The 72,089-nt window shown below is 43.5% G+C and overlaps 2 protein-coding genes across 2 annotated transcripts in view; one reads left to right on the top strand and one right to left on the bottom strand.

The window, feature by feature from the left end:
* yrdc (yrdC N6-threonylcarbamoyltransferase domain containing) overlaps positions 1 to 953 on the top strand; it is a 9,876-nt gene extending 8,923 nt beyond the window's left edge. Inside the window, exon 6 of the mRNA XM_033045473.1 lies at positions 822 to 953. Coding sequence (XP_032901364.1) covers positions 822 to 876 — 55 coding nt within the window. The 3' untranslated portion in view covers positions 877 to 953. The remainder of the gene's footprint in view (positions 1 to 821) is intronic.
* Positions 954 to 7,298: 6,345 nt separating this feature from the next.
* maneal (mannosidase endo-alpha like) lies at positions 7,299 to 42,968 on the bottom strand. The gene is made up of 4 exons (XM_033045474.1): positions 42,385 to 42,968; positions 25,009 to 25,118; positions 12,205 to 12,281; positions 7,299 to 8,003 (listed from the first exon to the last, which is right to left on the bottom strand). Exons 1-4 carry the CDS (start codon positions 42,839 to 42,841, stop codon positions 7,367 to 7,369), a joined length of 1,281 nt encoding a protein of 426 aa, XP_032901365.1. The 5' UTR covers positions 42,842 to 42,968; the 3' UTR covers positions 7,299 to 7,366.
* Positions 42,969 to 72,089: the final 29,121 nt, after the last annotated feature.

The following is a 72,089-nucleotide window of genomic DNA, read 5'->3' on the forward strand; positions in this document are numbered from 1 at the left end:
ATTTTTGTAAAATAAACTTCATCTTTTGTCTAACCAATTGGCTGCAATCGGTGTCCGTTAATTATTGGCAATCTGCATTTTCAGCCATTTGAACATAGAACGACACAGCTCAAAAACAGGTCCTTCAGCCCACAATGTCATTGCCAAACATGATGTCAAGTTAAACTAATCTCTAGTGTACCTATCCAAATGCCATTTGCTGCTGATTTGTATGAGCACCAGCATGTTTTGACCTTTACTCAGGTGGCCATGCTCTAACTATAAGCCTGCAAAGTGTTATTGAAGGTTATTGTTTCCTGTGGGCAATATTGCATTTCAAAATATCCCAGATCCGTTTTGTACCAACACTCTTGCCTAACTCAGGAGATCATGAGTTGAAGTACCACTCTTGACTTTAATGCAAAATGTAAGCTGCCAATCTAATCATGTAGATAAAAATGCTGGAGAAACTCAGCGGGTGAGGCAGCATCTATGGAGAGAAGGAATGTGACATTTCGGGTCATGCCTTCTTCAGACATGTGCTGACTGTCGAGACAGTCCTGTAAACCTGTGCAGATGGATTGGGCGGATCCAATTGCAACATCGGCTGAATGTGTGAAAGTGCAATTGGTTCAACTCCTGCAATTAGTTCAACTCCTCTACTCTTTCTCCAAGTTGTTGTGCTTTTCTTTATTTTCTCATCTCCCCTTTGCTGCTTTTACCTATTATTGATCTTTCTTTGTGGCTGGTGCATCATAGAAAGTTGTTGCTTGTAAAGATCTAGCATTGTTTGGGAGTGTACTGATCTAATTGATTCTCTTCTCTTCTACTTCCATGAACAGCGCATTTACTGCCACAGTGGACATCCTCCAGAAGAAGCATGGATTATCCTTGTAATGCTAAAAGTGACAGAGACTATCAGAAATGGCTTATTTCCCTGTGTACAAAATAAAACGCACAATAATTTGTCTTTATTTGTCCTTGGGTCAAAGTTTGTATTGCAAAGAAACTATTGTACCTCCCTTGGAACACACTAATCACCACTATGTCTACCAAATGACATCCCATTAAGCACTTACTCTCTTGTTGGTCTTCCACGCCTCGGGCTGAAGAACGAATGCTTATTCCAAGAATAATGCAGGTCTGAGAGTAGAGTTCAAGAGGCACGTTGTCACTCGCTCAGTAATCTTGATGTGATGTATTTTGCCAAATGGAGTTAATCACAATGGAACACTGTCACAGAATGTGCTCTTTTGTTTTGTCACTTCCTGAGATCTACATCTGCCTTCCATGAGATGAAGCTGTTACTGATTCTGTTTCTGTTTGTGCACATGACTGCTTGTCTGATGTTCTGTCTGCGGGCAGTAACACTTCAAGTCTCAAATTTTATAGCTTTAATTTTATCATTTGTCAAGAAAAGCTCGATTTGAGTATTGCTTTTCGAGTGGAATCACAAAGAATAATCTTAAATATGCTGTAAAAGTCTGCTGAAAATACTCGTTGGGTTGGGCAGCATCTGTGGATGGCAAGTAATAGTTGACTTTTTGGACCAAAACTACATTAGGACTATGCATGTGCTCTCTTTGCAGCACAAAGTATAATCGGAGCCAGCCTTGCCAATTTAGAAGGAACACGGTGATGTGTGCTCCAAATTTCCAGCGGCTTCTTGCTTTTGAGGTCTTTCCTATGTACATTTGTACATTCAGCCACGTTAGTCATTGCCTTCCTGATGTTGTAGATCTTTCATCCACTGTCGTTTGTTCTTATCAGGTCTGGCTCTTAAAACTTGTCAGTTAGCCCGTACGCACTAGGGTAAACCACTTCTCTTACCTGGCAGTGCTGGTGAATAACTCACTTCTACTCCCGCCAGTTGCCTGACAAATGCTTTCTTTGGTGTATCAGAAGAAAGTAAGTACGTCACAGGAACAAGCCTTTCGGCCCATTAAAACTCTTCTCCTGGTTTACATTTCTCAAACATGGAATTTCCATGTTCAATGTAGAATATTGCTATGCCCTCTTACAGGAGAAATCCATCATGAGGAGAGTATGGCCAAGTGAAATAGGAATCAATGTGAAAAGTGAGGTGAGTAATGGATTAAAAGTATATAATTAATGCACGAAGTATAAGAAGTAAAGTGGATGAGCTTGAGGCTCATAGAGATTGGTAAATATGATATTGTGGGGATTACAGAGTCATGGCTGCAGGAAGATCGGGACTGGGAACTGAATATTCAGGGTTATACGTCCTATAGAAAGGACAGGCAGGTGGGCAGAGGAGGTGGGATAGCTCTGTTGGTGAAGGATGGAATTCAGTCCCTTGCGAGGGGTGACATAGGGACTGGCGATGTAGTCTCGCTGTGGATAGAATTGAGGAATTGTAAAGGTAAGAAGACACTAATGGGAGTTATCTACAGGCCCCCAAACAGTAGCCTGGATATAGGGTGCAAGTTGCAGCAGGAGTTAAAATTGGCATGTAACAAAGGTAATGCCATCGTGGTTATGGGAGATTTCAATATGCAGGTAGACTGGGAAAATCAGGTTGGTTTTGGACCCCTAGAAAGGAAGTTTATGGAGTGCCTCCAAGATGGATTCTTAGAGCAGCTTTTACTGGAGCCTACCAGAGAGAAGGAAATTCTGGATTTAGTGTTGTCTAATGAACCAGATTTACAAGGGTACTCAAGGTTTAATAAGGGAACCAGATTTAATAAGGGAACCGCTAGGAGGTAGTGACCATAATATGATACGTTTTAATCTGCAATTTGAGAAGGAGAAGGTTAAATCAGAAGTGTCAGTGTTGCAGTTGAACAAAGGGGACTATGAAGGCATGAGAGAGGAGCTGGCCAAGGTCGACTGGAAAAGGATCCTATCAGGAATGATGGTGGAACAGCAATGGCAGGAATTTCTGGGCATAATCTAGAAGATCATTTCATTCCAAAGAGGAAGAAAGATTAAAAGGGGAATAAGGCAACTGGCTGACAAGAGAAGTTAGGGATGGATTAAAACTAAAAGAAAAGTTGTATAACATAGCAAAAAGTAGCGGGAAGCCAGATGATTGGGAAACTTTCAAAGGACAACAGAAGGTAACAAAAATGGCAATACGGGGTGAAAAGATGAAGTACGAGGGTAGGCTGGCGAAGAATATAAAGAATGATAGTAAAAGCTTTATGTATATTAAGAGGGGATCTTATAGGAATGTACAAGATTATAAAAATAACTGGACAAGCTAGATGCAGGAAAAATGTTCCCAATGTTGGGGGAGTCCAGAACCAGGGGCTACAGTCTAAGAATAAAGGGGAGGCCATTTAAAACTGAGATGAGAAAAAGCTTTTTCACCCAGAGAGTTGTGAATTTGTGGAATTCTCTGCCACAGAAGGCAGTGGAGGCTAATTCACTGGATGCATTTAAAAGAGAGTTTGATATAGCTCTTGGGGCTAGCAGAATGAAGGGTTATGTGGAGAAGTCAGGAACGGGTTACTGATTGTGGATGATCAGCCATGAAGGGCCGAATGGCCTCTTCCTGCACCTATTTTCTATGTTTCTATGAGTTGCAAGAGATGTCACACTGCACTCTGGTTTAGTTTTTTCTGCTCCAGTTTCTCAAGCAGCCCTTGATAAATCTCCTTGAGATCATAATGCATCTCATGTTCATCCATCTGATTTATAGTTGGAGATAATTGCTACACATAGGTAAGGATTTTGAGTCTTATTGACTGCAACATTGGGAGATTTGGAAGGTAACTCAATGTGTTACCAAGACGAATTTGTAGGGTTCTCTTCCTAATATTTTACAAGGTTTTGTACATTTAGACCATTACGAATGATCTAAAAACATGAAGCCTTGTGAAAGTTGGCTTCACATGAAAAAGAAAATTAATTAATCTTGTGCAGTAACGTGGAATTGGAGGTTGATAAGAAGGTAGTTTGGAGTGAGGACATTCTGGGGACTCTCATTTTCTGTTTGCTGGTGTTACAGGTTGATTTAGATCTTGAAGGAAATAAAGTAATGGCTCTTCAATTTTGTACTTTATTCATGATAGGAGGTCGATAACCTGGTCTTGTACTTTTGTCCATTCCCTGCATCTGTTGCTTTTCTCCTTTCACATTTCTGTCTATTTCATTTTCATTCTTTCCTCTTGTTTCTCTTGCTTTGCTCTCATATTTCATCTCCCTATTATCCCTTTCTCATATTAGCATCCACACATTGCTCAGCTTTTATATTTATTCAAATGACAGTGCCACTTAATTTTGCTCATATTACCCAGCTCAATTCGCCCATTTTACAAAATATGGCAAGTTTCAGTAGTTCATGTTGATCTTTAGTTGCATATGACTCTGAAATCCAATCTTTTTAAACTATAGAAACCTACAGCCATCATTTTGCAATGCTAAATAATCATTCAATGTTGTAGGAAAACAAGAGATCGCCAGTGCATTCAGAATGTATTCAGATCCCTTCACTTTTTCCACATTTTGTTATGTTACAGCCTTATTTTAAAATTGATTAATCTAAAAAAATCATCAATCCACACACAATACCCCAGAATGAAGAAGCGAAAACAGGTGTTTAGAAATGTTTGCAAAGTAATAAAAATAAAAATAACTGAAATTATCACATTTATATAAGTATTCAGACCCTTTGCTATGACACTCAACATTGAGCCATGAAGATGAAGGAATTGTCCGTAGACCTCCGAGACAGGGTTGTGTCGAGACGCAGATCTGGGGAAGGGTATAAAACAATTTCTGCAGCATTGCAGGTCCTGAAGAGCACAGGAGCCTCCATCATTCTTAAATGGAAGAACTTTGGAACCACCAGGACTCTTCATAGAACTGGCCACCCGGCCAAACTGAGCAAGCGGGAGAGAAGGGCCTTGATCAGGGAGGTGACCAAGAACCCGATGATCACTCTGACAGAGCTCCAGAGTTCCTCTGTGGAGATGGGAGAACCTTCCAGAAGGACAACTATATCTGTAGCACTCCACCAATCAGGCTCTTATGGTAGAGTGGCCAGACGGAAGCCACTCCTCAGTAAAAGGCACATGACAGCCCTGCTTGGAGTTTGATGATTAAAAAAAAAAAGAATTTAATCCATTTTAGAATAAGGCTGTAACGTAACAAAATGTGGAGAAGTGAAGGGGTCTGAATACTTTCTGAATGCACTGTATATATAGAATTCTTCCCAAAGACAGGTATGGTTAATTTATAATTCACAGTGATGGAAGCAATTTACAGACAAAGAAATTCTTTCTTTCCATTGTGAGTTTTCTTCTCTGTAAGTACAGCCATTTCCTTATCAGTTACTGCGCTTTAACTCATGTTTCCTTCAAGTTGTTTGTATTTTCATAATACACACCACTTGCCACTGATGCCCTGGCCTCTGCATGTTAATTAAAAGTGATTCATGTCTACATGAGAAAATAGGAGCACAAAGAAGCCACTCATTCCCTCAAACCTCCTCCACCATTCAATGACTTGCCCAGGCCTTGTCTCCTTTCTGTGCCAGTTCCTCACAGCCCTTAATTCCATAACTTTTTTTGTTATTATTTCTTCTTCCTCCTTCAATATCAGTGATTTAACTTCAGGGTAGAGATTGCTTTTCCAACTACTGGAGTTTACAGAATATGCCTTTAGCAGCCCCATGTTACTGAATGTCCATATGTTTGCCCATGTTGTAACACTGGAGCTGAATGGTTGTGTGGCCAAGCACATTCAAGCACATTCCGTGACTAACATACTTCTCATAGGATTCTGGATTGAGTTAGGTTATATCTGGGATATCTTGGAACCACTTATCTGAATTTTTATCTGGTGGTCAAGTTATCTTCTATCCCCATTCCATCTATCTCTTTTACAAAACAAAATGCAATGTTCATTTCTCATGTCCACACAGTGAAGGAGTCTAGGACACGAAGCCGCAGCCGCAGAATAATAGGGCGTACCTTTAGAAAGATGAGGAGGAATTTATTTAGTCAAAGAGTGATGAATCTGTGGAATTCATTGCCACAGATGGCTGTGAAGGTCGTCAATGGATATTTTTTAAGGCAGAGATTAACAAATTCTTGATTAGTACGGGTATCAGGGGTTATGGGCAGAAGGCAGGAAAATGGGGTTGACAGGAAAGGATAGATCAGCCATGATTGAATGGTGGAGTAGACCTGATGAGCCAAATGGCCTAATTCTGCTCCTATAACTCATGAACAACTGCTGCAAGTATTTTCTACAAGGAATGGACGTCAAAATTGATTCATTTTATTTGGGGTTATCAGATCAAGGACGGGGCACTCTCCACATGTCTGGGTTGTAGAACACAAAGTCTTTGGGCCAAGTAGAGACTGAAGTGGTGCACATCCTAACTGGCAACCCTACATTTGTATTATCATTTCGAGCTAAGCAACGTTAGTTTTAATGTGTGTAAAAATCTGAGGTTTATTTGAAATTCCAGTCAAGCAGACAAAGAAGTGATGTAGGACTTATTTGATACCTTATGTCATACACTTAATACAAACTGCAATAAGGAAACAATGCAACAGTTGGAATGAAGAATGAAATGGTTGGGTGTCATCCTTCATTCATAGAATAATTGCTAACATACTAGTACATTCTAAAATTTGAGCAAATATTACTTGAATAATATAAATGCAAGACCAGGACCACGTCTTCGCTTACAGCAGGACAGTTCAGTAGTCTGGTTGGGTACCATCCTTTAACCATTCAGTGCTAATACATTTTATTGCTCTTTAATTTTGCAGCAACAAAACAAACAAAAGCATTCAATATACAACAATTTTTTTTGTCACCAAGTCAATAGAAATTGCCACCCCCATTTTCCTGCCTTCTTCCCATAACCCCTGATACCCGTACTAATCAAGAATTTGTTCATCTCTGCCTTAAAAATATCCATTGACGACCGTCACAGCCCATCTGTGGCAATGAATTCCACAGATTTCTCGCCCTCTGAGAAATAAAATTCCTCATCTTTCTAAAGGTGCGCCCTATTATTCTGAGGCTAGCGCTTGTCCTAAACTCTCTCACTGTGTGGACTGTGTGGAAACTTTGTTTTGTAAAAGAGATAGATGGAATGGGGATAGAAGAGAGAACTTGACCAACAGGTAAAAATTCAGATAAGCGGTTCGAAGATATCTCAGATATAACTTAACTCAATCTAGAATCTTATGAGAAGTAGGTTAGTCAAACAATCTCAAGGAATGTGCTCGATTGTCTTTGGCCACACAACCATCCACCTCCAGTGTTACAACATGGACAAACATATGGACATTCAGTAACATGGGGCTGCTAAAGGCATATTCTGTAAACTCCAGTAGTGGGAAAAGACATGTTGCCAATTTATTTAAAGAAAAACAAAAGCCAAAGTTCAGTTGTAAATATTTTACATCAGCCATTGTTCTTTCTCTTTGCTAAAGTGTTCGGCCCACTTTTGGGTTAACTCCAAATACAGATTTGGCTCATGTGGCTGGTAGTCCAAGTAGGTATACTGTGCGATCTTCTTGGGCATGGCCTTCTCTATCTGGGTGCCCTCGTGCCATTCATTGAAAGACGTGATGGAGATGATCTCTGGCCGCACTGTGAGGGCAGCATGAAGGGCTGTTTCGTAGTACTTCCCACTGACCCTGTTCCTTGTGTTGTGATTATTCCATGGGCGTATCCTGGTGTCTATGTACCCAGGCCCCACACTTGGAATGAACATCAGGTTGTTGCTGTCACAGAAAGTCTTGATAGTCTTCCAGTTTTGATGGGATGATCCAAATGAGAAGCCATTGGACGCAAAGTAAGTGTATAATCCATCGAATCCCGATTCCAGGATGTCCTGTTTGTGCTTTTCCTCCACCAATAGCCCAATGAATATGCCGTCATACTGCGTATTGCGAATACTGGAAGAACCAGAGGGGGTGAGGAGATTGGCCCAGGCTGCTGGGAGTGTCAGATAGGAGTCATAGATGTAAAACATGGGTAGTAATCTCCCAGTGCTGGTCCTGTAGTTGTAAAAGGCTGAATGGTCTCCATATCTGCAAAAATAAGTTGTTAGAAGAATTCTTAGACAACAAGCCGTAACAGATTTGAAAATTGCTGCTCAAAAGAAAACCTTGTGAACCCAGCCTCGGAAAAACAGCCAACCTAATCAAAGACTTATCCCACCCCGTTCATCCCTTCTCCCTTCTTCTGTCGGGCAGAAGATTGAAAGAGTGTACCACCAGATTCAGGAACAGCATCTTCCTCTCTGTAATCAGGCCACTGTATGGTCCTTCCATAAGTTAGGGCGCTATTCAACTCACCTCTACTCCATTAAGGACATTGGACTTTGTATAACTGGTGTGCCACAACAGTTATGAACTATATGTTGCACTCTGTATCTTCCCCTTCACTCTACCTATTCTACTTGAGTTGCCTTAATCTCTGGAACACCTAGACGACAAAAACTCATATTTTACGTCTCCTATTATCGACAGTCGCTCTGCCTTCAAAACTATAATCCCATCCAAACTTCTGACCTAGATCCTCGACTTTCTGACCCACAGACCACAATCAGTAAGGTAAGCTGCGTGTGTAGGAAAGAATTGCAGATGCTGGTTTAAATCAAAGTAGACACAAAATGGTGGAGGATAAGCTGCTTACCTAGTATCCCATAGTTCTCCCTGCACACACACAACTGTACAGCTGAATTTGGCTCCAACTCCATCTACGTTTGCAATTACATCACTGAGGGCCAAATCATGAACCATGAAAAGATGAGAGTATAGGAAAGAGGTAGAGAACTTAGTGATGTGGTGTCAAGACAATAACTGACCTTCAATGTCAGCAAGACGAAAGCAAATTATTGACTTCAGTAAGTGTGGTGGAGTACATGCCCCAATCAGCATCTAGGGTGCAGATTGTGGAAATGGTTGAGAGCTTCACCTCCCTTGAGTTAATATTACCAGTGATCTGTCGTGGACCAACCACATTGGTGCGACGACCAAGAAGGCACACAAACACCTCCACTTCCTGAGGAGACAGGGCATCTCCAGTGACTCTTACAAACATCTACAAATGCACCATAGAAAGCATTCTGTCAGGTTGCATCACAGCTTGATTTGCTGCCCAAAACTGCAAGAAATTGCAGAGTTGTAGATGTAGCCCAGTCCATCACTCAGACCAGACTTCCCACCATTGACTCTATCTACACTTCATGCTGCCTCAGAGAGTCATTCCTTGCAGCTCTCATCCGACAGAAGGTATAGAAGCTTGAAAGCACATACCACCAGACAAAGGAACACCTCCTTTTCCTCTGTTATCAGGCTTCAGAACTGTATTTCCATAAACTACAGTCTGATTCACCTCTACCCTACTGTGGGCATGAGACTCTGCCTATGGAACGGATGCGCTACAATGATATTCTTGACTGTATCTTTCCCTTTGCTCTATCTTTTGTGTATTTATGTATGGTATATCTGATCTCTTTAGATAGCATCCAAAACAAAGGTTTTCACTGTCCCATGGTAGATGTAACAATAGAAAAACCTCAACCTAAACAATAAGGTTATCCATTTCTGAACTGGTTTTGAATCTTTTAAACAGTAGAGGCATCATGTGAAATTCAAGTAAAATACTGAAATGCACTTTCATAAAATTCCATCTGGATAACAAAATCTTTGACAGCGAAATTTGTATTTGAGGATTCTCTTGTTAGCTACTGTCTTGTTTACCTTGGAAGAAGTGTGGGGTGGAGATTAGTTTTAGTCATGATCAATGAGTGGAATGTCAGATTCAAGCCAGAATGTCAACTTACACATTACTTCACATTTTGTATGGTAATTCGCATATCACTGTACCTTAATTGGTACATGTGACAATAAAAGACCTTTGAAATGCTGGTTGAAATAATGTTTTGCCTTCTGCCCTGTAATCGCTCCATTCTATCTTGTGTGATTACGATTACGCACACATATGGAATTGTCACATGCCTTATGTTGTTGAAGCTTCCCCAACACTAAACTGCATTGCCCCTTTATAGGACTAATTATACTAAAGAAGGTGTGAAAATGGCCTCAAATGTTTAACATGTTTTTATTCCCATTCTGTTTGAGAAATACAGTGGCTTGCAAAAGTGTTCATACCCCTTGAACTTTTCCACAGTTTGTCACGTTACAACCACAAACGTAAATGTATTTTATTGGGATTTTATGTGATAGACCAACACAAAGTGGTGCATAATTGTGAAGTGGAAGGAAAATGATACATGATTTTCAAATTTTTTTACAAATAAAAAACTGAAAAGTGTGGCGTGCGAAGGTATTCAGCCCCCGAGTCAATACTTTGTAGAACCACCTTTCGCTGCAATTACAGCTGCAAGTCTTTTGGGGTAGTCTCTACCAGCTTTGCACATCTAGAGACTGAAATTTTTGCCCATTCTTCTTTGCAAAATAGCTCAAGCTCAGTCAGATTGGATGGAGAGCGTCTGTGAGCAGCAATTTTCAAGTCTTGCCAGAGATTCTCAATTGGATTTAGGTCTGGACTATGACTGGGCCATTCTAACACCTGAATATGCTTTGATCTAAATCATTCCATTGTAGCTCTGGCTGTATGTTTAGGGCCGTTGTCCTGCTGGAAGGTGAACCTCCGCCCCAGTCTCAAGTCTTTTGCAGACTCTAACAGGTTTTCTTCCAAGATTGCCCTGTATTTGGCTCCATCCATCTTCCCATCAACTCTGACCAGCTTCCCTGTCCCTGCTGAAGAAAAGCATCCCCACAGCATGATGCTGCCACCACCATGTTTCACAGTGGGGATGGTGTGTTCAGGGTGATGTGCAGTGTTAGTTTTCCGTCACACATAGCAGTTTTGCATTTAGGCCAAAAACTTCAATTTTGGGCTCATCTGACCAGAGCACCTTCCTCCACATGTTTGCTGTGTCCCCCACATGGCTTGTGGCAAACTGCAAACGGGACTTCTTATGGGTTTTTTTCAACAATGGCTTTCTTCTTGCCACTCTTCCATAAAGGCCCGATTTGTGGAGTGCACGACTAATAGTTGGCCTGTGGACAGATTCTCCCACCTGAGCTGTGGATCTCTGCAGCTCCTCCAGAGTTACCATGGGCCTCTTGGCAGCTTCTCTGATCAATGCTCTCCTTGCCCGGCCTGTCAGTTTAGGTGGATGGCCATGTCTTGGTAGGTTTGCAGTTGTGGCATACTCTTTCCATTTTCGGATGATGGATTGAACAGTGCTCCGTGAGATGTTCAAAGCTTGGGATATTTTTTTATAACCTAACCCTGCTTTAAACATCTCCACAACTTTATCCCTGACCTGTCTGGTGCGTTCCTTGGGCTTCATGATGCTGTTTGTTCACTAATGTTCTCTAACAAACCTCTGAGGCCTTCACAGAACAGCTGTATTTATACTGAGATTAGATTACACACAAGTGGACTCTATTTACTAATTAGGTGACTTCTGAAGGTAATTGGTTGCACTGGATTTTATTTAGGGGTATCAGAGTAAAGGGGGCTGAATACTTTTGCACGCCACACTTTTCAGTTTTTTATTTGTAAAAAAATTTGAAAACCATGTATCATTTTCCTTCCACTTCACAATTATGCACCACTTTGTGTTGGTCTATCACATAAAATCCCAATAAAATACATTTACGTTTGTGGTTGTAACGTGACAAAATGTGGAAAAGTTCAAGGGGTATGAATACTTTTGCAAGCCACTGTATGTCCATTCCCCTTAGAGCACACATTCTCATCACTTTTGGGGGCGCGGTTTTGCAGCTGGTAGAGCAGCTGCCTCACAGCACCAGAGACCCAGGTTTGTTCCTAACCTCGGCTGCAGTCTGTGTGGCGTTTGCATGTTCTCCCTGTGACCGCGTGGGTTTTCTCTGGATGCTCCTGTTTCTTCCCACATCCCAAAGACATGTGGGTAACTAGGTCAATTGACCTCTTAAAAAAGTTACCCTGAGTGTGTAGGGAATGCATGAGAAAGTAGGATAACAAAGAACTAGTGTGAACGGGTGGCAGATGGTTGGCATGGACTAGGTAGGCTGAAGGGCCTGTTTCCATGCTGTAGCTCCAAACTAAACTAAACTTAGACACTAAGCACTGGAGTAACTCTGCGGGTCAGGCAGCATCTCTGGGGAAAAAGGATGAGCGATGTTTCAAGTTGGGACCCTTTTTTAAACTTGTCTTAGCATGTATGATGGGAGTTTGGATGAGGATTTGTTCAATACAAGCACTTACTTGTCCACGATGTATTTGACGTTCTCATACAGCGAGCGCTCGTTGCGTCCTGTATATGGCAAGATATGAAATGCCACCTAAGAAAAATAATGATGCACAGAATTTAAAAAGACAAAAGGCAATTACATTAACAACTACATTATACACAAGAGGTTAACCAGGGAGAAGGTTGGACCGCTCAAGGATAAAGGAGGGGATTTGTGCTTGGAGTCTCGGGATGTGCGTGGAGGGCAGTGAAATAAGTGCGGAGAATACTAAAATGCTAGGGCAGTTTGTGATTAGGAAGGAGGAGGTATTGAGGGTCTTGAAAAGCCTTAAGGTGGATAAATCCCCAGGACCTCACCCTCTATGGTTTCTTCACTTTGGTGCAATATGAGTTATGAGGTTTACGGAGCTTTCGGAGAGGCACACTGAATGGAGGGATATGCATCATGATGGGCACAGACATTGTGCGCCGAAGGGCCTGATTCTGTGCTGTACTGTTCTATGTTCTAAGGTCTGTTATGTGTCTAAGTAAGTGTTCGACATGGACTAGAAGGGCCGAGATGGCCTGGTTCCGTGCTGTATTTGTTATATGGTTATATAAATGATAACCACAACAATATGGTGAGAAATGGTTGGGCAGGGTGTTATGAGACATAGTGTTGGTAACAGTAGAGGTACCTTTCACTTACTTGAGATGCTCTGGCATCTCAGAAAAACTATCTAGCTTCATTCTGTTGGTATTAGTTTCACATTTTGGTAATATATCTATCCAAGAGTCTGATGACATAGTGAAAGAGAATATTTTTTGGCTTCTAAACTAATATTTTGATATACAATTCTATCAATACTCCTTAGTTTGTTTTTTTGAAATCGGACACATAATCAATCCATCAGCCCAAATGCAATCTTCTCCTGTCATCGATTTAAAATGCTGAACTTCATCAACTTGAACTCAATGCTTCTCTGATGGAAATAGGCCGAGCATTTTTCATTTAGCTTTGACTTTATTATTTGTCAAGAAGATATTGAACATGAGCTTAAGATATTGAACATGGATCATAAGGAATAATTTAAATAAGCTCGAAAACAATCTGCTGGAGGAACTCATCGTGCTGAGCAGCATCTGTGGATGGAAAGTAATGGTCAACGTTTCGGGTCAAAATCCTGTATCAGAACGAAGCATATGTTCCTCTTGCAGCGTAAGGTATAATCTGAGCCAGTGTAGCCCTGTTATCGTTTTAAAATGCTGAACTGTATCAGCAATCACTAGGCTCATACTATGACAGCACAGTGGTGCAGCTTACGGAGTCAGTATTCAGTATTTACATTAATGTCATTTTAACTGAGTACCTGCATACACAGATGAAAGGAAAAATTGTTTCTCAATCAATTCCCGTCAGTGCAGTTAATAAAAACAGAATAAATACATATAGCTTTAAAAATTAAAATTACCATATCTAAAATAGGCCTAATAATTGAAATAAAAACAGACATTCAGACCGAACAGTGGCCTCACAGTGCCAGAGACTCGGGTTCGATCCTGACCCCGGGTGCTGTCTGTGTGGAGTTTGCACATTCTCCCTGTTGCCATCAAGCTCATGCTCAGGTTTCCTCCCACATCCCAAAGATATATGGATTAATTGCCCTCTGCACGTTGCCGCTAGTCTGTCGGGAGTGGACGGAAAAGTGGGATAACATGGAATTTAAAGAATGAGAAATGATTACATAGAGGCAAACAAAGTTCAGAGAAGGATTGACAGGGTTGATGCCGAGCGGTATCCTCCTCCAGCTGCAGAATGGGGAAAACTAGGCTCATCATCTTCAAAAACGATTGAGTTGAGGAGGTGTAATAAAAATGAACTGCAGATGCTGGTTTCTACCAAAGATAGAAGAAGTGTCCCGACCCGAAACATCATCTATCCATTTTCTCCAGAGATGCTGCCTGTCTCTCTGAGTTACTCCAGAATTTTGTGTCTATCTTTGAATTGAAGAATAATTTCTTGAAGTGAAGGTGATACACCTTTGGAAGAGAGCTGCGATGCTCAACTCTTGAATGGATTCAATAGTGAAGGTGATGTTTCTTGGGCAGCAACATGGACAGAGGATGGAAATTGGGAAAGCGCAGGATCAGCCAGAATCTTGTTGAAAGGCGAAGGCTTGTGTTTACTCTGTCAGTACAAATGTGGTTTGGAGATGGTTGTTTTGTGTCTTCCTCATGCGGTAGAATTTTCTTGAAATTATCCCACTTAAACACATTCGTCACCCACATCTTCACCCGTATCTTTAACCACTCAAGGTTACAAATCAATAAAGAACCCTATCCAAGTTCCCTCTCAGACTTCTATATCCCCCATCTTCCAATTCCTAAAACAAAATGCATTTCTAGCTGTGCAATGTTACCATTTAGAATGCACGTCCAATGTTCAGCTGATTCCTGCGATTACACTGTGGGCAAGGCTTGACGAAGTTGCAATAATGCAAGTTCCTAAAACCACAGAAAGCAGCACATTGCCCACTGCCATGCGACATTACTCTAGAAACTTTCCTTAAAGAGCAGAGAGCCAAAATGAGCCCATTAAGATGGAGTACTGCATATGAATTTGGTCTCCGTGGCTAAAAATATAACAGCAATGTGTTTCTCTCCTGGTTAATGTGAATGGATAACAGATCTATTTGGAATTGTAGAGCGACTACTACCTCCCTCAAGAATATTCAAACATCCTTTCTTAGCTAATTAGTGTCCTTCATATCACTGCCTGGACATTTATGGTTCTCTGGACCTATCTACCCTAGAAGAATCACTACAACCGTTTTAGCTTGATGGTTAGTTGCAACATTGGGCTTGGTTATTATAGGTTATTATCCTGATTTGGCAGCTAAAGAGCAAAAATAATCTGGAGTACTCACAGTTACAAACGACTCCACTCTATCACCACATTGGCATGCAAGACACATTCTGATTATTCCGTCCTTCATTTAAATCAATGGTAATCTCAAAACTACTGGATTGTCCCAAAATCATGACTGGTGCATGAGTATCCTTCAAGGATTGAAACTGTTACATTTACCCAGTCTTGCTTGTCTGTGACTTCAGAACCCACCAATGTGATTGACCTGAACTCAGTTGAAGAGGATTTTGGGATGGATAATAAATGCTACCATATCATTCCCGTAAACAAACAAGGTGTAGTTTTGCACCTTGAATTGCCCTGTTAATTTGGTATCTCAACATTGATGATCAAAATGTATTGTTAAAAAATGGATACAACTCTTAAAGAACTTAAATGCATAATTACTTGCTCTCCTGCTGACCTTGGCATGCTTGGGTTTATTTTTTTCCCCAACCAACAATAGCCAGACGCTATTGATCAGAATGAGAACATGACAGTATTTAAGTACTTTGGTTTATCTGTATTGATTGCCTTATCCTTGTCATCCTCTAAGTGTGTGGGAAGTTAAGATTTAAAAACTTCAAAGAGATTGGCAAATCAATGCTGTGCAGAACAAGAACATCGTGCTTTAGCTTTGAGGACCAACGGTTCAGACGTAGTCTGGATCAAATGAGATGATGACTATCAGCTCTGCTCCTGTGAGCAACAGGAACTAAATAAATCTACAGCCCATAGATTGACATCAAATTAGTTTCCATCAGTTTCAATACAGCGCCGAAACAGGCGCTGCGGCTCAACTCAACTTAACTTTGTTGACTAAAATGCCCGTCTCAGCCAGTCCCATTTGCCTGCATTTGGCCCATATACCCGTAAACCCATTCTTGTATCTTACAAGTGTCTTTTAAGTGTTGTCATAGTACCTACCTCAACTGCCTCCTCTGGCAGCTCATTCCATAGTCCCACCACCCTCTGGATGAAAATGTTGTCCCTCAGGTTCCTATAAAAATGTTTTCCTCTCACGGATGTCAGAGGTTATGGGGAGAAGGCTGGAGAATGGGGTTGGGAGGGAGAGATAGATTGAATGGCGTAGACTTGATGGGCCGAATGGCCTAATTCTGCTTATCATTTTAAACCCATGTCCTCTGGTTCTTGATTCCCCTATGCTGTTTAAAAGATTCTGTGCCTTCACCCAATCCGTTCCCCTCTTGATTTTGCCAAGGAGAGATTTTGCACAAGGAGAGATGGAGGCGGAAACCATGGTAGAGATAGTCCTGCTCTTGAGATGGGAGGTGTACATCCAGTGAAATAGCCTCGACTGCCTTCTATGGCAGAGAATTCTACAGATTCTCAAGTCTCTGGGTGGAAAAGTTTTGCCTCACTTCAGTCCTAAATGGCCTACCTCTTATTCTTAAACTGTGACCCCTGGTTCTAGACTTTCTCAACATGGGGACCATTTTTCCTGCATCTAGCCTGTGTAATCCCTTAAGAATTTTATATGTTTCTATAAGAACCCCTCTGATCCTTCTAAATTCCAGTGAATATAAGCCCAGGCGACCTATTCGTTTATCATATGTTTCTTTAAATGATTATTGTAAATTGCTCCCAGTGTATGTAGATGGCAGAAGAGCCAAGGAGGCCCATGAGAGAGAATAGATTGCAGGGGAGTAAGTGGGAGAATGGAATAGATGGGATTGCTCTGTGAGCTAACATAAACTATGAGGCTGAAGAAGTCTGAAGAAGGGTTTCGACCTGAAACGTTGCCTATTTCCTTCGCTCCGTAGATGCTGCCTCACCCGCTGAGTTTTTCCAGCATTTTTGTCTACCATAAATTATGAGGCTATCATGTACTGCAGATGCTGGACTCTTAAGCAAGACTCAAAGTGTCAGAGGAAGTCAGTGGGTCAGGAAGCATCTGTGGAGGGAATGGACAGACTATGTTTCAGATTGGAACCTTTCTTCAGACTGATTGTAGTAAGGAGGATAAAACTGGACCTATCATTTGCCAGGCTTTGTCCAGCCCCACCTGTCTTATCCAGGGAGCTTCAACCTCCCTCCTGTAATCAGTCTAAAGAAGAGTCTTTAATAGACACTTGGACAGGCATATGGATTGGATAGGTTGAGAGGGTTATGGGCCAAACGCGGATAGGTGGGACTGGGGCATCTTTGTTGGTATGTGCAGTTAGAGCGAAGGATCTATTTCCATGCTGTATGACCCTATGATTCTAAGAGTCCTGACTTGAAATGTTGCCTGTCCATTCCTCCACATATGCTGACTGACCTGCCAACCTCCTCCAGTGTTTTGAGTTTTGGCATAAAGTTCTGACATGATTTCTGGTCCGCAATGTGAATTTCATTACGCAGCAGATTCTATAACATTGCATTATTTCTACACTCTGAAATGCTGGTTATAGACAATAAATAGCAGGAGTAGGCCATTCGGCCCTTCGAGCCAGCACCGCCATTCAATGTGATCATGGCTGATCATCCCCAATCAGTACCCCATTCCTGCCTTCTCCCCATATCCCCTGACTCCGCTATCTTTAAGAGCCCTATCTAGCTCTCTCTTGAAAACCGGCAAAGAAAAAAGGCAAAGAATTCCACAGACTCACAACTCTCTGTGAGAAAAAGTGTAAATGACACTTTTTCATGGGCCCAATTTAGTTAAGTTTAGTTTAGAGACACTGCTGGGAAAGAGGCCCTTCGGCCCACCTAGTCCGTGCCACCCAGTGATCACCCCGTACACTAACACGATCCTACACACTAAGGACAATTTACAATTCTTACCAAAGCCAATTAACCTACAAACCTGCACGTCTTTGGAATGTGGGTGAAAACCGGAGCACCCGGAGAAAACCCACGCGGTCACAGAGAGAACGTCCAAACTCCGTACACACAGCATCCGTTGTCAGGATCGATCCTGCATCTGTGGCGCAGTAAGGCAGCAACTCTACCGCTGTGCCACCGTGCTGACCAATTGCACTTTAAATTTCTCATTGCATGCTGTAATTTTATTGATTCTACATAACAAAAATGAAAACAAAGAGAATAGGTTACAGGAAAATTGTTGGGGGATTAATAGGTTGCTGTGTGAGCTGGCATAGAATAGATGGCTGAATGGCCCCCAATATTATAATCGGAGGGAAAAAAAGGGAGAATTAGGTCCCTCTGTACTTCAGCCGACTCACCCTTTGAACAATATTCGTTCTGTTCCTCTAGTTGAATTTTTGCCCACTCACCTAACCTACTTTGTTTCCCTTTGTAATCTCTTTGTGTGCTCCTCACAGCTTGATTCACCATCTATATTTGTACTGTTAGCAAATCTGGCTGCAGTACACTTGCTTGGTTCACTTAGTTTGTAAATAGTTGTGGGCCAGCACCGATTCCCATGGCACCCCAGTGGATACCGACTGCCAATGTGAAAATGCTCATTTACACCATCTCTCTTTCTTTGTCCTGGCTAACATACCTTCCCAATAACATGAGTTTTTATCTTGTGTAGTGACCTTTTACAGAGTATCAACTGCTCTTTGAAAATCCAAATAAGCTATATCTTCTTGTCCGCTCTTTAGCCCAGCTCAAAGTTTGTAGGTTAATTTGCCTCGGTAAAATTGCACCTAATGTGTAGGGAGCAGATGAAAAAGTGGGATAACAGAACTAGTGTGAATGGGTGATCAATGGTCGGCACGGACTCGGTGGGCCGAAGGGCCTGTTTCTTTGCTATATCGCTAAACTAAACTAAACTCAGTTTAAAAAATCATGTCAACTCGTAATTATATTAAGATTTTCCAAATGTCCTCCTACCAGTCCTGATAGACATGAGCTAAATGGTCTAAAGATTTTTCTTTCCATTTCTCTTTCATGAATTATTATTTTTGAACTCTGCAATGTCAAATTATTTCAGTACGCAGCAGATTCTATGACATTGCAGAATTTCTACACTCTGGAGTGCTGACTATGTCACAAGTAAAACCCTGTCATGGGTCCAACTGCACTTTTATTTATACCTCACTGCATTCTACAATTTAATTAATTCCATGTTAAAAAGCGATTGAAACAAAAAAAGAATACACAAAGTGCTGGAATAACCGCAGACAGGCAGCATCCCTGTTGAACACGGATAGGTGATGTTTCAGGTCGGGATCCTTCTTCGCACTCATCAGGGTCCAGGCCCGAAACTTTACCAATCCATGGTCTACAGAGATGCTGCTTGACATGCTGAATTACTCCAGCATTTGTGCTTTTTTTGTTGTTGTAAACCAACATCTGCACTTCCTTGTTTCTCTGATTAAAACAAACAAATTTTCTTAGTCCTTTCAGGTATGAGGCCACTTTCACAGTGAGCGTGACGGTATGATTTTCTGTGAATTTGTGTCAGTTTTAAATCACAAAGAATTAGAGCAAAATCTGCATATGGAGAAGAAGGGTATTTTACTTTGGTTCATTTTGCTATTTGTGAATTGTAATTAAGAGGGAGCACATATTCGGGGTTGTTTAGCCAGCACCGTACTAGGGAGTGCTTATGTTCTGACCTTGCTAAGATATTGAAAAAAGGTCCTATCTACTATTTCCAATGAATGAAAAAAAAACCCATGACAGGATTTTAAAGATTTTAAAGGAGATTTTTATTACCTATGCTGCTCACTTTGTTTTATTATCTCAACAGTGCTGTTTGAATAATAAGAGATTATCTTGTTAGATTGCAATGCATGCACATTAGTCACACTATGTGTCCTACATGACACCATAGGTTGTGAAGTGCTTTGGATGACTGTTGTGAAGGCACCACTTAAATGCAGATATATTGGCTGCCTTAAAGATGATAGTTTCACCCACAGGCCAATCCATCGTAAGAACACCGCACGCAGATGGTCTCAACTCATTGCAAGTTTGGTCACAATGAGGTCTTTCTGAAGAATTGACAAATGACAGCAAACTCAGGGGGCACAGTAGCTCAGCTGGTAGAGCTGCTGCCTTACAGCACCAGAGATCGGGTTCGATCTGGACCTCGGGTGTTATCTGTGTGGAGTTTGCATGTGCTCCCTTTGATTGCATGGGTTTCCCCCAGATCCTCCCACATCCCAAAGACTTGTGGATTTGTAGGTTAATTTGTTACTGTAAAATGTAGGGAGTGGATGAGGAAGCAAGAGAACGGAGCACTAGTGTGAATGGATGATCAATGGTTGGTGTGGACTCAGTGGGCCAAAGGGTCTGTTTCCATGCTGCATCTTAAAACTCTCCTTGTGTAAATGCTGCACAAATTCTATCTAGCAGCATAATAAATATGGGCACCATTTAATAAATCAGATATGCATGTTAAACTGGGGGGGGGGGGGGGGGGAGAGGCTAAAAAAAGATAAACTATTTCCCACCAAACATGTTCCAAACAAAGAATTCTTATTTATTTGTGTGAGTGTGAGGTTATTGATGCCCTACAAGTGTGTACTCAGTTTCCACATCCAACAACTGCACTGCACCAGCTGATTAAAATGGAGATTCAAAGTGCATTGCAGGCTTAGTTGAGCAGAGAACACAGCTCATTAAATAAGAACACTGATCCATCAGCCGAAATGAAAGCATCTTTGCTCAACTCATTCCCTGGTTGTCAGGATAATAAATGTCAATGCAGAATCGGCCTGAAAGGAGCAATAGACTCCCGTGTCTAATCACGGCCCAGAAAATTAATTAAAAGTTTTAATCAGCCACAGAGCTATACAGAGCTACAGTTAGCATGCATTAACTTCAGAAAATAAAAGGAAATACCAAAATATATTGTGCAATTAATAATATTTAATAGCCATTAGGCACTGGAATTTTTTGTATATTTCAATTCGCATCAGCATATCAATTGGTTTATGTCTTTTAATGACAAAATAAACTTCTCTTTCCCTTTAAGAAAATGACCTCTGACATTGTCCGTGGTCGTCCATTCTAATGTCCCCTTTAACCTCGTTTCATTTTCTTGGTCCAATTATGCTCCAGTGAAACGTCAAACTTTTTATAGTTAAATGTGATGTATAATTTCAGTTGTTGCAAAGATCTAAATGTACCATTTAGAGGGTGGAAAAACCAACTCCTAATTACATTTTTAAAGCTTTATCTAATTACCAAGCGTAGACTCGGCGACCGTTTCGCTGAACACTTATGCTTGGACCGTCAAGGCCTGCAGGATCGCCTGGTTGCTAACCATTTTAACTTTTCCCATTCCTATATTGACTTTTCTGTCCTGGGCCTTCCTGAACCATTGTGTTGGAAGGACCTGCACATGCTTGTTTAAATCGAAGATAGACACAAAAAGCTGAAGAAGGGTCTCGACCCAAAACGTCACCCATTCCTTCTCCAGAGATGCTGCCTGAACCGCCGAGTTACTCCAGCATTTTGTGTCTATCCTCCTGATCCATCAGATCAGCTTACAACCCAATGATGAACATTGAATTCTCCAATTTTAGATAACTACATAATCCCCCCCCTCCCTTCTTCCCTCATATAATCTCCCCTCTCCTGCGCCTGGAGTTGCACCTATTTCTCCCCTCCCCCTTCACCTACATTCCTCCCTCTAGCTTCACAATTCACAACTCTTCAATCCTTTTGTCTCACATATTATATCTTTTTATCTCTGGCCTTTGTCCTCCCACCCTTTTTTTTATTTTGGTAGTTCATAAGATCATAACTTCGTAAGTTATTACGTAGTAGATTTAGGCCATTCAACCCATCAATGCTTGGCTGATCTATCCAAAAGATCTAAAAGATACTAAAAGATAATGCCCTGTTGTAATCACACTTCCTATGTGTCTTCATTCTACTATATTTTATAATTGCTGTGAGTTTTATATCCATGCTATATTTTCCTGTATCTGTGCAGATCATCTCTCCATTCGAATACTGAGGCATCAGGAGACTACTCACAACCTTCCTCTCAGATACGAACAGTTTCCTGCCCATTATCCAACATTAGTCACTTTGAATTATCTCTGCTTGCTTTTTGCTTTTTTGATGCATATCTTTTTTTTTCTAGAAAAGCGCGTAGACACTATCTGCAGCAATTCAGACATTGTTAATTTCTTTAAAAAGTGATTATAATTGTCAAATACCTCATCAATTTACCTTCAGACAATTTAACACGAGCTGTTTTTAATTAATGCATGCATTTTGAATGCTCGTTAACTTTAAATTACAAATTCCAAAAATATTCCACCCACTAATATTAGACTAACAGTTTGCAGTTATCCATTTATCTATTCCTCCCTTCTTAATTAGAGGTGTCAGATTAGCCACCTGCATATGCATATCTTAGAAATATATTATGGCTAGAGCCTCCGATAATTAATCAGTTACAGAATTTGCATGTTTTAGGAATAAATTTTGGAGAGAGTCTCTTTTTTCTCAAATGACCTCCCTTCACCAACCTAGAATCCAGGGTGTCTACCCTAGTGACTGGGCCATCTTAAACTCTGCTACACAGCTCTGAACTTAATGGTTGTCTACAAGTGCCTCCCCATACCACATCCCACCCTACACCAAGTAATTGATTGAAGGTACAGCATGGTCTATTTGGTCCACCGTGTCCCACAGAGGAAACCCACGCGGTCACACGGAAGGGCGTGCAAACTCCACATAGGTAGCATCCGAGGTCAGCATCAGACCCGGGTCACTGGATTTGTGAGGCAGCCGCACTATCCGCAGTTCTATATTCTCAATCAACATTTGAAAAGCTGTCCTATAATTCATTTGCCTCTTTATCCTGAGCCATCTGTCCGTAGTAGCGGACAGCTATTATCCTGCAGATAGAGGTAGCAACCAGGTTACAAAAGCACTGGTGCAGGGGCATATATCACAAATTTGATTGAGTTTGTTGAAGAGGTGATCAAGAAGATTGATAGGTCAGTAAGGTAGACCTTGTCTACATGGAATATATGGACACAGCCCAGACCATCACACAAGCCAACCTCCCATTAACTCCATCTACACATCATGCTGTCTCAGCAAGGCCATTAGAATAATCACAAACAAGTCTCACCCCGGTCTCTCTCTCTTCTCCCCTCTCCCCTCTCCCATCAGGCAAGAGGTATAGAAGTGTGAAAACGCACACATCCAGATTTAGGAACAGTTTCTTCCCAGCTGTCATCAGGCAACAGAACCATGCTATCTACAACTAGAGAGAAGTTATTATCTACCTCATTAGAGACCCTTGAAATATATGTAATCAGAATTTACTGAACTTTATCTTGCACTAAACATTATTCCCTTTATCTTCTATCTGTACACTGTGGATGCCTTGATTGTAATCATATAGAGTCTTTCAGCTGACTGAATAGCACGCAACAAAAAGCTTTTCATTGTACCTCGTTACATGTGACAATAAAATAAAATAACTTCAGCAAGGTCTTTGACATGAGTTTTCACATGATAGGCTGGTCCAGAAGGTTAGATCACATAGGATCCAGGGTGAGCTATCCAATCGGTTAGAAAATGAGCTTGAAGGTAGGAGACAGAGAAGGTGGTAGTGGACTCGATGCCAGACAGAAGGCCTGTAACAAGTGGCTCAGGGATCGGTGCTGGGTCCACTGTTGTTCGTTATTGATGTTAATGATTTGGATAAGTATGTATATGGTAATGGTGAGTAAGTTTGCGGATTATGTTTTTGAAAGGGGTGATATAGTAGTTATTGAATAAGGTTATGTAAGATTGTTGATCAATGGGTCAAGGAATGGCAGATGGAGTTTAATTCAGATAAATGCAGGGTGATGAATTTTAGAAAGACAAACCAGGGCAGGACTTACACCATAAGTGTTAGGGACATGTGGAGTCTTGCAAAACAGAGAGACCTAGAGGTACAGGTATATAGTTCCGTTAAAGTAACGACAGAGGTCGGTAGAATAATGAAGGCATATTCGCCTTCATCACTAAGATATTGAGTACAGAATTTGGGATGTCATGTTACAGCTCAACAAGATTTTGGTCAGGCCACATTTGGAACAGTTCTAGTCAGCCTGTTATAGGAAGGATGCCATTACATTGAAAAGATGGCACAAAATATTTACAAATATGGTTTGAGTTGCAACGAGGGGGGGAGGATGACTGGAGTCTTTTTACCTTCGAACATAAGAGGCTGAGGGGTGATTTTATAGAGGTTTATAAAATCATGACGGATATAGATTCAGTGAGTAAACAGTCTTTTCTACAGGGTATTGGAGTCTAAAACTAGAGGGCATAGGTTGAAGGTGATGTGGAGGGAAAGATACAAAAGGGATTTTTAGGGTATATTTTTCCACACAGAGTAAGGTGGCTCTTTGGAAGGAGTAGTAGAAACAGCTACAATGACAACATTTAAAAGGTTTGGAGGGATACAGGCTAATTTGGTTGGGCACATTGCTTGGCATGGATATTTGGGCTGAAGGGCCTGTTTCTGTGCTGCCTGCTGTCACAATCCCTTATATTCACAGGTGAGATTAGATGCAGAATAATTATCAACTTTCTTCTGAGTGAAGCTCAACTTTAAACAGTGCAGTCTGTTAAATCATCCATGAATCGGGCCTGCTGCTGGTTCATTGCATAGGTTGTCTTGTGGACCATAACACTCACACTCAGTCCCCATTTATGGTTATTTTTGAATTCCTATGCAGTTCCTTTAATCTCTTGACAAACAAGTGCCAGTGTATCTCAGCGGGTCAGGCAGCATCTGTGGAGGGAATGGACAGGCGACGTTTCATGTCAGGACCCTTCTTCAGATCTATTCCTTCCACAAATGATGTCTGACCTGCCGAATTCTTCCAGCACTTACTCAAGATTCCAGCATCTGCAGTTCCTTGTGTCTCCTTTCAATTTCCCTCTTTGTTTCCCCATTCCATCTAGTAAATTACAGGAAACTTCTGACAGAGCGAGAGATAGAAGGAAGGAAAGACAGAGGGAGAGTTAGAACCCAGAGTACTACCTTTAAACTGTATCTTTCTGCAGCATCCAGAATGGCAGGTACTAGATCATCCACTGGATCACTGTAGTCATCTTCTAGTCCAGAAGGGTACCAGGACAACACTAACACCCCTAGAAGTGGATGAGAGTAAACACACTGATGGTCGTACAGAAATTGTTATACCTTATTAAACAACAACTCACAAGCATATAGACACAAGGAACTACAGATGCTGGTTTACAAAAAAAGACAAAAGGTGCTGGAGTAACTCTGCAAGCCAGGCAACATCTCTGGGTGACGTTTTGGGTTTGGGACCTTTCTTCAGATTGATTGCAATGTTGGGGAGAAAGCTGGAAGAGAGGTGGGGTCGGGACAAAGCCTGACAAGTGGTAGGTGGCCAAACATGGTCGCTAGAGCAGAAAAGCCAATGATAGCACATGTGTTGACTCATTTTTCTTTGGTTCAGCCGGGTGGAAATATTTCACTGTATGTAAGAGACACCAAGTCAACCCATTGTAGATTGTTTTGCTGGACCATTGTGAAGTATGAACCCCTAAACAGGACCAGTCCCACTCAGCTAAAGTCCCACACAAACCCAGATCTAATGGTCACAACTCATCGAATAGAAGTAGACTGCAGACTGCCAGTTTGAATAGTGATGTGGTGGCGATGGGGCCCAGTGGTCTGAATGATGAGCGTGTGGGGCTAGGGATGGGGAGAATCAACAGCTTAAATAGTGGTGGTGGGGGAAGGTGAAGGTGGCACCATATTTGGTTGTGATTGGGGTCTACTCTTGGTGTTCATGGAGTTGGGAGGACCAGAAGCACGTTGAGAAGGATGTGAGCTGTGAGGTTGACTGTGCCGTGGCTCCAGGGTGCACTTGAACCTACAACCTGCAGAGGCAGAGGCAAGAGTGATGACCCATTGAGCCACAGCGGTCAACAGTAACCTAGAGTCTGTGGTAGCTCTCTGTCTTCAGAATCAGGACCTTATTGTTTCAAATCACACTCGACAGACAGTTACCACAAGATTCAGCCAACATTTCAGGTACTCAGGGAATGTTGCACTGCTGTCTTTTGGACGAGGTTAAACTTCTTAGATTGTTACATACAATGTCTTGGCATTAAATGAAGAACAGAGGAAACCTTATTTGGTGACCCAGCCAAAATCTATCCTTTGAATTGATTCACTAAAAAGCAGATTTGGAGGTCCTTTCCACATTGCATATGTGGGGCATGTCTAAGTGAAGCTCTGTTGCCTATTTTCTGTAGTAAAATAATAATCATACTTAAATCAGTTAATTATCTATGATGTGTTTCAAGATATCTACTGAGTGCAGTGTTTACAATCTGTTGTGCCGCTTCTACAAGTAAGAATTTAATTGTTCCATATGGCAATAAAATGCTCTTAACATCTCAATATTTCTGAAACTCACCATATAAATAGAAATGTTTCATGATGGCACAGTGACAAGTAACATCCCCAGTAACCTTTGGAGATGTAGTTGATTATCTTACTTGATCACATTGTCCAAAGATGGCAGGGTCCCAGGACAATATAGTTAAAAAACAAAGTACTGGTGGAACTTTGCAGGGCAGGCAGTATCTGTGGGAGGAATAGACACACGACGTTTTGACCCGGGAGCCTTCTTCAGACTGATCACTCCACAGTTGCTATCTGACCTGTTGAGTTCCTCCAGGACTTTGTTTTTTTTTGCTCAAGATACCAGCATCTGCAGTTTATTGTGTCTCCACAATGTCATCCAAATTCCACATCATTGCTACTGCATTAGGAATGGCATATTTCCACACACCCCATGTAGAAACTGCCTCAGAGACACAAGGGTGACTCACACAGTAAGTGAATGGTCATGTCTGGGGCATGAACTGGTAATGGTCACTGTTGGATAACGTGGGGGGAAAAAAGCCAATGCTACACAGTTCAGTTTCCAGACCCATAGAGAAGGGCAGCACTCCCACTGTCTTAACATCTATCCGTGAATTAACTTCATTGTTGCCTCATAGCACTAGAGACCAAGTTCGAGCCTGACCTCGGGTGCTGTCTGCTTGGAGTTTGCATATTCTCCCTATGAGCCCATGGGTAAGTAGAAGTTACCTAAAATTGGAGAATTCGACGATCATACTGTTGTGTTGTAAGCTACCCAAGTGGAACATGAGGTGCTGTTCTGCCAGTTTGCATGTGGCCTCACTCTGCCAATGGAGGAGGCTCAGATCAGAAAGGTCGGTATGAGAATAGGAAGTGGAGTTAAAATGGTAAGCACTGTGTCTTCTTTTTTGTAATCTGCACCTGCCGTTCCTTGTGTCTCCAATATATTTGCACAGTACTGTCTTAGGATAGTGCAGGTGAATGCTGATGTGTGATTATAGCAACGTTCAGCTCATGCATTAACATTGTCAGCACGACTCACACATTACGCTCCTTAATACAGCTGGGAGCCTCACTGCAGTTTATGGGCCAAAACAAGTTGATCATTGATGTAAAATATGGGCTCCAGCCTCCATCTCTAATTAGTTCTCCTTCTGATCTCAGCAAGCCCTGCTAAGACCTACTTAAGTGTAAAGTTGATGTTCTGTAAATCTTTATGTACAAATCTACCACATGCTGCAAAATGGAATACATAAAAATTGCCCTTTGTCAGGAATGATTCATTTACTTTGTAAATTGTTACCTTAGATACACAATCACAGGACTCTTGACAATGATAATGAGGTGTTTGACCTAATTAGTTTGCTTGAAGCAGTAATATATTCACGCATAATTTGCAAATGGTCTGACTGGTGATAATCAACGAGCAATAAAATCAATACATTTCCAGGAACTTCAGTGCTGGAATATCTGCCCTATATTTTTATACCATTCATAAATTCAATGGACTAAACGGCAAGGAACTAGAATGATTTTTCTTTGAAGTCTTGAATGACAGTCTTCGTTTGCGAGGGCAGCAGAAAGTTAGAGAGTTGATCAAACATAGTGAGAACTGACACTCCAAGAATGTACACATGGCAGGAACCGAGAGTTTAAACATAGTGGGAACCGACGCCCCAGAAACGTAAACACAGCAGAAACTAAAAGCCCTGTCCCCTCTACGAGTTCATTCCAAGAGCTCTCCCGAGTTTAATAAAATCAAACTCGTGGTAAGCACGGAGAATAAACGTAGCGGGTACGTCGGAGCTCGGGGACGTCTCTTAGCGGTTCGTAACGCTAACGGCAGGTACTCGGGAAGACTCGCTAATGGCAGGTAAGCTCGGGAAGACTCGTGAAGATTTTTCACCATGTTGAAAAATGTCCACGAGAGCCCCGAATACCGACGAGTGGCCATTACCGTAAATCTCAGAGTTCGAATCAGGGCAAACTCGGGAGAGCTCTTGGAATGAACTTGTACCGTGGGACAGGGCTATTAGTCCCTGGGAGTTTAAACACAGAGGGAAACGAGATACTGTAAGTTTGCACCTTTGATAGTGATAGCAACTGGCCTGGATGGATGGAGTCCCTGGCCATGTTCTCTGGACCTGTGTGGATCAGCTGACAGAGGCGTTCACAGACACCGTTAACCTCTTGCTACTCCATTCTGAGGTCCTCAGCTCCTTCAATGAGACCACGATCATCCCCGACCCAAAGAAAAGTAAAGGGCCTGTCCCACTGTACAAGGTAATTCAAGAGTTCACCCGAGTTTTCCCCTGATTCGAACTCGGAGAATGTCCGTAGCGGGTCCGTAGGAGTTTGTGGATGTCTCGTAGCGGCTCGTACGAGTAACGGTAGGTACTCGCGAAATCCGGTACACTCGTGACGTTTTTTCAACACTGAAAAATGTTCACGAGTAAAAAAATACTCGTGATGAAAAAAATTGTTACTTTTTACTCATACGAGCCGCTACGAGGCATTCACGAACTCCTACTGATCCGCTATGGACATTCTCCGAGTTCGAATCGGGAAAACTCGGGAGAACTATTGAATTACCTCGTACAGTGGGACAGGACCTTAAGGTAGCATGCCGCAATGACTACCGTCCAGTGGCTGTGACATCGGCCATCGGGAAGTGCTTCAAGAAACAAATGATAGTGACTCCAGGTTTCCAGACAGACTTGATCCACTGACATTTGCTTACCGTCGCAACAGCTCCACAGCTGATGTCATCTCCCTGACCCTAAACTCATATCTGGAATGACAAGGACACCTATGTCAGACTCCTATTTATCGACTATAGCTCTGCTTTCACCACCACAATCCTATCCAAACCTCTCCAAACTCCTGGACCTCAATGACCCGTAGACCACAATTAATGAGGATAGATGGCAACACATCTTCCACAATAATTCTCAACACTGGTGCCCCACAAGGATGCATTCTCAGTCCCAACCACACACTCTACGATCTACATTCACAAATGTGTAGCCAAATCGGCTCTAACTCCAACATCAAGTTTTTAGATGCCATCACTGTGGTGGGCCGGATCATGAGATGGAGTACAGGAAGGAGAAAGAGAACTTAGTAACATGGTGTCAGGTCAACAACCTCTCCCTCAATGTCAGTAGATAAAGGAGCTAGTTGTCGACTTCAGGAACTGTGTTGAAGTACATGCCCCAATCAGCATCAATGGTGTCAAAGTGGAAATGGTTGAGATCTTCAAGTTCCTTGGCACCTTGTTGGTAAATATCATCAATAATCTGTCGTGGACCATCTACAGTTAATCAACAGCTAAGATGGCAAACCAACACCTCTACTTCCCCAGGAGACTTAGGAAATATGACATTTCTCCAATAACTCTTGCAAACGTCTGCTGATGTATTATGGAAAGCATACTGTTGGCCAATTCACAGCTTGGTTTCAGAACAGCTCTGATCTTCAAGAAACTGTGAATGTAGCCCAGTGCATCAAACAGACCAGACTCCCCCACCATTGACTCCATCCACATCACGCTGCTTTGGGAAAGCAGCCAACATAATCAACGACCTTTCCCACCCCAGTCATTCCTTCTTCATCCCACTTCCGTCAGGCAGAAGATACAAAAGGTTGAGAGCACATACCACCAGACCCGGGAACAATGTTATCCTCTCTTTTATCAGGCTTCTGAATGGACATTGGACTTTGTCTATGGAAATGATGTGCTACAATACAGAGAACTACAGTCTACACTCTGCATCTTTCCCTTTGCTCTACCCATTGTACTTTAGTTTGGCTTAAGTATTTAAATATAGTATCTGATAGCACAGAAAACAAAGCTTTTCACTGTACCTCAGCACACGTGACAAAAATAAACCTGAAAATAAAGTTAAATGTGGCAGGAATTGAGGGTGGGTTGTCAGTGGTGTTGGGGAGGGTTTAAATTAGCTGAGCAGGGGTTAGGAGTATAGGATACGTTATTATCCTATAATAATAGGGATAGATAATGAGCTCGTGGAAAGTAAAGGTAGGAGTTCCAATGTGATTTGTGTACAAAATCATGAGAGGAATAGATCGAGACAACTTTTAAGAAACCAGATATACACGGCTGTGAAGTTCGGCGGACATTAACATTACCGGTCGGTTATCCTTGGTTCTGAAAACTACTGCTTACGGTTTATTTTCCCAATGAGCCAATGAAATTCACCGGTCAGCACCGACAAAAACTTACGAGAACCTCCTGGCAACCCACCACCACTGCACCTACATGAAAAATTTGCTGCGACCATAATGAGGCCGCGACTAGTTCGCAGAATGCAGGATCTCCCCACGACCATGAAGGCGACCAACCGGCAACCACCCGCGAACATATGGCGACCGCATAATCTCCTGCAGTCGCCTAAGTGGGACACGCCCATTAGTCTTTTCTTTTCCAGGGGAAAGAGCTTCCGTCTCTTCAAACTTTCCTTGATAGCAATGAGTTCCTGGATCTGATATCATTCAGGTAATTCTTTTATATCCAGTGTTCCAACACCATTTCTACAATAGAGATCAGAATCTCTACAATAGAGATCAGAATGCCTCTTTGTTCTACAGATGAGGTGTAAGATTAGACACCAGTGGGACTCACCTGTGCATTTGGCTCCATTAAATTCAATGGTAAAACTTTGGCAAATGCTGTCAAACAGGCCTTGGTGAGAAGTTGCAACAAATCCTTTATAAAAATGGTACAGATTGTCGTCATGGTGCATTGAGAGGGGAGACGCCAAAAGTTTAAAGTAATGGATGGGTCTTCAGTCACGGAGACGGCTTTGTCTTGAATATTGTTGAACCTTTTGAAAGTCATTAGACTTGGATTCACTAAATGCAGGACAGTCTGTCATGCTCCTGAATTGTGCCTTGTAGGAAGTATGTGGGGAGTAAGGACATGAATGCGTCAACCCAGAACACCAGGCATTTTCTCTGCTCCCAGCCATTGTATGTATGTGGTTAGTTTAGTTCAGTTTATTTTCGCGTGTACACCGAGGTACTGTGAAAAACTTTTGTTGCGTGCTAACCAGTCAGCAAAAAGGCTATATAATTGATTACAATGGAGCCATTCACAGTGTACAGATACATGATGAGGGAATATGTAGAAGGATTTTCATTTTCTGAGACGCAATAATGAATAAATTAGAAACCATGGAATCCGTTTTAGAACTGGATCACCATCACTTTCAAAAGAGATTTATTCATAAAAATGTATGAAAAGCATAGATTTGCATCGAGTTGCCAAGGCAGAGAGGACTATGGACACACTGCTGGTAAAATGAATTTGTAGTCAATTTGAGTTTATTGTCAGTACAGATAGATAATGACAATTAAAGATATAACTAAGTGCTGGAAATCTGCAATAAAACAGAAATTGTTGGAAAAAAAGCAGCATCTCTGGAAAGAAAAACAGTTCTCGCCTTGGGCCCTAGATCAGTGTAGAAAGGTGACACTACGACACTATAAAATAATATTCCTGCACAGGTTTAATAGAATCAAACTCTGAGCAGAGAGATTTACGGAAACATTTGACCGGTTTGTTTAAAATCACGAACACACTTTCTGGAGAAAATTTAATTGATGCTTACCAAAAAATAAATAATAATTTTATACAGTGAGTTACGATGATCTAGAGGGCACTGCATGAAAAATGGTGGAATTGGATTTCACAGAAGCTTTCCAAAAGAAAAATATTGCAAGTATATCAGGGAAAAAAAGCCAGAACTAGTGGGAATAATTGGTTAACATTAGTTTATTGGAGAACACCTCCTTCTATAGTGTATACCTCTACAATACGATTACATTTCAACTTGAAGATGCATGTCTCAATAATGTCTGTTTATATCCATCTATTTTTGTGACGCCATCAACAAATTTCAAGATTGTGGGAGTTTGGCTGCTGAAATTCTTGTTCTTTGCTGTGCCTTGCCACCATTGAGTTAGTACCCTTCACTAATTCTCACTCTGATTTGCTCCATCAATCTTCCTCTGAAAACTTCTACTAATGGTAATCTACCCTGTCCTCGGGTACTACATTAAACCGTGGCAGTCCCATACCCATCACTCTCACTGTCCCATTAGCTTTTCATTACTGGCTGCACAGACTTCTCCGGGAGACCATTTGACTGTGGAGAATTTGGACTTGAGGATGTGTAAAATGAAATCCCTTCATTGGCAAGGTGCCTGAGATAATCTTTTACAATCAATCTTTTACAATAAATTCCCATTAGGAATTTTGTGTCTGGAGGAAATTGGTTTCATGTAATTTATCACGACTCTGTGAGTGGCATTATGCAGTTGGCTCACCTCTGGGTAAATTGAATAATAATTAGTCACAAGCGAACTGTCGTCCCCTGCCAAGCAAACAAAATGGTGCCGGGACATTGATACAGCTGATAAGCCTCAACAGATTCAACTACGCTCTACTGCAATGAACGGCAGAGTGACATATTCTGTGTGGAGAAAGGACCTCTGAAATCCAATGTTATCATTTCTTGGCAATATGAATCCTTTACAGTATCTCTTTGCATTATACTTCATGCCATTCCAAACACTCGCACATCTGTCAGTGTTCCATCTACTATTGTTGATTAGGCTGTGCAGTCCTATTAGTTATTGCCGTCATGCTTAGCTTGTGGCCAGCCAGCTCTGTGGTGTATTTTGGGTTGTTCTCCTTTCACTATGCACCCTCAATAGATTTATACTTGAGATTTATACTTCAATCAGGTGGCGCCGTGGTAGAGTTGTTACCTTACAGCGCCGGAGACCTGGGTTCCATCCTGACTACAGATGATGTCCGTACTGAGTTAATGATTTCCCTGTGACCGTGGTGGGTTTCCTCCCACATTCCAAAGACATTCAAGTTTGTAGGATCATTGCCTTCTGTAAATTGTTTGTATTGAGTCGGATAGAACTAGTGAACCAATCGCTGGTCAGCACGGAATCGATGGGCCGAAGAGCCTGTTTCCATGCTGTATCTCTAAACTAGACTAAAGGCTGTGAAACATGCCAGATAAAGGCAAAACCAAATGCTCTTTCATCCTTCTTTTCTCAGCATAACAAGTCCGCCTCCTTTGGTGCTGAATATGTGCTGTACTTAAATGTCTGCCACATATGATCCCCTGAGTTTATACTTAGGTAATATTAACCAGGTAATATTTCAAAAGTCGATTTCATATGTAACACTGAACCCATTACAGAATGCATTAATTTTTACCAGCTAATATAAAGCTTAACATCTTATGAATCCCTAGATAACCTTAAATATGTGCAGAGTAAAGGCATGTTATGTATCATCTCTTTAGGCAGTGATTTGTTCCATTGCTGGTGCATCATTTGGGAATTTTATTGGCTTTTAGGATGGCAGAACTTTGGAAATGATTTGTGCTTGGGGAGTTATTTTAGTTAGTCATTGTTTTTCCTGTTTATCTAGCCTACACCGCATTTTCTAAATCAGTCTTCTATTCTGTGATGTACACAAATTTCCCACTGCCTTGATTGTAAAAATTCTCTTTTTTCTTAACAAATCCCAAGGTGGTCTCACTCTACCCCTGCAAGGTCCTTTTGCCTCACCGTCTTTTCAAAATTCTGCTGCTAGATTTTGAGTCTCACCCACCATTGGCAACTATCTAATCTTCCCACCTCTGCATCTAAAACACTGGAGTAACTCACCGATCAGGCAGCTTCATTTGAGAACATGGATAGGCAATGTTCTGGATCGGGACCCTTCTTCAGACTGATTCAGGCGTTACTATGGCACACAGACCCAGACAATGCAACACCTACTGCAATGCCCATTGCTGGATAATCCATGTACTACTGCAGACCTTGCACTTAACACTCAAATAGCGCGACAATGTGTACACCAGTGGCGAGCCACTATATAGCACAAGGACACAAAAGAAGAAGGCATCATGATCGAAAAGGGTCACCAATCCATGTTCTCCAGAGATGCTTCCTGACCTGCAACTGTTACTCCAGCACCTTGTTTCTTGTTTTGTAAATCAGCATCTGCAGTTCCTTGTGTTACCTCTACATCCTCCTTTCCTCGTTTAAACCTCTCCATAAATCCTTCTTCTGTGATCACCTGCCCTAAGTCATCTCTACATGTGTTTTGTATTTATGCTAATTATTTTCCTGGGCATTTTTGGGCAAAGATGGGCAAAAGTGTTGGCAAGAATTGGCCGAAGGTCCGTTTCTCTGCTGTGCGACCGTAGAATTATTGTTTCTTGTCTCTTTAGTTACTTTTTTTCTGAAATATAGTTGGGATGGATTTTCCCAGGTCATTCACTAAACCTTGAAGTCTCCTAGCATCTTTCTTGATTAATATCTATGTAGTTAATTATGAGACTCCTTATAGTCTGATACAATAGAGTGATCAATAATGATATTACCAATGATCTCAGGTCAGGAACTTGAAATGGAGTTTTATCTTTACGAAAACAGCTGAAGTATTTCAGTACCATTAAATATAAACATATGCTGGACTTCTTCCTTGAAGTGACATTGCAACATTTAACCATTAATCCATATTTTAATATCATCAATCTGCTCACAAACATTCTGAATCGAACAGTTCCAAACATCATAGCAATGGCAATATCAAAGCCAATGATAAGAAGAGTCTATGGCTCATTAAAGAAGTATAATGACTGCCTAAACATAGACATTGTTTCATTTGGAAACCTGGAAGTTTATCTGACGTTGGGATACAATTCAATTCAATTCAACTTTATTGTCATTGCACAGATACAAGTATGGGTACAACGAAATGCAGTTTAGCGTCTGTTCGTAGTAATAGTGCAATATAGAAATAAAAATACAGAATAAGCAAACAAGCAAACAATGTGGATGGAGAGACTGGAGAAATCTATCGGCGGGACTCCGAGTTCAGCAATGTGATAGTGTTGTTGAAGAAGCTGTTCCTCATCCTACTTGTATGCGACCTGAGGCTTCTGTACCGCCTCCCTGATGGGAGGAGGGCAAACAGTCCATGGTTAGGGTGGGAGGGGTCCTTGATGATCTTCCCGGCCCGTCTCAGACACCGTTTTCGGTGGAGGGCATCCATGGCAGGGAGCGGGGCACCGATGATGTACTGAGCGGTTTTCACCACCCGTTGTAGTGCCTTCCTGTCAGCTATGGTGCAACTGCTGTACCATACCGTGAAGCAGGTGGTCAGGATGCTTTAGATGGTACAGCGGTAAAAGTTGGTCAGGATCTGGGGGGGATAGGTGAGCTTTCTTGAGCCTCCTCAGGAAGTAAAGGCGCTGGTGCGCCTTTTTGATCAGTTTGGTGGTATTGAGGGACCAGGACAGATCCTCTGAGATGTGTACCCCGAGGAATTTGTAGTTGGAGACGCGCTCCACCTCAGTCCCGTTTATATGGATGGGGGTATGTCTGCCCCCTCTGTTCTTCCTGAAGTCAACAATAATTTCCTTCGTCTTCTTGGAGTTGAGGACGAGGTTATTGTTGGCACACCAGGTTGCCAGGTGCTGGACCTCCTCCCTGTAGGCTGACTCGTCGTTGTCACTGATCAGTCCAACCACCGTGGTGTCGTCGGCAAATTTAATGATGGCTTTGGAGCCATTCTTAGGGATGCAGTCATGGGTGAAGAGGGAGTAGAGGAGCGGGCTGAGCACACAGCCCTGTGGCACGCCGGTGTTCAGTGTTATAGTGGAGGAGGTGAGGTTGTTGACCCTAACAGACTGGTCTGTTGGTGAGGAAATCCAGTGTCCAATTGCAGAGGGAGGTGGAGATGCCAAGTCCGCTGAGTTTGGTGATCAAGATAGCGGGGATGACAGTGTTAAAGGCGGAGCTGAAATCATTGTCGTAGGAACATCGACCACATGTTCATCTCAAATTAGAAGTACTAAATTATCCCTCTGACATCCTTGAGTAACTAGAATTTCACTCTGTCCAATATCACTCCTGTTCACTGCCATCTTATATTTAGCTCTTAGGGCTAAAGAAATCAAAGGATATGTGGAAAAAGCAGGAATGAGGTACTGATTTTAGATGATCAACCATGATCATATTGAATGGCGGTGCTGGCTCAAAGGGCCAAATGGCCTATTCTTGCACCTATTTTTCTATGTTTCTATGTTTCTATTTTTGAAGCAATTTCCATTGTGCCTTGAGGTTGAATTTTAGTTGCAGGTCCCAATTCATCAATGATTTGCGGCAGAGAATCAAAACCCCAACAATATTCTATCTAAAAATGTTAAAAAACTCCACATTTACTCCTTTTGTGAGTATTTTAAATTAGGTCAGTGCTCGTAGATTCTACTGATTGCCTATTCACCATGGATGTAGAGAGACACTGCCCGACTTGCTGACTAAAACTCCAGCACTTTATGAATTAACCAGCATCTGCAGTTCTTTGTTTCAACCACATAAAAAGATAATCACTTACTCGGGTATAGCAGTCAATTGGCAATAACAGACGCCACCCCCCTGCCCCATGGTCTGTAAAAATGCATGGTTACTGTATGAAGGTAGTGAAGCTCCACTATTGTTCAATTCCTATTTTGCATTATGGATAAGCAGCTGTGAGTCAAAGATGAATTCCATAACAGACAAACTCACTAACTCAGTTGATGCGTCATTCTGCCTAACTTGTCGATCAAATTAATCCAGTTGATCGATTACTGTAGATATTGTTGTTTTTTTTTTTCAACTAACAAATCAATAACCATGCTCTAGTACTTTGTGGATGACTGGCTCTTGCCTTTGGACCTACACTGTATCTATTCCAACCATGCAAATTTCTCACGCCTTTTTGGTTTTAAGAAGCTGTTATGATTTTGTAATTGGCCCATATTTGACATTTTCCATATTAGTCAGTACTGCCATAACATAGTTCCAGCAACCTAGGTTTGATCCTGGCTATGGGTGCTGCCTGGTGAACTTTGTACGTTCTCCCTGTGGCCATATGGTTTCCCGCCTCAACCCCCCCTCAGTTGCACTGATTCCCTCACCTCTCAGGTTCATACTGGTCGGTGGTTTACTTACAGCTGTAAATTTCCCCAAGTGTGGGTTGGTAGCTAGATAATCAGGATGGAGTTGATGGACCTGCAGGAGAGGGGTTATGAGAGATTGAGTGTAGGAATGGGACATGGGAATTCTCTGTGAGCTGCCATTGACTCAGTGGGCTGAATGGCCTCCTTGCATATAATGAGGAAATAGGAGAAATGCACAAGGATTCATTCTCTTTCTCAGTTGATGACTCCTTGGTTTATTTGCTGCGCTCAGACTTTCTTCCTTTGGGAGTTTCACCCTCAGCTGGTTTTCCGGCACTCCACACCGTTATGTACCTTTTATCTTGTATCTATTACAAGGTCGTGGGCAGTGGACAGGTGCTATAGACCTGCACGGGAAGGTAGACGCTCCCTCCCCCATGAGTCTCGGGTCGTCAGCCTGGGAAGGCAGTCCATCTAGGAGAGGGAAAACTCTGATTTAAAACCTCCACTGCCTTCTGGTCATATCCAGTCATGGAAAAGGCTCCTGGAGTAAACCTCAAGAACATCCGGAGTCGGAGCCCCTAAGGCAGTTCGTCGTTGTCTACAACCTCGCTCTGGCAGCTCCTGCGACGGCTCTGGTGCCAAACTGTAAAGGCCCTGCTGTTCCTTTGGATCGATCAGCAACGTGGAGAGGGGGGACGTGCTGCATGGGCAACAGCCTGTCCTCCATATGACATCGGCCAGGCTTGCATCCGACCACACATCACCTGCAAACTAGGATGCATCACCCATGGTCAGTCATGACCGAGGGGGGCCCACTATTACAAGGTGGACAGCTTGATTGTAATCCTGCATAGCCTTCTCGTTGACTGGATAGCATGCAACATCAAAACTTTTCACTGTACCTTGCTATGTGTGACAATAATAAACTAAACTGAACATATCGTGATTCTGTTAGTTCCACAGTTTGATTGCAAATCTGCTGCTCAGGCACATACTGATCATTAACTGTTTCACACATTAAAAGATGGTGTCGCTCTCACTCTCTCTCCCACCTCTCATTTTGCTCAGGAATCTATCATCACCACTGTTGCAGCCAATATTGTATAGTATCTCATCTTAAAATTGAGATTATTGGTGGCAGTGAACTGGATACTTTCACTTTTAATCAGCCAACAGCTTGTGAGATGCATTTTGAAGTTTGCTCTGCATGTTTGATAGACACTTGTTGGATGTTGCACATAGAAACATAGAAAATAGGTGCAGGAGTAGGCCATTCGGCCCTTCGAGCCTGCACCGCCATTCAATATGATCATGGCTGATCATCCAACTCAGTATCCCGTACCTGCCTTCTCTCCATACCCCCTGATCCCTTTAGCCACAAGGGCCACATCTAACTCCCTCTTAAATATTGCCAATGAACTGGCCTCAACTACCTTCTGTGGCAGAGAGTTCCAGAGATTCACCACTCTCTGTGTGAAATTTTTTTTTCTCATCTCGGTCCTAAAGGATTTCCCCTCTATCCTTAAGCTGTGACCCCTTGTTCTGGACTTCCCCAAAATCGGGAACAATCTTCCTGCATCTAGCCTGTCCAACCCCTTAAGAATTTTGTACGTTTCTATAAGATCCCCCCTCAATCTTCTAAATTCTAGCGAGTACAAGCCGAGTCTATCCAGTCTTTCGTCATATGAAAGTCCTGACATCCCAGGAATCAGTCTGGTGAACCTTCTCTGTACTCCCTCTACGGCAATAATGTCCTTCCTCAGATTTGGAGACCAAAACTGTACGCAATACTCCAGGTGTGGTCTCACCAAGACCCTGTACAACTGCTGTAGAACCTCCCTGCTCCTGTACTCAAATCCTTTTGCTATGAATGCTAAATTTCCATTTCAACGTCTTTCTTTCCCACTCCTGCATCGGTCACCCTTGTTTTATTTAGTTGCTGTGATTTTTCATTCTAGTTTATCATTTAACAGTGCAGCACAGCAACAGGCCCTTCAGCCCACAATGTCTGTGCCAAACATAATGCCAAGCTAAGCTAATCTCCTCTCCCGACAAGTGATCCATATCCCTCCGTTCCCTGCATATCCCACTGCCTATCTGAAAGTTCCTCTTAAATTCTGCCTCATTGCTTTCCGTGCTGCATTGATACGAGTCTCAGGAACCCAGCGTTAAATTGTAAGCGAAGATAGGTATTGATGAAACGCAATTTTACATTGAGTATCACTGCTTTGGCTTGCACCTACCACTTTGCTCACTGCACCAACTTCTCCAATCTTTTTCAGAGCCGGAACCTTTACTGTTGCAGATGCCCTTATTAAAGTTGTAAACGACATCCATCTTAACACAGACTCTGGCAAAGTTTCAATATTAATGCTATTAGACCTCAGTGCTGCATTCGACACTGTTGATCACTCAATACTTTTGGACAGGTTGGAAAAATAGGTGGGGCTCTCAGGCACAGTCTTAAGTTGGTTCAGGTAATATCTACAAGATAGGAACTATTTTGTTTCCATTGGCGACTTTGTATCGGAACCAACCAACGTGACGTGTGGAGTCCCGCAAGGTTCGATCTTAGGGCCATCTTTATTCAACATCTACATGCTCCCACTTGGGCAAATCATGCGAAATAATAATATTGACCACCACTATTATGCCGATCACTCAAATCTATGTAGCGCTATCACCAAATGACTATCGCCCCATAGGTCTGCTGTGCCAGTGCATTGAGCAAGTCAAAGACTGGATGTGCCAAAATTTCCTCCAACTAAATAAGGACAAAACGGAGATAATTGTTTTTGGTGCTAAAAAAGAAAGGCTTAAAGTAACCCAACACCTTCACTCTCTGTCCCTCAAAACTTCAAACAAAGCCAGAAATCTTGGGGTTATTATGGATTCAGATTTACATTTCGACAGTCACATCAAATCAGTAACAAAATCGGCCTACTATCACCTCAAAAACGTAGCAAGATTAAGAAGACTCATGTCAGCTCAAGACTTAGAAAAACTTGTACATGCCTTTATTGATTGATTGATTGATTGATAGACTTTATTAATCCCCTTATTCAGGGGAAATTCTGATGTCCTTGCAGCACACTAATAAAAATACAACACAGTATTCATGAAGAAATTCAACACCAAAACATAAAAACATCCCCCCACAGTGATTCCCACTGTGGGGGAAGGCACAAAGTCCAGTCCCCATCCTCTTGTCCACCCATAGTCGGGCCTATTGAGGCCTCCACAGTCGCCGCCAGGGCGCCCAATGTTCTCGCCGGGTGATGGTACTCCGGCGTCGGGAGAACCCCCAGCGGCTTGGGGTGCCAGGAACGGCCGCCTTCCCACCGGAGCCTGCGGCTTCCAAGCCAACAGACCACGCCAGATGGAGCACCGCACACTGGTGATCTCGGCGAGATGTATGTTCAACGTCGCAGCTGGCCGCTCCGCAGAACCGCGGCTCCACGATGTTTTCCTCGGCAGTACCAAGCATACTGGAGTCCCAGCGCGGCGACCCAGGAAAGGCATCGCCCGCTCTACGACAGCGCTCCAGCGCTGCGCCGCCGCCAAAGCCAATGTTCTGCGCCGCCGCCAACGCCGACGTTCTGCGCCACCACCAAAGCCGATGTTCTGGCCAGGTCCCCTCAGGGAAACGTTGTTCCAGGACCCGCTGGTAGGCCGCGAGGACAGGTCGAAGACGCTGCTCGGAGGAAGACAACCCCTCCGACCAGGTAGGGACTTAGAAAAGCAGTTTCCCCCTTCCCCCCCACCACCCCCCACACATAAAAGATTTAGACCCCCTGACTGTACACTTAACAAACTAAAAATAATAAAAAAGAAGGGGAAAAAAACGGACAGCTGCAGGACAGGCAGCCGTTCAGGACAGCGCCTCCTCCGAATAAATTTATTACTAGTAGGCTAGATTATTGTAACAGTCTCCTTGCAGGTCTTCCGAAAAAAACTGTCAGGCAGCTACAGCTTGTTCAGAACGCTGTTGCTAGAGTTCTAACAAAGACCAAAAAATTTGAACACATTACACCAATTCTTAAATCCTTACATTGGCTCCCTGTATGTCAGAGAATTGATTTCAAAATCCTGCTGCTCACCTATAAATCACTACATGGTTTAGGACCAAAGTATATCACTGACATGCTTCCACTATATAAGCCTTCTAGACCGCTAAGATCTTCTGAAACCAATCTGTTAGTGATTCCCAGAGTAAATACAAAACATGGGAAAGCAGGATTTAGTTACTATGCAACAAATAGCTGGAATAAACTTCCTGAAGATTTAAGACTTGCCTCAACTTTGACCACTTTTAAAACAAGACTGAAAACTTTTATGTTTACTTTAGCTTTCAGCTAAATCTTAACTACATTGCACTTGTAACTTTTGCACTTTTTATAATGCATTTTTAATTTTGCTTTTCCTTTCTTTTAATTCTTCTATTTTATTTCATTTTATTATTTCATTTTATTGTATGACACGCCCAACTTTATCCCTTGTGTAAAGAAAGTTGCCCCTCAGGTTCCTATTAAATCTTTCATTCCTTCATTGTAAAGTCTCACTCTCTATATCGAATAGTAAGCCATGGTGTAAAGAAGCTTAATTAGAAAGCCTCTCGCCCACCTTTATGTAATAATAACTTGTAGTCTAACAAGGCTTCATTGCAAAGCTTCTTGCTCTCCTTTATTTAATAGTAAGTCATGATATTAATGAGGCTTCATTGGAAAGTCTTTCACTCCTTTATTTAACAATAAGCTATGGTCCAAGAAGGCTTCATAGTAAAGCCTCTCGCCCTCCTTTGTTTAATGTCGAGTCAAGTCACTTTTATTTCTATTGCACATTTAAAAAACAACTCTCGTTGGCCAAAGTGCTTTACATTGGTGGAGGTACTAACGTTAATGTAATGATTTAATGAGGTTTCATTGTAAAACTTCTTGCCCAACCTTGTTTAACACAAAGACATTGTCTAACGATGCTTCACAGTGAAGCCTCTCTTCCCCCTTACCTACGGCAGCAGCTTGAAGCTGCTTCATGTGTCCCTCTATGAGCTGCGGGTCCCTGGAGCTGTAGGCTCCGAGCTGCGGGTAGAAGCTGGAGCCGATGTCGTCGGGAGGGCTGTGCCTGCCCCTCGGGTATCCCGCGGCCACTTTGGGGTCCCAGTGGGGGACGAGCGGGTGGTCCCAGTGCAGGAAGCTGCCGTCGTGCGGGGGGTTGCCGTACCAGGAGTAGTAGAAGATGTGCAGGTCGCTGTTGGTGGCGGCGCTGCCCCGGCTCAGGGCGGGCGGCTCCATCAGTACCGCCCGCAGCGGCGTGTCCCTGCCGGCCGCCGGCCCCGGCATCAGTGGACCCGGCAACCCGTCCGCCTCGCTGCCCTTCAGGGTCCTCAAACCCACCAGGGTGCCGAGGATGAAGAGGGCGAAGAGCGAGAAGGCGACGCAGCTCCTGCGGCGGACCCTGCCCATGGCTGTGTGTGTATGTGTCTGTCCCCTCGCTCCGACACACGGGCGGCGGCGGCGGCGGCGGCATCAGTGGCCCGGCCCGGCTCACCCCGACCCGCCGCACCTCAGCCTCCCGTCCCTTGCATTCAGGCTGTGGACCGAGGCGCCGCCAGTCACGCCCACCCCGAGTAGCGCTCCAACCCAGCCGGACAAGGAGCCACTCTGGACCCGCCCCTCCTCCTCCTTGCATCCCTCTCTTCCCCTCCATCCTTTCCTGCATCCTTTCCTGCATCTCTACCCCCTCCCTCTCTCTCCCCCCCCCTTCGTTGCATTCCTCTCCCTCACTGCATCTCTACCCCCTGCCTCTCTCCCCCCCCCCTCGTTGCATCCCTCTCCCCTGCCTCCCCATCTCCATCTCTCCTTCCTTCCTTGCATCTCCCTCCCTCACTGCATCTCCCTCCTTCCCCTACACCCCAATCTGCCTCTCTCCCCCATCTCTCCCTTCCTCCATCTTTCTCTTTCTTTCTCTTCTTCCCTACATCTCCCCCCTCCACCTCTCCTCTCCTCTCCTCCCTCTCTCTTTCGTTCCATCTATCCCTGCCTCCATCTCTCCTCCTCCCTCACAAGTTGCCCCTAGTGTGCAGGGTGTGGATGAGAACGTGGAACAGGGGATGGCACGGGTGTTTTGATTAAAGCAGGTGCGAACACTACTGAGTATGATACTAATTAATTTATAGGCGCTGATAATATGTGAAGAGATTTTGCACAGTTCTTGTTTCGTATATATTTTAAAATTCTGAACAAAGTTTATTTTTGGGAAAAAAACAGAACTGGTGTGAACAGGATATTGATGTTTGGCATGGACTCAATGGGCCGAAGGGCCTGTTTCTATTGGATTTCCATGATGTATCTCTAAAATAAAATAAACTAGTGTACCTATCTGCCTCTGTCTTAAAGATATTTAATCACTCTGCTTCTACCATCCTTTGAGGGTTTCAAAGGTTCACAACTTCTGACAGAAAGGAACATTTGCTTAATCTCTGGACAAACTTGTGATCCATACCTTTTAAATAGTGACCCCCTTGTTCTATATGTTTTTGCAAGAGTGAAAGATGTGTCCCAGATAGGTGGTCAAAAAGACTTTTGGCACTTTGGCCTTTATCAGTCAGAGTATTGATTGTAGAGGTTGGGAGGACATGCTGCAGTTATATAAGATATTGGTGAGGCCACATTTAGAATATTGTGTTCAGTTTTGATCACCATGTTATCGGAAAGATGTTGTCAAGCTGGAAAGGATGTAGAGAAGATATACAAGGATGTTGCCCGGACTCAAGGGCCTGAGCTATAGGGAGAGGTTGAGTAGACTAGAACTTTATTTCTAGGAGTGCAGGAGGATGAGTGGCGAACTTTTAGATGTGTACAAAATCATGAGAGCGATAGATCGGGTAAACACCCAATCTTTTGCCCAGCGTAGGGAAATTGAGAACCAGAGGACATAGATTTAGAAACCTAAGGTGAGGGGGGAAAGATTTAATAGGGAGCAGTGGAGTGACCTTTACACAATTGGTGGTGGGTTTTGTGGAATGAGGTGCTGGAGGAGGTAGTTGAGGCAGGTACTATCACAACGTTTAACAAGGTACATGGCTAGGATAGGTGTAGAGGGATATGGGCGAACACAGCCAGGCGGGACTAATGTAGATGGGGCATGTTGGTCGGTGTGGGTAAATTGGGCCAAAGGGCCTGTTTCCACGCTGTATGACTTTGGCTCCGTGAGGCACGACCCTCTCAAAGTGGAGACCCTGTGGAACATATGCTTCTGTCTTGTTGCATTTCCCTCTCCTAAATCCTGTCACAGTTGTATTCTACAAAGAGGCCTCAGAAGCAACATTAATTGTAATTGTATAATCTTTTGATTGATGCAATTGAGATTCCCTGATCTTTCCAAAACACAGTTTGGATAATAATGTAGCTCAGTGCAGCTTGTGATTTTAATTTAAAAGATTTTAAGAGGGTTTTTACAGTCACCAGAATGTAAAGGTTTTTAAAGAGTTTAGTGTGATAATTTTGAGCTCTTCTCATAAACATTTTAAGGTTTCATTTATGAAAATTTCCATGTGGATTTCTCATGATGGAATATATCAAAGTGTAGTTGAATGGTATTAATCCTTGCATGTCCATCATGTATACTGGGGAGGAACTGTTGGTCCTGGAAATTCTTTGGCAAGTTTGCTGGTGGTTACCCCACCACCAAGGCATCAGGTGCCTTTAGACTTGGAGATACAGGGCGGAAACAGGCCCTTCAGCTCACCGAGTCCGCGCTAATGCAGTGATCGTCCCATACACTTAGACTATCCTAAGCACTAGGGACAATTTTAAAACTTAGCAATTTAACAACTTGCCAAAGTCAATTAACCTACAAACCTGTACGTCTCTGGGAGGAATCTATAGTTCCTTCATTTTACGGGCACAGGGAAATGTCCAGACTCCACACAGACAGCACCCGAGGTCAGGATCGAATCCGCGTCTCTAGTGCTGTGAGGCAGTTGTACCATTGTGCCGCCCCACATAAACTAATGAATGAGTCGATGAGAATCTGCCTTAAATTGTGTAATTGCCACGTGTAATTTGCATTTAATCAAATTTCCCGAGAGGCTTGATTAATTCTGGAATTGGTTGTAGTTTCATTTCACTTGAAAAATAATGAATTTTCCATTACATATATGTAAGATTAGGCCATGTGTTTGATTTCCATCTGAATAACCAACAGAATCGCCTGTCCTCCTCACAGTGCCCTTATATTTTGTTTTTTATTATTCTGTATTTTGTTCTGGATGGGATAATCCAATTTAAGAGTTAGTCTTTTTATTAAGCCGCTGTGTTAAGTGTTGAGGCAAATTGCCTTTGATATATTATTAGTTATTAATAATAATCCTGCAGCATTTTAGTTGAGCTAACCAAAAGTGTTTATGTTTAATAGCTTGCTTTTTGCTGCAAGTGGGCAATGGAGGCAAGTGGGACTTGCATCAAGGTGAGAAATGGATTCATCTGACAGCCATTAGTTGCATCCTATTGATACCCCACAGAGCCAATGTCCAAAAGTTCTTACTCTCTTTAATTCCTCATACCATGCTGCTTTAAATGATTTGTTAAGAAGCACATTTCATTTGTCGGCACTGGGCCGGTACTCGCCGGAGTTTAGAAGGATGAGTGGGTACCCCATAGAAACTTACCGAGTAGTGAAAGGCCTGGATAGTGTGGATGTGGAGAGAATGTTTCCACTAGTGGGAGAGTCTAGGACCAGAGACCATAGCCTCAGAATAAAATGACGTACCTTTTGAAAGGAGATGAGGAGGAATTTCTTTAGTCAGAGTGTGGTGAATCTGTGGAATTAATTGCCACAGACAGTTGTGGAGGCCAAATCAATGGATATTTTTAAGGCGGAGATTGACAGATTCTTGGTTAGTAAGGGTGTCAGGGGATATGGGGCGAAAGCAGGAGAATGGGGTTGAGAGGGAAATATAGCTCATCCATGATTGAATGGTGGAGTAGACTTGATGGGCCTTATCTGCTCCTAGAACTTAAGAAATTATTTAGTTTGCACCTTTATATACCAAAGTTAGGAAAAGCACCCCATTCTCCTGCTTTCTCCCCATAACCCTTGACACCCGTACTAATTAAGAATCTGCCAAACTCCGCCTTAAAAATACCCAATGTCTTGGCCTCCACAGCCGTCTATGGCAATAAATTCCACAGATTCACCACCCCCTGACTAAAGAAATTCATTCTCATCTCTGTTCTAATGGTTCCAAAGAACTGCTTCCTGATTTATCCAGAAAGTTAAATTGAGATGCAGTTTTCAGCACAAAGACGGAACATTCAACAGAGAAACAGGCATTTGCAAGGAACGATGACTCTCTACCTCAAGAACACGACACGATAGTGTGCCTATGGGAGATATTCCAGTAAAATCAACAAAGATAACCGGCAGTTTCTATTTGCGTGGTTAGTATGCAAATCTGATGCTAATTTATGTAAAGCTTATGGAGCAGAACCAATTTTCAATGTGTATTTGTTTTTCATTATTTCTCTAAAAGGTTTCTCGGTAAAATCTCTTGCAAGAAGCAGCTTGGGTTTAAAGGTCAGCCCAGAAATCCGAGGTTAAATCTCAAATTCGTGGTTGCTTGCCAACGTTTAGATAGATCCACGTTGAAACGACACAGTCTGCATTTTCAATTCACACGAGTTTGTTCGGCACAATGTAACCATCGATCATCTACTCCCTTTAAGGGATACACAGGAGGCAGTTCCCCTTCGGGGTTCCTGTCTGCAAAATAATATTGTTGCATTGTGTGAACAGATAGCCCATGGTATGTTTGGCAGCACAAAACAAGGCAACGCATTGGAAGCACTGCTTTCCCTGTGATTTAGCACGTGATGATCCGTGATTGATGTGAGGGGAAATGTGAAAAGACTTCAACGACTGGGCTGTTCTCAGGATCCGAGCTCTTTTGTCAATGAAAGGCTGCATTTAGTCTGCAGTGATGTTAAAATTTTACTGGGGGTGTAAAAAACCTTGATAATAGTCATAGAGTCATACAGCACTGAAATGGGCCCTTTGGCCTAACTCTGCCATACTGACCAAGATGCCCCATCTAGTCCCATTTGGCCCATATCCCTCTAATCCTCTCCTATACATGTACCTGTCCAACTGTCTTAAAAGTTGTTATTATACATGCGTCAACTACCTCCTGTGGCAGCTTCTTCTTATACATTCTACCCTGAGTGAAAGAGTTGCCCCTCAGGTTCCTATTAAATTAGTTTAGTTTAGTTTAGAGATACAGCATGGAATCAGGCCCTTCGGCCCACACCAACCAATGATCACCCGTACACCTGCTCTATCCCACACACTAGGGACAACAAACAGAAGCCAATTAACCTACAAACCTGCACGTCTTTGGAATGTGGGAGGAAACTGAAGCACCTGGAGAAAAACCACGCGGTCACGGGAAGAATGTACAAACTCCGTACAGACAGCACAGGTCAGGATCAAACCGGGGTCTTGTGGCGTTGTAAGCAGCAACTCTACTGCTATGCCATTCTGCCGCCCAAATCCTTTCCCTCTCACCTTAAACTTGAGCAACCCTCAGCCTCCTGCGCTCCAAGGAATAAAGTCCGAGCCTGCCCAACCTCCCCATGTAGCTCAGGCCCTCGAGTCCTGGCAACATCCTCGTAAATCTTCTCCGTGAAATATGTACAGATGAGGCAGTGTCAGTGACATAACTCAGTGTCGTTGCCACACAGTATTTACAGGGTTTTCTTCAACTCAACAGTTAAGTATTTAATTGCCATCTACACCAGCAATGGAAAAATGAAATTCTTACTCGCTGCAGCTTGACAGGCACATTAATTAAGGCACAAAATTGTTGGAGGATTAACCGGTTGGAGGTGGCGAAAATGTTGGAGGATTACCCGTTGGTCAAATGCAAATTTGAGGAAGAGCACCAAATATTTTGCTTGGGCAACTTACAAGCCAGCGGTATGATAATTGATTTCTCTAACTTCAAGTAACTCTTGCGTTCCTTCTCTGTCCGTCCCCTCCTCACCCTGGTCATCCCAGTAGTTTCTCTGACATCCTGCTTAGTTCCACTGTTGGTGCCCCTTCATAATCACCTCTTCCGCAGCCAACAATGGACCCTGATTTGTTCTTTTCATACCTTTCATTCCTTTGTTCTTTGTACCTCCTCATGCTGTACCTCCTGTTTCCCTCTCCCCTGACTCTCAGTCTGAAGAAGGGTCTCGACCCGACATGTCACCCATTCCTTTTCTCCAGAAAAGCTGTCTAACCCGCTGAGTTACTCCTCCATTTTGTGTCTACCTTAGATGTTGGTTAGAATAAAAAAATGTTGGTGAGGCAACTCTTTGATTTGTGCAGCAGTGTTGTATACAGTTCCTGAAAGGGTAGATGGAACTTTGGGTTAGTATGTTTGAACATCCGAACCTCTGGCAGTACAGTACAGCTAACCTTCAGAATGGCATTGAATTAACATCATGATCTTGTGGTCTAGTGTCTGTAGTGCAACACACAATTTCTGACTGAAAGGCGAGTGAGTTACCCATGACTAATCTTACTGGTCTCTTTCCAACACCAAAACCCAGGCCTTCTAACCTGTTTCTTGAAGAACAGCACTGTAGATTAGAGGCTCATGTTATGAGTTATGCTTTGTAGTTACACCTCTACTAGTTTATTAGTCGCACTCCGCTGTGCTCCGCGGTTTGGAGTACACTCCCAAGTGAGAGCTTGTACTTGTTTGTCTTGAATAAACAGTGTTTAACCTGACATGGCATGAGGTCTTTACTAACACAAGGGCCATAAATAACAAGCACCTCATGTTCCCAGGACTCTTCAAATACTGGAGGAACTCAGTGGGTCAAGCAGCATCTGTGGAGGGAATGGGTAGACAATGTTTCGGATCGGGTCCCTTCTTCGAATGTGAAATATTCCCTATTTCAGGATATTCCTACCCTGTCCATTCACTCTACGGATCTGCCTGACCCATCTAGTTATAAGTTATAAGTCATAAGTGATAGGAGTAGAATTAGGCCAATCGGCACATCAAGTCTACTCCGCCATTCAATCATGGCTGATCTATCTCTCCCTCCTAAACCCATTCTCCTGCCTTCTCCCTGTAACCTCTGACACCTGTACTAATCAAGAATCTATCTATCTATCTCTGCCTTAAAAATATCCACTGATGGACTCCACAGCCTTCTGTGTCAATGAATTCCACAGATTCACCACCCTCTGGCTAAATACATTTCTCTTCATCTCCTTCCTGAAAGAGCGTCCTTTAATTCTGAGGCTATAACCTCTAGTCCTAGACTCTCCCACTAGTGGAAATATCCTCCAGCTCCTCAGAATTCCTCCAGCACTTTGTGGTTTGCTCAAAATTCCAGCATCTGCAGACTCTTGTGTCAGCATCTCATATTCCACTTAGGTAGCCTTTAAAGGTTCAAAGGTTCAAAGGTTGATTTATTGTCACATTCACCTAAATGTAGTAAAATTCCTTTTGCCAATGCAGCACATAAAAAAGAATACAAACCCAATGATATGCAGATTGAATTTACCCCAATGATATGCAGATTGAATTTACCCCAATGATATGCAGATTGAATGTTCCATTCTCAGGTAACCCACTCCCCCTGTATTCCATTCACAACCCTGGTGATCCAGCCAGGTCCTCTCTTCCCTAGTTCACCTGTCTTGCCTCACACCTATCCACTGGAGTTTCTATCCCCTTGGACTACCCTCCCCAACCTTTCCCCTATCTGGTTCCTTTTGTCCATCATCCCTGGCTGGACCTTATCTGCTTCTACTTAACCTTTCAGTTTCTGTCTATCTTGCCTCTCCCCTCTCTACCTGGTTCCATCTGCCATTGTGTTTATTTTTTAATGTTTCCATCTATTATTCACCAGCCTTTCCTCTTTCCCCCCTTCCTACCTAGCTCCCACTTTATCTGGTTCCACCTTTCACCTAACTGCCCTCTCACCCCTCCCTCTCACCTCTCTATCCTGGCCATCATCCCTTCACACTCTATCCTGATGCAAGGTCACGACCTGAAATGTTGACTATCCCTTTGCCTTCAGAGTTGACCTTCTGAGTTCCTCCAGCAGTTTGTGTTCTGTTCCAGATTCCAGTATTGATATTGGTTTATTATTGTCATGTGTACCACGATACGGTGAAAAACATTGTTTTCATGCTGTGTAGTAAAATCATAGCATACACGAATACAATCAAGTCATGCACAACAGGTAATGCAAAAAGAAAAATAACCTGAATGCAGAATATTATGTTACAAATGGTGCAGCGAGTGGAGCTGCTGCCTGACAGCGCCAGTGACCCGGGTTCGATAGACTTCGGGTGGAGTTTGCATGTTCTCCCTGGGACCATGTGGATTTCCTCCGGGTGCTCCGGTTACCTCCCACATCCCAAGAAGACGTGTGGGTTTAATTGGCCGCTGTAAAATTGTCCTTCATGTGTCGGGAATGGATGGAAACTGGGATAACATGGAACCAGTGTGAACGACAGATCGATGATTGGCGTGGACTAGGTGGGCTGAAGGGCCAGTTGCCACTCTGTATCTATAAAACTAAACTAAACTACAACTAACCCTTGTTTTTACAGATAGACAAAAATGCTGGAGAAACTCAGCGGGTGAGGCAGCATCTATGGAGCGAAGGAAATGGGTGACATTACAGGTCAAGACCCTTTCTTCAGACTAGTTTTTACAGGCTCATTTAATATGATTTTCAGTGATAGTGGACGGACCTGCCAAACTTCACCCTCGGTCGCTTCCTCAGCTGTGCCTACCATCACCACTGCCAGCATTGCTGTATTTCTGTATAGAAACCATGGAGCTTTGTAGCTTTGGCCAGGTAAGGCTGTGCTTCAATGTTTCAGCTGACCAAAGGCACCTCTATCAGTGCAGTTCTTGCTCAGCTTAAATGTTATTTTTAGGTCTCTACATATGGAACACTCTACATATGCGGACAATCAACAATAATGGACGCCATCTCCTCTCCTTATGATCCATTAGAACGAGGGTTTACTGTACAGGGAAAATGCAGGTGATAAAAAGTGCAAGAGCTGCAATGTGCTTGGTTGGTGGATCAGGATTACACACTTAGCTTATGAGAGGACACATCAGTAGTTGAGTTTAGTTTAATGTCACGTGTACCGAGGTACAGTGAAAAGCTTTTGTTGCGTGCTAACCAGTCAGCGGAAAGACAATACATGGTTGAGCCAATCACAGTGTACAGATACATGTCAGTCTGATCACCTCTCATTGTTCCTGCTCCCTAAGTACTCCCCACTCATCAGACGGGTTAAACCCACTGTGAGGACAGTTAAAGTCTGGTCAGAGGAAGCGGACTCCACACTTCAGCAGTGTTTTGGAAACACTGACTGGAAGGCGTTTGCAGCCCAGGCAACCCTTGACTCCCACACGGACATTGATTCCTACACATCCTCTGTTCTGGACTTTATAAACTCCACCATCAATAGTGTCACCTCCCTCAAACGGGTGACCATATTCCCGAATCAGAAGCCATGGATGAACAGCGAGGTCAGGCTACTGCTGAAAGCACGGGACACCGCTTTCAGGTCAGGCGATGCTCGAGCCTACAGTTCATCCAGGGCTAACCTGAAGAGGGGCATCAAGAAGGCCAAGCACTGCCATAAGCTCAGGATTGAGGAGCACTTCAACAACAACTCCGACCCCCGACGCATGTGGCAAGGCATCCAGGCCATCACGGACTATAGACCCACCAACACCACCCCCACATCCAGCGACGCCTCCTTCCTTGAGGAGCTTAACCACTTCTATGGTCGCTTCGACAGGGACAATCTAGAGACAGCCATCATGGCTGTGCTACCTGCCGATCACCAACCCCTCACACTCACCCCCTACGACGTGTACGTGGCACTGAGTAGGACTAATGTACATAAGGCTGCTGGCCCTGACAGCATCCCCGGGCGCGTCCTCAGGGCCTGTGCTGCGCAGCTGACAGACGTCTGGACTGACATCTTCAACCTGTCACTTGCCCAAGCAGTTGTCCCCACGTGCCTTAAAACCACCTCCATCGTGCCGGTGCCAAAACACTCCACTGCGGCAAGCCTCAACGACTTCCGCCCAGTTGCACTTACTCCCATCATCACCAAGTGCTTCGAGAGGCTGGTCCTGGCACACCTCAAAGGCTGCCTACCCCCCACATTGGATCCCTATCAGTTTGCCTACCGCAAGAATAGGAGTACGGAGGATGCCATCTCAACGGCACTTCACTCCGCCCTCTCCCACCTCGACAACAGAGACACTTACGTAAGAATGCTGTTCATCGATTACAGCTCAGCATTCAACACGATTATACCATCTAAACTGATCACCAAACTCGGTGACCTGGGCATCGACCCCTCCCTCTGCAACTGGATACTGGACTTTCTAACCAACAGTTAGGTTAGACAAGCACACCTCTTCAACCCTCACCCTGAACACCGGCGTTCCACAGGGCTGTGTGCTGAGCCCCCTCCTCTACTCCCTCTTCACCTACAACTGCACACCTGTACATGGTACTAACACCATCATCAAGTATGCAGATGATACAACGGTGATTGGCCTCATCAGCAACAACGATGAGTCGGCCTATAGGGAGGAGGTCCAGCTCCTAGCAGCATGGTGCGCTGACAACAACCTGGCCCTTAACTCCAAGAAGACCAAGGAGCTCATTGTAGACTTCAGGAAGTCTAGGGGCGGCACGCACACCCCCATCCACATGGAGATGGAACGTGTTTCCAGCTTCAGGTTCCTGGGGATCAACATCTCTGATGACCTCTCTTGGACCGACAATACCTCAACTCTGGTCAAGAAGGCTCACCAGCGTCTCTTCTTCCTGAGGAGACTGAAGAAGGTCCATCTGTCTCCTCAGATCCTGGTGAACTTCTACCGCTGCACCATCGAGAGCATCCTTACCAACTGTATCACAGTATGGTATGGCAACTGCTCTGTCCCCGACCGGAAAGCACTGCAGAGGGTGGTGAAATTTGCCCAACGCATCACCGGTTCCTCGCTCCCCTCCATTGAGTCTGTCCAAAGCAAGCGTTGTCTGCGGAGGGCGCTCAGCATCGTCAAGGACTGCTCTCACCCCAACCATGGACTGTTTACCCTCCTACCATCCGGGAGGCGCTACAGGTCTCTCCGTTGCCGGACCAGCAGGTCCAGGAGCAGCTTCTTCCCTGCGGCTGTCACACTACTCAACAATGTACCTCGGTGACTGCCAATCCCTCCCCCCCCCGGACACTCCTCCCACAGGAAAATACACTATGTATACATGTAAATAGATTTATTTATTGAAATCATATTCTATGTCGCTCTTCCAGGGAGATGCTAACTGCATTTCGTTGTCTCTGTACTGCACACTGACAATGACAATTAAAGTTGAATCTGAATCTGAATCTGAATCTAAAGGGAAGGCCGTGAATAATGTTTAGTGCAAGATAAAGCCCAGTGAAGTCCCATTCAAGATAGTCCGAGGGAGCTGCCAAATCTGGTGGTAGGTGCCTTATAGCTTTGGTATCTTCTCCCGACATGGAGTATCTCATGTCAGCACGTGTGTACTACATTGCTTAGCCCTCTGTAAATGACAGATCTGCCGCCTTCACTCTCTACACTACTGCTGTGGTTCTGCTCTGTCCACAACCTGCTTGTGTGCTGCTGTAGTCCCTGTTCCCCACAGGGAAGCATTCTGTCATCTGCGCCCTGTCTCCCACTGATACCTCATTATCTTGAAGCCGTCATCACCCGTGCACCCGGCAGCCTGCAATTATGCACGCACCCAGTGTGAGCTGCAGCAAAATAAACCATTTCAATTAATTCATTTTACTGCATTGAATGATAAACATGCTTCGTGTTTTAGTCTTCTGTGCACTGTTGATGTTGGTATAGCTTACGGAAGATAATTGCAAATTATATTTCATACTTCAAATTAGCGATTTGCCAATATCTATCAACGCTGTTAAGATGTTCAAGATCTTTTTGCTGTACTGCTGCCAATGGAATGATAATAATACTGAGCAGTGAGGCACTTGTTCTTTGAAGCTAGTGTAAATTCAGACTTGCAATGATAGGAGTTAAACCCACTCTACCATTCAGTTTGATCTTGGCCATTCATTATCTCAACCAGATCTAAAGTTTCACAATTGGGAACCATGCCCTAACATTGAGGATTTAATGATTTGAGGATTATGCTTCCTCAGATCGATGAACAGTGCAGCACAGGAGCAGGCCCTTCAGCCAGCAATGTCTGTGCCGAACATGAAGGCAAGTTAAGCTAACCTCCTCTGCCTGCATGTTATCCGTATCCCTCCATTCCCAGCATATCCATGTGCCTATGTAATAGCCTCTTAAATGGCACTATTGTATCCATCTTCACCACCACCCCTGGCTACGTATTCCAGCCCTACGCCACGCTCTGCACATCTCCTTTAAACTTTGCATTGCTCACCTTAACGTTATTCCCTCTGGTCCTTGACATTCCCACTCCAGGACAAAGGTTCTGACAGTCTACACTAAAGGAGTTGGCTGATAGCAGCAGGTCATTCTGTGGAATTCATCGCCACAGACGGCTGTGGAGGCCAAATTATTGGGTATTTATAAAGCAGATATCGACAGGTTCTTGATTAGTAAGGGTGTCAAAGGTTATGGGAGACGGCAAGTGAATGAGAGCAGGCAAAATAGTTCAACCATGATTGAATGTTAGAGCAGTTTCAATGGGCTGAATGGCCAAATTCTGATCCAATGTCTTGTGGTCTTATGGACTTGATTGTATTTATGTATGTTATACTGTATCTTATCTGTTTGGATAGCATGCAAAATAAAGTTGCAGCGGTAAAGTTGCTGCCTTAAGCCCCTGTCCAACCTAGACGATTTTTTCGGCGACTACAGGCGACTAGGCTGTCGCCACATGGCCGCGGGGAGATGCCTGTATGGTCGTGAGTTGTCGCCTAAAGAGTCGTAATGTTTTTCTAGTCGCCGCTGAATTTTGTTCTATTTTAAGAGTTGTTCACATTATAAACTTTAATAAATCCCTTTTCCACATGCCGTGCCCGATAGCTGTGCCTTCGGGCAGGGCCCAGTGGGGGGGGGGAGCATCCTACAGCGGGCAAGGGGGACGGCTTCAGGAGGGGGCTGTCGGGGGCCAGGGGGGAGCGTCCTACAGCAGTAGGCCACTGTAGCCACGGCAGCGCTCCCCCCCCCCCACAGGCCCTGCCTGTCGCCCCCCCACTCCCCCGGCTGCAGGAAGCTCCCCTCTCCCCCACTGGCCCCCGACACCCCCCACCTGAATCTGTCCCCCTCCCCGGCTGCAGAAAGCAACAAGAGAAGCAACAAGAAAGAATGGACTGAATAAATCTCATCTTTAAATTGTTGTTATATTTTAAGATTTATTCATATTTTAAGCTTTAATAAATCCCTTTTCCACTTGTCGTGCCCGTCAGCTGTGCCTGCGCAGTAATACCTGTGTGTTCTATGTCACAATGGGAACCCAATGGGCAGGAATGGCTGCGCTGCCGGTGAGCCGCTAAGAGTGGATGGGGGGGGGGGGGGTGGATGAGGGGGGAAGGATTGAGTGCATGTGGTGGGGGGAGGGCAAGGGGCGGAGAGGGGGGGTGAGGGGAGGAGGGGGGATCAGGGGCGTCACAACGGGAACGCGTCAGCCGCGCCTGCGCAGTTAGGGGTTATGGGTGATTGGTGCAATATTGCATTGGGGGGACGGGTTGTGTTTGGGGAACGGGTGAGTGGTGGAATATTACGTTGGGGAATGAGTTGAGTTGGGGGACCAGGTCTCCCGTGTGACTGGGACCCAACGGGTCTCACTTAGTGTAGTGCACTATAAAATCACCTGGGTTTCTGCTGAGACCCTATACCTTGGCAAAGTGCATGAAATTGCATTGTGGTGGCAGAAAATTACCATTTCAGCTCTCACATAAAGCATCGGTGTTGACTACTCCAGCCATCCCAACACAATCAATCTGAAGTAGGGTCCTGACTCAAAACGTCACCTATCCATGGTCTCCAAAGATGCTGCCTGATCCGCTGAGTTACTCCAGCACTTTGTGTATTTTTTAGTATTAAAGTAGTGACGCCTTAAAGCATTGCAACACCTCAGCATTGTCTAATGCTCCTCTGTTACATACATCACCATAGCATCATGATTTACCAGTCTAACACCTGACGCTTTGGTGCTGTGCATTGGCACGTATTTCATAGGTGAAAATTGATGATTATCCAGAGAGACCGTCCTTACAAAAATAGCAGTGCTAAACTTACCACTTACCTTTCTCTGATAATTTTCTCTCTGCCAGCAGCCATAGTCTATTCACCAGGGTAGCAAAGTCTAAATGTGCAAGGAAGAACTGCAAATGCTGGTTTAAACCGAAGATAGACACAAAAAGCTGGAGTAACTCAGTGGGACAGGCAGCATCTCTGGAGAGAACGAATGGGTGACGTTTCGGGTCGAGACCCTTCTTCAAACTAGTCTGGCCTGAAGAAGGATCTCGACCCGAAATGTCACCCATTCCTTCTCTCCAGAGATGCTGCCTGTCCCGCTGAGTTACTCCAGCTTTTTGTGTATATCTTAGGAAAGTCTAAAACTAGATGGCATGGGTTCAAAGAGGAAGGAGAAAGATTTTGAAGGGACCCAAGGGGCAATATTTTCACACCGAGGGTGGTGCGTATATGGAACAAGCTGCCAGGGGAAGTGGTAGAGATGGGTATAATTGCAACATTTAAAAGATACTTGGACAAGTACATTGATAAGGAGAACTTTGGAAGGATATGGTGGAGGCGTAGGCAACTTGAATGAGTTGAGCCAAAGAGCTGTTTCTATGCTGCATCTTTCAATCAATCAATCAAAGTGTCTGCAGTCTCTTGTGTCGCAAAGTGAAGGAGATGCTTTAAAGGTCAGAGTTAAGTGATATTGTTTGCCTTTAGGAACTGTGTTCAGATGAATGTACCCTGGGCAGCAGAGGCTTTAAGGAACTGAGATTAATGTACAAAAGAGTGGTGGAGGATTTAGGAACTGGAGACGATAATTTACTAAGAACGATGGTAAGTAATGTGGCTGGGGCGGTAGAGGCCTCAGGAGCTGGAATTAGAAACATATCAGGCAGTAGAGGATTTATAGTTGCTGACAAAATGATGTCATGTCTGACTGCTTTACCCCCCATCAAAGGGCAATGTTCGGTGTGACAAGTTCGACAAAAGCTTGGCCATTTAGTGTGCTGCCGGGGTTGATGCCTGGAAGAGAGAAGGCAGTATTCTACTGATGAGCCGAGTGAATTACAATTGTTGTCGGATACAAGACATGTTGTCTGCTCCGTTAATTAATGGCGATTCCATTGCGACTCTGCCCACTTCCTTGTTTTGTTCGCAGACCCATTGAAACCAAAAGATTAATGTCTCTTTAAAGACCAGTGTTATGCAACTGTTCAAGCATAGCATAGGTTGCCTGAGCAAAATGGAAAACAGAGACATTTCAGTAGAATAGAATGTCTTGAAGGTTGTGTGGGTTTGTGTGTGTGTGTCTGTCTTTTCATTTCTTTCACAATCACTTAATTCCACAAGGGGGCTATTCAAGCAGCGTTTGTTTAAGACTAATATAATGTTCACATTCATATCTGATCTGTGTCATTCATAAAACAGTGCCACGATCTGTTGGCAGATTGGTGCTGAGTCTGCAGTCACGTTTAGATGAGACAAACTATGAGTCAGAGACAACAACAGTAAATGTACATAGAGTGATACAGTGTGGAAACAGGCCCAGTGGTCCAACTTGCCCAAACCCACCAGCATGTTCCATCTGCACTAATCCCATCTGCCTGCGTTTGGCCCATATCCCTCCAAACCTTTCCTATCCATGTACCTGTCTAAATGTTTCTTCAACATTACGACAGTATCTGCAGCGCTTCCATTTGTATCAGGTGCTTCATGAGGGGGAGACATCCCAAATATTTTCTAATTGCCATCTTATTGGAAATACTGCATGGAAACAGGCCCTTTGGGCCAACGTCCACACTGACCATCAATCACCTGTTCACACTTATTCTATGTTATCCCACTTTCTCATCCACTCACCACCCGCTTGGGGCAATTTACAGAGACCGATTAATCTACAAACTCGCATATCTTTGGGATGTGGGAGCACTCGGAGGAATCCCTCGCAATCATAGGGAGTGCATACAAACTACTCCAAGGTCAGGATCGAACAGAGAGGTCTGTGGCGCTGTGAGGGAGCAGCTCTACCTGCTGTGCCATTGTACCTCTCTGCCACGCTATCTTTCGCAATTTATGCTCAACATCGACCCACAATCAGCATGATATGTGTGTAGCCAGAAAGGATACTTCTTAATTATATTGGTTCAGGAATAGATAGCAGCCAGGGTATCAGGAAACTGTATTGAGAGGCTTTATTTCTTTTAGGCACACAAAGTCTGTACCTCAGACTGGGCTGAACTCTCTGTGAGGCTGTCGTGTGCCAACATAATTCACTATAATTTGGCTGAAGTTAACGTACTGGAGACCTCACCTTCCAACACTAGGTCAAGAGACAAGAATCCTTACACTGTGCTACAGCTATCAGATACATTTTGAAAGGAACTTAATGGCTACCAAGAGGAATGAAGTGGTGATGCGGAATGGGGCTTCTTTGCCAGTGGTTTTGCCCCGTGTTGGTCGTGTGTACAACATGTTAAGCACTGGGTAAAACACAAAGTGCTGGAGTAACCCATTGGGTCAGGCAACATCTCTGGAGGGAACTCTTCTTCTGACTAATTGCGGTAGTTAAGAGACACAGCATGGAAACAAGGCCCTTCGGCCTACTGAGTCCACGACAACCATCAATCACGTGGTCACACTAGTTCTATGTTATCTCACTTTCCCATCCACTCCATACACGAGGGGCAATTTACAGAGGCCACTTAACCTACAAACCCACACGTCTTTGGGATGTGGGAGGAAACTTGAGCACCCAGAGGAAATCCATGTGGTCACAGGGAGAACGTGCAAACTCCACACAGACAGCAGCCGAGGTTAGGATCAAACCTGGGTCTCTGGTGCTGTGAGGCAGTAGCTCTATTAGCTGCAACACTGTGCCACCCTAGGGGTGAGAAAACGGGAAAGGGGCAGTGGGGGTGGCACTAACCTTTACCTATGGACGGTGCCGAACAAAGTGGGAATGGGGTGCGAGACATATAGACATCTGGACAACCACTGAGGTGAAACCTTTTATAAAGATCATTACAGTAGCAAGCAATGGTCGTGACTCCATCAGGTATAGAATCAGTCTGGGTGGAGGTGGGAAATAGAAGGGGAAAGAAGTTATAGATGTGAGAAGTGTGCAGGCCCCCCTAACGGTAGCTGCAGCATCTGACCTCCCGTGCATTCTTGGCTGTGGATTGCAAAGCATAGGTGAGGTGGGCATGCACTGACCTGTGCAATGCCACCACCCGGTGGTTCTCTGTGTCACTGGGTGAATGGTCAGCATGTTCCAGGTCTGGCTTTGCAGCGACTGCTGATTGATTTCAGTGCTCCATCTGCTGCCGACCAGCCAGACTACATCAAGTCGAATACATCCACTCATAACTCACTCAGACACCCACACACACAAGCACATAGGATCTCATCCTCATCCCCAATCACAAACCACCTTTTAGAATCTCTTTGTACATGCGCGCACATAGACATAGATACACACACACACACACACACACATAAATACAGAAACATACTCGCCATTGATACTCACACGCACATAGATACAGAGACATACTTGCCATTGATACTCGCACACACACAAGGCGTAGATACTGACACACATATACACCATTGATACTGAACATGCACACACTCACTTATACGTACACTCATGCAGGCGGCATCGATACCAAAATACACATAGAGACATACACACTCCTGCCACACACACACACACACACACACACACACACACACACACACACACACACACACACACACACACACACACACACACACACACACACACACACACACACACACACACACACACACACACACACACACACACACACACACACACCTGATTGTGCTTCCAATCGAGTTTTTTGGAGTCTGGGCTGATTGAAGAGGTCAACATGGGAACTCTAGCCCACTAGAGGGGAGGGGGGCAGGTAGGTGGGGGCAGGCGAATGGGTAATTTGTAGTGTTGTATTCCTGCCCACTTACGCATTCTCAGTGCTTCCACTGGTTCTCAGTGCCCGCTGCCACTCCCAGCTTCTGAGCGGTTATGGGCCAGAGATCTCAGGGTCAGTGCAGATACTGCTTTTCCTGAAGGAAGCTGTGAGCACATCCTTGAATCGTTTCCTCCGTCCATCTGTCTTTCTCCTCCCTCGATAGAGTTCAGATTAGAATGTCGGTTTCAGGCGTCAGTTGTTGAACATGGGAGTAAGGTGTCCCGACCGATGTAATGGTGATGGGTGTAGTGAGGGTGCAGCTGGGGCGTTGCCCTTTGGAGAGGCCGCTGATGCTGATTTTCTTATCCTTTCAGGGAACTTGGTGGAATTTTTTTGTGGATGCTCCCTCTAGCGGGAGAGTCCAGGACCAGAGGGCACAGTCTCAGAATAAAAGGACGTACCTTTAGAATGGAGACGAGGAGAAATTTCTTTAGTCAGAAGGTGGTGAATCTGGTGAATTCATTGCCACAGACGGCTGTGGATGCCAAGTCTTTGGGTATTTTTAAAGTGGAGATTGATAGATAGCAAGGATGTAAAAGATGACGGGGAAAAGGCAGGAGAATAGGGATGAGAGGGAAAATGTTAGTTTAGTTTTAATTTAGTTTAACATAGTTCAGTGCAGTTTGTTGTCACGTGTACTACCAAGGGACAGTGAAAAGCCAAGAGCTACCAGCCTTGGAGGGCATCTACCACACGCGGTGCCTCAGGAAGGCCCTCAGCATCCATAAGGACTCATCACACCCCTGCCACGGTCTGTTTCAACTACTTCCCTCTGGCAGACGTTACAAGGCCTTCTACGCCCGAACCTCCAGACTCAGGAACAGTTTTATCCCAAGAGCTATAGCGGCTCTGAACCGGCCCTAATGAGTGTCCCCCCACCCACCCCCTTTGGACAGTCTCCCTCAGATGGTCACGTCAATCAATTCAGCTTGTTTATTTATGTATTGTATTTATTTACCTTTCTTGTACATCAGTGGAGCTGCACACTAAATCTCGTTGCAATGACGTGCAATGACAATAAAAGATATATTATTATTATTATTATTATTAAAGCTTTTGTTGCGAGCTGACCAGTCAGCGGAAAGACTATACATGATTACAATCAAGCCATCCATAGTGTACAGATAAATGTTGAAGAGAATAACATTTAGCGCAAGATAAATTCCAGTAAAGACCATTTAAAGATAGTCTGAATAGATCCATCATGAACGAATAAATGTTGGTGCAGTCTCGATGAGCTGAATGGCCTTATTCTGCTCCTATGTCTTATGGTCTTATGGCCTTTCCCAGTGGCTTGGGAGCCTATTCAAGATTGATTGGACCTCAAGATCATATAACTGGGCAGGGATCAGTGATGCCTGGTTAACTATAAGTTTTATTCCTGGTCCGAGGTCTTTCTTCAGATGAACAAAGGCTACGCTGGTACAGAGTGTTGGTGAATTTCATCATTGATGTCTGCCTTCATCAAGAGGTGGTTCTCATGACACGGGAATTGGTACAGAGTCTTTCAATGAACCTTGACTCTCGAGGGCAATGGGGGCAGATTGGTGGAGGAGCTTGGTCGTACAGATTGAGTTTAGCTTCCTGTCAAGTGCTTCAATGACTGAATTGATTATGTCTTTACGCTTGGGTCGATGGCACAGTAGATTGCAATGTTTTCATCCGTTGTGAAGATTAACTTTGTTGTAGAAGAGGTGCAACTCTGGAACAAGAGAGACAGGGAAAGTGTTTGGACAATAATGCAGCCTGACTGAGCTGAGAATGACTTCACTGAGAATTGTTCTGTTGAAGACCTATGAGTTAACACGGCTTGCACGCCGTTGTGGAGCAGTATAGGATGGAGTTGGATGTGGGCAGTTGAATTTGAGAGGGGTATTCCACAGTTGCACTCAAGCGATGGAGTCAAGAGCTTAGGTAGGCAAAAATGCTGGAGAAACTCAGCGGGTGAGGCAGCATCTATGGAGCGAAGGAATATGTGACGTTTCGGGTCGAGACCCTTCTTCAAAAGCTTAAGTAAGATTAAAGGAGTAGCCCCACATTGTTGAAGATGAAGGAAATCTTGCCACTGGCCTGGTCAACATTTATCCCTCAACAAATATCATTAAGGAAGGGTCTGAAGAAGGGTCCCGATCCACAACGTCACCTACCCATGTTCTCCAGAGATGTTGCCTGGCCCGCTGAGTTACTCCAGCATTTTGTGTCTATTTTTCGTAAACTTACTTCTAGAGTTCCTTGTCTCTCCACGATTAAAGATCACCTGGCTCTCAGCTGCTTCTAGGCCAAATATTGGTTCTTGTGCTTTGAACAGTTCTTATTTCTTTGGATCTACCACACTGTGTAAGATAAATGAGTGGTTGCAAATAGTGCCAATCACTTCCTCCCGCAAACTCCCCCATGGAAGATGTTGTAGACCTGACAATTGTGTTACTTCTGCAACTTCTGTTCATTTATTTAGGTGTGTGTATATATATACTAGACTAAGTGGGACCCGTTGGGTCCCAGCATCACACGGGAGGGCTGGTCACCAACGCAATATTCCACCTCTCCACCAATTCCAATACTGCTCGCCAGTGGGGGGGTGGGGGGGGGCTGTCTGTTGCGCTAGTATGGGTGTTTCGGGCTGAAGGTACTGGTTTCCAGAGGGCTAGTATAGACATTGTGGGCCGCATGGATGCTTGGGCGGGCATCCAACTGTTGCAACGATTTTAAAAGCCAAGCCAAGGCAAACAATTGGGCTGCAGACACCCGACAACCAAAATTCATTTTGTGAACACAAACTTGTTAAACAGGGCTGCAGCCACTTTACAGCCGCATCGAGGGGACTCACCGTGGAGTAGACGTGCGTTCAGTGTCATTTGCAGCTCAGAGAGCCGTGGCCTTCTCGCATCCTGGTCTGGCAGACACTGAATGAGACACGACACTTCCTGGTTTTATAGTCCCTCCCCCTGCCGCCAGCGGGGGCAGCAGAGAGAATGGGAAATTCTGTAAAAACATTAATATCTCTCTCATTTTTCATCTACGGAAAAAATCCTCCGCACTCATACGGCGGAGGGGGGCTCTGAGCGAGGTGGCCAAAAATGACGGCCGTAGGTGGTGGCGTTATCTCGGAAATCACAGCACAGTCGGCCAAAAGCGGTCAAGATCAGAGATTTAGTAATATAGATTCAATGGTATATGGTATATGGACACACTAATCTGTATTTATGCCTACTATATTCTGTTGTGCTGAAGCAAAGCAAGAATTTAATTGTCCTATCTGGGACACATGACAATAAACTCTCTTGAATCTTGAATACAATCAGCCTTTGCAGAAGCAGATATCATGAAAGAGATACTACATAAAGACCCTTTGCAATTAAAAAGGAGTGCTGGTGCTTGCCTGATGTTGAGCGGGTCAGACAACATCCCTGGAGAACATGGAGAGGCAACCTTTTGGATCGGGTCCCTTCAGACTGAATGTAGTAAGAGGGAAAAAGCTTGGTGGTGCAGGACAAAGTCTGGCAAGTGATAGGTGGATACAGGTGAGGGGGGTTTGATTAGTAGATGTTTGGACAAAGGCCAGAGACAAATAGACAAAACATGAGATAATAGATTTGGAGATAAGAAGGGGAAAACTGAAATATAAAGCCAGAAAAGGAGATATGGTGAAGGGGAAAGAGAGAAAATGAAGCCAACAATGAGCCATTGTGGGCTTCACACTTCCTTGGTCATCTGTTGCCGGCCCTGATTTGTTCTGGCCTTTTCCTACCTCCACTTCCCTCCCTTCTACTTTCAGTCTGAAGAACGGTCCCATCCTGAAGTCTGAAGAAATGTCACCCATCCTTTTTATCCAGATCCTTTTTATGCTGAAGGACCTGCTGAGTTACTCCAGCACTTTGTGCACTTTGTGTCTTTGGTACGAAGCTTGAATTCTCCAATTTTGGGTCACTAACCAACAAAAAACACCATCACCATTTTCTTCCCCCTCTCCTCCCAGTGCCCCACCTGGATATGCACCCATTTATATCTTTCCCCTTCCACCTCTGTGTCTTTCTCTGGCTTCACATTTCATACCTCTTTTCTCCTTATAGAAACATAGAAAAATAGGTGTCATTCTGCCGAGCCAGCACTGCCATTGAATATGATCATGGCTGATCATCTAAAATTAGTACCTCGTTCCTGCTTTTCCCCCATATCCCCTGATTCCTTTAGCGCTGAGCTAAATATAACTCACTACCTTCTGTCTTTTCATCTATGGCCTTTGTCCAACCATCTTGTGATCAACCCCCCTCACCTATCTCCATCTAAAACTTGCCTGGCTTTGCCCTACCCCCACCTCTCTTCCAGTTTTCTCCCCCCCCCCCCGCACCCCCACCCCCCACTACAATCAGTCCGAAGAACCGTTCCAACCTAAAATGTCACCTATCCGTGATTTCCAGAGATCTGCCTGACCTGCTGAGTTACACCAGCACTTTGTGACTTTTGAAAGAATATAGTGTGTTTTGTTTATGATATTATCCATTGTGTCCTGTGTTTACAGACCTGTTGTGCTGCTGCAAGTAAGAATCTCATCGTTCTGTCTCAGTACACATGACAATTAAAAACATTAGTGTTAACTCTAGAGTTTTACACGGAAAGTGGTAAGTGCTGCTGGCTTAAGGGCCTGTCCCACTTGGCCGTCATTTACGCGACAGGCCAGTAGTGACTGATGCGCGCATCATCATGCATCCGCACAGCCGTCTGAAGCGCATGACGTCATTTGAATACTCAGTTTATGATATTAGTCCAGTTTATGATATTTACGGTGATTTTCTAAAATGTTCCAGTTTCTTGAGTGGTGCTAGCAATTGGGAAAACTGCAGATGTAATGCCCCTATTCAAAAAACGAGGTGAATGAAAAGTAGTAAGCTGCAGACCAAATTAATCTGTGGGATCAAGGAACTTCAGATGCTGGTTTAAATTGAAGATGGACACAAAATACAGGAGTAACTCAGCGGGACCGGCAGCATCTCTGGAGAGAAGGAATGGATGATGTGATAGTCTGAAGATGGGTCTCGACCCGAAACGTCACTCTGTCCCACTTGGCCGTCATTTACACGACAGGCCGGTGTCGCGTGAAGATTTCGTGCAGCATGAAATCCTGGCGCGCAACTCCACACTCCTCCACACCGCTCCATGCGCCCGTCCCACGCTACCCACACACTACCCACACGCTACCAGGTCGCGTAAATGGCGCGCAGATGACGGCCAAGTGGGACAGGCCCTTTAGGGCGAAGAGTGAAATAGGGAAGCTAAATAAAATCAAGAGGTCATTTCACATGGTCTCCATGGCTTAGATAAACATTACCCAGCTCCTGGTTTCATTATCAGCTGATTAGAATGAAGACCTGAGGTTGATGTGGTGCTGATGCCACCCAGTGGAAGAATCCTGCAAATACAACACTTAATTCATCAATTCCAACAATAGCAGACAGTTTCTCACTGGCAATATTTATTTTCTGGCTTCATTTCTATTTTAAACATTATCCTATTCTTCCACTCTTTGTTCCCTTCACATTATCTCTATTTATTTTCCATAGAGTAGACATCTCTGTTTCACATTGTTACAACTGAAATATATAATACAAAGGAAGATAACTTAATTCAGTGGAATATAAAGTACAATATTAGTTAGACACAAAGGCTGGAGTAACTTTGGGTCAGGCAGCATCCCTGGAGAAAATGGATAGATGATGACGTTTCGGGTCGGGACCCTTCTTCAGACACTAACCTACAAATAACACCCCCACCATTATCTTCCCCCCTCTCCTCCCTGTGCCCCACCTGGATGTGCTTCATTTATCTTTTTCCCCTTCCTCCCGTCTCCTTCCACCTATATGCCTTCCTCGGGCTTCACATTTCACACCTTCTGCCTTTTCATCTCTGGCCTTTGTCCAACCATCTTCCATCTTCATCCCTCACCTGTATCCGCCTATAACTTGTGTAAAGAGGAACTGCAGATGCGGGTATATACCGAATATAGATACAAAGTGCAGGAGTAACTCAGCAGGTCAGGCACCATCTCTGGAGAAAAAGTAAGTAAGTAAGTAAGTAAGTACATTTATTGGCCAAATATTCACATACAAGGAATTTGCCTTGGTGCTCCGCCCACAAATAACAACATGACATACAGTGACAGTTACGAATGACTCAGAAAACACTAAACATTAATAATAAAACATTAATGATAAAACACCATTGAGCAAGCATGTGAACCAACAAAATACCAGAACAAAGGATGAGTGACGTTTCGGGTCAGGACCCTTCTTCAGACATCTTCCGACTTCGAGTGGAAGAAGTAGAAACCTCACATAAATACTGTGGCTGTATGTGGCTGTGGTTAGAAGCTGAATATCCAGTGGTGAGTGACTGACTTCATAACGCCCTAAAGCCTTTGAAAAGTAAAAGGCACAAGTCAGGAGTGAGATGGAACACTCTCCACTTGCTTCAGAAGTGAATTTCTAACAATACTCAAGAACACCATCCAGTATAAAACAAATGCTTGGTCTGCTTCCCCTTGGCTTCTTCCCCCTGACTTCCAAATGGTCCTTCCATAAGCAAGTCCTGATCTTACCGCCTACCTCATTGTGGACGTTGGACTTTTTCTCTGGCTATGTCTAAATGCTGCGAAACTGTATTCTGAACAATGACGCCTGTGGAACAACACTAGTCACTCACAGCCAACCAGAGAAAAGCCCCTTTATTCCTACTCTTTGCCCTGTCAATTCAGCCAATCTTCTATCCATGCTAGTATCTTCCCTCCATTACAATGGGGTCTCACCCTGTTTAGCAGCCTCATGTGTGGCACTTTATCAAAGGACTTCTGAAAATCCAGGCAAACAACATCACTGACTCTCCTTTGTCTATCCTGCTATTTACTTCCTCAAATAATTCTCTGCTAGGTATTCATATACCAGTGGTCTCTGGTATCTTTCTCTTCCATCTACCTGTTGCACATGTGTTTGGATTAATTGTATTTATATATGGTACGATCTGATTAGATCAAATAGAACACAAACAAAGGCTTTTCACTGTATCTCGGTACAGGTCCAGGAACAACACTGGGATTGTCAAACGGGCCCATCAGTGACTGCACTTCCTGAGGAAACTCAAACAGGCCTCACTCCCCACCAACATCCTCAGGACTTTTTACAGGGGCACGGTGGAGTCTGTACTCACGTACTGCATGAACACGTGGTACTCCAACTGCAACTGCTCAGACAGGAAGGCTCTGCTGAGGGTAGTGAGGGGAGCAGAGAGGATCATTGGCGTCTCCCTACCCTGGGTACAAGGACTGTTCCAGAGCCGCTGTCTGAAAAAAGCTCTGAGAATAGCTAAGGACAAACGGCACCCCCTCCACACACACCAGGATCTCCTGCCATCAGGCAAGAGATACCGTAGCATCAAAGCCCGAACTACAAGACTGCTAAACAGCTTCCTGCCCCAGGCTGTGAGGCTGCTAAACAGTGACTCACCTGATTCTGCGGCTTTGCACTGACATTTTAATAACTCTAGCACTGGCCACTCAAATCAGCTGCCCTGGACATTTTAATGATTGTTTTTACTGTATTTTAATGTTGCTGTTTTACCTAATTTTAACTATTTATACTGTTTCATCAGGGACTGGATTGTTTTTTACTGTTATTATGTGTGAAATGTTTTAAGTTTCATGTGTGATGCTCCGGTATTCCCTGGGAAACGTCTTCTCATTTTGCACTGTACAACTGTTGATTTGCAAGATGACAATAAAGGTTGATTGAGGTGACACTAATAAACTAATAACAATACCATCTCGTCCACTTGCTTAAACATTTATTTCTTCTAGCAATGGCACGTAACAATGACTGTGTACCATCTACAACATGGAGAACAATTACTTGCCTGAGTTATTTCTAAAGCCAGGATTTATCAAAAGACCGACGGTAGCAGACTCAAGGGAACTTGACCATCTGCAGATTTCTCTTTTAAGTCGCTCGACATCCTGACTTCAATGTTACTATTCCTTAATCGTCATTGGATTTAAAGCTTGAAACTCCCTCTCCAAAAGCATTGAGGGAAAACCTCAATGGAAAACCTCAGAGATTTGTAGCTGACTTTGGAGATTGCCAGTTGACTCATTTTAACTTTGGTGTTCATTTAGAGCAGAAACCATTTTAGTGAAGCGCGTGGCCTGTCCTCTTACCTCTGTGAATGAGCCTTGGCCACAATATATCTTTATAGCCTTGCCATCCAGTAATGTAATCTGCTCAGGATGAATAGAAAGTTTCCTTATAGGCTGGACATCATGATGAAAGGAATTTATCAAGGTTTGGATGGAGGGGATGCTTCCATAAAATAAAAAGGAGATGTATAAATGGAACATGATCATTGATGATTCCAGTTAGGAATTCTTTACTGAGTTCTGACAAAGAAACTTGGACCTGAGATATCAAAGCTGCTTCTCTTTCCACAGAGACTGCAAGACCTTCGAAGAGTTTCCAGCATATCTTGGTTTTACTTCAGATTTCCAGTATCAGCAGTTTTTTGATCTTTTTTTTTTACTATCAGTAGGTATGTTGCAAAGCCTACCTGAAGCGTCTTTGAAAATCTGCCGTTGCGGGTGTGCGCGATTTTGGCGCCGTTTAGAGGGGGCGGGTTTAAAACGCGATTTTCTCTAGGCTGTTCAAATCGAAGATGTTCAGCCTAGTTAATTATTAACGAAAAATCGCTGGAAGACCCCGTCGCAAAAGCTATTATTAGGTTTAAAGGCCTTGAATAATAGTTATAGTAGTTTAAAAATCAATCTCTAAACCCGCGACCGCCAGCAACCGCAGGGTCTCATAAAGCAAAAAGCAGAAGTTAGGTTGTATATTTTTACATTAAAAAGGGCTTCTAAAGCTCCCTTTATACAAAATTTAATATTGCGAGTAGCTCAATTTGGGCCCATTATATCGCGCAGTATTTTTCTGGGCATTTGGGGCACAAATCTACCGCAATGTGAACGTTCTAAACCAGCGCGTTCCACAGGGACCCACTGGAAAGCTGATTTAAAATGGACTTTAATTTACAGCAATTGAACACTAAATTCCTTCCATTTGGTCTATAAATTAATGTAAATGAGATTTAAAAATCATGTTTTATTGTGAATTATTTGTGAATATTATTTGGACATTTAGGCTATTTAAAAATGTTAATAATTTATTAAGAAATGGATAGATGTTTAGATCTAGTAATTGAAGTCTGAAATTAGCTACAATTAGGTAACTAACTAATTATATGCTTTAATTTCAGGTCATCCAAGTAAGATTATTTTATATTTGTTTCAGAATGCTTCAATCTATGATAACTGAAAATTTCATTCAGTTCTCTTAATTTTTAAGAAAGTTATGGGCTTTTGACTGTTCACGATCACAACTTTTTTGTTATGTCCATAGAAAATCAATAGGGAACAAGATGCTCATTTCCGAGTATGAAAATGGCCATAACTTTTTAAATACTTGAGATATGAAAGTGAATTAGGTGTCAAATTAAACTTATTTTTATGCTTTATCTGATGGGATAAATTACAGACTTGATTTTTAAAATCTCAAAATTTTGTAACATTGCTACTATCAGTACCTTAAGGAGTTATTTAAGTGATATAACATTAATGGTCTTGTGGAACCTCTGGATAAACATATGGAGATTGGAATCAATCTGTATGGCGGAACAGTGGCACAGCTGATAGAGCTGCTGCCTCACAGCGTCGATCCTGGCTACAGGTGATGTCTGTGTGGAGTTTGTATGTTCTCTCTGTGACTATGTTGGTTTCCTCAGGGTGCTCCAGTTTCCTCCCATATTCCAAAGATGTGTGGGTTGGTAGGTTGATTGGCCTTTGTAAATTGCCCCAAGTGTGTAAGGAGTGGACGTGAAAGTGGGATAACATAGAACTAGTGAGAACGGGTGGTTGATGGTTGGTGTGAACTCCATGTTGTAAGTTTCAATCAATCTTTCCATTGAATTTGAAGAAGCATCTCAACCTGAAACGTCCCTTATCCGTTCCCTCCACAGATGCTGCTTGACCCGCTGAGTAACACCAGCAGTTTGTGTTTTGCTGGAGAATAGAAGGTTATTTAGTTGGGTTACATACAAAGGGCTAAGCAGGCTTGTATTGAACAATAACACTGGGCTGAATACAAAAATTCTACTCTGTGAAGTCTATAAAATCTATTCCGGGGAATCCTGGATATCAGAAAGCATCAGAAATATTCCATCGAAGATAGACACAAAAAGTTGGAGTAACTCAGCAGGACAGGCAGCATCTCTGGAGAGAAGGAATGGGTGACATTATGGGTCGAGACCCTTCTTCAGACTAGTTAGGGATAAGGGAAATGAGAGATATAGATGGTGATGTAGAGAGATAAAGAACAATGAATGAAAGATATGCAAAAAAAGTAACGGTGATCAGAGCTGAACACAATATTCCAAATACTAAACGGACCCATCCTCACAGCTTACAGCCTTCCCACTAAAAAATCAATGTCAAACAGCCCCTTAATTGGCAAGCCTTGCTTTGTTTTTAACACTTTATCTCGAATCAAGAAATAAATAAGTAGAATTAAAACTATATAAATATAAAGATATATTTTAATATCCCATTGAATTTTCTCCAAGCAGCTCATGATGCCACTATGATTTTTTTAAACTTCTGGAGACCTTAGATTTTGCAGGTTAATTGGACTCTGTAAATGGCCCTGAGTGTGCAGGGATTGGATGAGAAAATGAGATAACATAGAATAATAAGATTAAACGAGAACTTACCAGTTTGAAGTTTGATCTTTATTTTATGAGGAGTTACGATGAGGGATTACGTGAAGAGCCCCGTACAGCCGCACGTGCGTCAATCTTCAAAGCAGCAGTGTGAAATCACAGGTAATAGTGACTGAAGTATAATAGTAAGATGAAAGAAGACTAAAACTACCAGATGACCTTTATGAGGGCTGGGAGCAGAGGGCACGTAGTCCCTCATCGTAACTGGGGAGTAGGGGGGGGGGGGGGGGGGGGGGGGGGGGGGGGGGGAGAGGCAGGGGCAGATTAAGGCTCACTGGTGCCCTAAGCACTGACCAATCTTGGTGCCCCCCACCTTTCCACACTGACCCAGTCCATTTGTTGACCTGTCTGACCAGATATACAATGCAGGTTGCAGCAGTACAAAAATGTATTCATATGATAACACAATATACTGTACAAACTAAGCCAAGCTTGGGCTACATAAAGTTCTACAAAAATGCAATACAACATTTATTTTAATATTTCACAAGTTAAATGTATCAAAGTTCCAATATTCATGACCTGAAAGGCATTTTTCTACATTTCATTTTCGCAAAATCACTGATAACATCCTCGAAATTAATACTTCTCAGAATGTCTGCTTGAATTGTTAATATACACAGTGAGTCGAGTCTTTCTTGAAGCATA

The sequence above is a fragment of the Amblyraja radiata genome, chromosome 27 (assembly GCF_010909765.2).
Source record: "Amblyraja radiata isolate CabotCenter1 chromosome 27, sAmbRad1.1.pri, whole genome shotgun sequence".
Classification (NCBI taxonomy): domain Eukaryota; kingdom Metazoa; phylum Chordata; class Chondrichthyes; order Rajiformes; family Rajidae; genus Amblyraja; species Amblyraja radiata.

What these genes read in the sequence shown, in the direction of transcription:
- maneal (XM_033045474.1), bottom strand. Translation starts at nt 42,841, where the DNA reads ATGGGCAGGGTCCGCCGCAGGAGCTGCGTCGCCTTCTCGCTCTTCGCC. An exon ending in CAGAAAGATACAGTTTAAAG is followed by an intron (nt 12,282 to 25,008) that starts GTAGTACTCTGG and finishes TATTTTTCTTAG; the next exon opens with GTGGCATTTCATATCTTGCC. An exon ending in GTCAAATACATCGTGGACAA is followed by an intron (nt 8,004 to 12,204) that starts GTAAGTGCTTGT and finishes TTATTTTTGCAG; the next exon opens with ATATGGAGACCATTCAGCCT.